We start from the raw sequence: 72,089 nt of genomic DNA, 5'->3' as shown, positions 1-72,089 counted from the left end.
ATACTTGAATGAAGAACTTGAAATAACTTTTAGTAGAAAGTCTTTCCTCCTGCACTTGAGTAGAACAGAAGTGAGCAGCTGTCTTTTTTTGCCAGAACAGCAACCCACATAAACTTGACTTGGAAAACGCAGTGGCTATTTGGTCATATGTCTTCACAAAGAGTTCTCTGAGCACTAGGGGTTTAACCCCTCCAGGTTTTAGTTCTTGGTGTTGCATGAGAGAAGTCATTTTCTCCTGCAGACAGCAGCAATCCCCAGGTGAAACATTTTTTAATTGGCAAGTATAGAAGAAAAGGGGATTTGGAAATAGAGGGATTGCCCTCTGGTAACAACAACTTTTGAACAAAGATTCTAATAATGTTTCTCAACAGTAGAAATATGGGTATGGTATCCAAATCATTTTTCCATCAGGGCCCCAGACATTGATGGCCCACACTTGACTCCGGCTTCCGGCTAGGTTAATCATTACTCTGTCAATGAAAATAGACCTTTCCAAACTCCAGTTCCCCTTGACAGATTGAAACTCCTCCCAGAGTGGAGGTTTAGATCTGTTGCAGAAGGGCTTGGGAATATGCATAAAGTCCCATACTGCTACATCACACCACAAATCCCTCTTGGACTCTATTTCTTCCAAGCCACTTTCCGTTGCATGATGTGCTGGAGGCAAGAGAATCTTGGTAACTTCTGCCTGTCACCTTTTCCAGGTGGTGCATATGGGGTTATGACCTTTTCTATAAGGATGCTGTACACCATATTCTCAGCTCGAACCTGAGTGTAACTTTTAGGAGGAAACAGATCAGGCCTCCTGTTTGCACAGGCCTCCCAAAATCCAAGGTTCCTTGCACATTGGACAAGAATAAATAGCATCTTCCTTTTTCCTCATCAAATAAGTCAGAACACTGGGAGCCCTTCTCCTCTGCAGTCTCATGGAACCTCAACTGGTTCCCAATCTCCTATCCCTTCTTCCAGGGATCCATAATGGTAATGAAACCTGGGTGACCATGAATCAATAGCTCCTGGCACCTCCTCTCCTGAACAGCCTGAGGATGCTAACCTCTGCACTCTGTAGGCTGTTGTGACTTGGGTCTCCACTTGTGAGTGACTAATGCCAACTGCTGTTGATGCAACTTGTTGCTGTTCAGTCTTAACTGGGTGTGTGTCTCGCACAGAGACAATGCTAGCCTCCCTGGTCTGGCAGATAGTAGTGTGGGTATGTACTACTGGTCCTGACTCCAGTGGCATCCATCTTACATCACTGTCTCCCCTGGGAGCTGAGCGGGCAGCTGCAGAAAGCGGTGCTTCTGTGCTGAACCTTGTTTCCCAATTCACTAGTATTAATTTAGGCTGACTTTCACTATTCACTCAATCCAGCAACATCTTTGCAATGACCACACTGGCCCCATGCATGCAGCTTCACTGTCACACATTGGCATCTGCTACATACCAGTCCCAGGCTGTCTCTGTCTTCTCCGCTGCACAAGGCCAGACTCCCATGGCAGATCAAATGCACAGTCAGTCAGCCATGCTGGAAGTTCACCACCTCTTATGGCAACTCCAGCAAACACAATCCTGTCTCCTCTCAGAGAAGCCTAACTGGTGCTCTCACTCTTGTGCCACACATTAGCTTCTCTGCTGCCGCCACTTGAAAATGCTTCTGCCCTAGCAGTGTCTATTACTGCAAAGCAGACATTCTCAATCATGACACAGCCACTTTCCAGCACACCAGTTGACTCCCTGCAACCTGACATCCCAATTGCCGCTCTGCAATGCATACAGCACTCACAACAACACTGAAAGTCTCTTCTATTTCCCATAGCAACCATTGCGAGAGGTCCCGGGTTCAAATTCCGGATGAACCCCCACATTTAGCGCTACCCCTGGAGGAGCTGCTGTCAGGGCTCTGGGGTGTGACCAGAGGTATGTGACTGACGCAGGGAAACGCAGGCTTAAGATAAGTTATAAACAATATCATTTATTAAAGACTAACAATACAAACATAAACGCAGTGCAATACTAAAACATAACACAGTGCAAACGAACCAAACCAAACCACCCACAGATAACAGTACATATAATGCAAGCGCCGTCAGGCAGGCCGGGTCAATAACAATCGGGCAGGTAGGTACAGGAGGAGCAGGCAGAGAGTAGTCAGGTCATGAGCCGGGTACAGCAACTAACTGGCAGGTAGGTACAGGGGGTCAGGCAGAGAATGGTCGGGGTCACAAGCCAGGGATCAAACAGGAGAAGTCAGCAGAGGTCCTGATCAGGCAGGGTCAGCAATGAATCAGACAGAGACAGGGACAGGGACAGGAACAGGAACAGGAACAGGAATGAAGGAACAAGATACAGGGCCGAGGAAAAACACACACCAAGGCAGAGACTGCAGGTCTGGCCATCCCTTAAATACACCTGCATGATCAACTTCAGGTGTTTGGCTGGCTGCAGGGTTGAGTCTCTGATTGCCGGGAGCACCCGCTGGCCAGCCCTGGTACTGCAGCCCACAAGGCAGGTGGGTCCCACCGTTACTGGCAAGTCCATTCCTGACAGTACCCCCCCTCAAGGAGCGGCTTCAGGACGCTCCAAACAGTCCTAGCTGGGCAAAATGTTCCACCGCCCGGGTCTGGTAACTGGCGGGATATCAAAGACTGGCACATCGGGCAGGACTCCGGGCAGTGGCACACCGGGCAGGACTCCGGGCAGCGGCACACCGGTCAGGACTCCGGGCAGCGGCACACCGGGCAGAGGCACATCGAGCAGGACTCCGGGCAGCGGCACACCGGGCAGGACTCCGGGCAGCGGCACACCGGGCAGAACTCCGGGCACCGGCACACCGGGCAGAGGCACACCGAGCTGGACTCCGGGCAGAGGCACACCGGGCTGGACTCCGGGCAGCGGCACACAGGGCAGGACTCCGGGCAGAGGCACACCGGGCAGGACTCCGGGCAGAGGCACACCGGGCAGGACTCCGGGCAGTGGCACACCGGGCTGGACTCCGGGCAGCGGCACACCGGGCTGGATTCCGGGCAGAGGCACACCGGGCAGGACTCCGGGCAGCGGCACACCGGGCTGGACTCCGGGCAGCGGCATACAGGGCTGGACTCCGGGCAGCGGCACACCGGGCTGGACTCCGGGCAGAGGCACACCGGGCTGGACTCCGGGCAGAGGCACACCGGGCAGGACTCCGGGCAGAAGCACACCGGGCTGGACTCCGGGCAGCGGCACACCGGGCTGGACTCCGGGCAGCGGCACACCGGGCTGGACTCCGGGCAGAGGCACACCGGGCTGGACTCCGGGCAGAGGCACACCGGGCAGGACTCCGGGCAGCGGCACACCGGGCAGGACTCCGGGAAGCGGCACACCGGGCTGGACTCCGGGCAGCGGCACACTGGGCTGGACTCCGGGCAGAGGCACACTGGGCTGGACTCCGGGCAGCGTCACACCGGGCTGGACTCCGGGCAGCGGCACACCGGGCTGGACTCCGGGCAGAGGCACACCGGGCTGGACTCCGGGCAGAGGCACACCGGGCAGGACTCCGGGCAGCGGCACACCGGGCAGGACTCCGGGAAGCGGCACACCGGGCTGGACTCCGGGCAGCGGCACACTGGGCTGGACTCCGGGCAGCGGCACACCGGGCTGGACTCCGGGCAGAGGCACACCGGGCTGGACTCCGGGCAGAGGCACACCGGGCAGAACTCCGGGCAGCGGCACACCGGGCTGGACTCCGGGAAGCGGCACACCGGGCTGGACTCCGGGCAGCGGCACACTGGGCTGGACTCCGGGCAGAGGCACACTGGGCTGGACTCCGGGCAGAGGCACACCGGGCTGGACTCCGGGCAGAGGCACAACGGGCTGGACTCCGGGCAGAGGCACACCGGGCTGGACTCCGGGCAGAGGCACACCGGGCTGGACTCCGGGCAGAGGCACATCGGGCTGGACTCCGGGCAGCGGCACATCGGGCAGGATTTCGGGCAGCGGCACATCTGGCAGGATTCCGGGCAGCGGCACATCGGGCAGGACTCCGGATCACCAGGCGGAGCAGCAGGCACCGAGCCACCAGGCGGAGCAGCAGGCACCGGGCCCCCAGGAGGGGCGACAGGCATTGGGCCCCCAGGCGGGGCGACAGGCATCGGGCCCCCAGGCAGGGTGACAGGCATCAGGCCCCCAGGAGGGGTGACGGGCGCCGGGCCCCCAGGCGGAGAGGCGGGCGCCGGGCCCCCAGGCGGGGCGACAGGCATCGGGCCCTCAGGCGGGGCGGCGGGCCCCCAGGCGGGGCGACAGGCATCGGGCCCCCAGGCAGGGTGACAGGCATCGGGCCCCCAGGCGGGGCGACAGGCATCGGGCCCCCAGGCGGGGAGACGGGTGCCGGGCCCCCAGGAGGGGCGGCAGACACCGGGCCCCCAGGCGGAGCGGCGGGCACCGGGTCATCAGGCATGACAACGGGCATCGGGTCACCAGGCATCGGGTCACCAGGCATCAGGTCATTTGGCTCGCCAGTGGGCACCGCGTCATCTGGCAAGGCAGTGGGCACCGAGTCACCAGGCACGACAGTGGGCTCCGAGTCAACTGGCATGACCGCGGGCACTGGGTCAGACATTGGATCGTCTGGCTGGACAGCGGGCATCGGGTCACCAGGCATCAGGTCATTTGGATCGACAGCGGGCACCACGTCAATTGGCACGACAGCGGGCACCGGGTCATCAGGTACCGGATCGTCTGGCTCGACAGCACGCACCGGGTCATCTGGCGCTGGATCGTCTGGCTTGACAGCGGGCATCGGGTCACCAGGCATGACCGCGGGCACTGGGTCATCAGGCATTGGATCATCTGGCTCGACAGCGGGCATCGGGTCACCAGGCATGACAGCGGGCACTGGGTCATCAGGCATTGGATTGTCTGGCTCGACAGCGGGCATCGGGTCACCAGGTATGACAGTGGGCTCCGAGTCACCAGGCATGACCGCGGGCACTGGGTCAGACATTGGATCGTCTGGCTCGACAGCGGGCATCGGGTCACCAGGCATCAGGTCATTTGGCTCGACAGCGGGCACCGCGTCATCTGGCAAGGCAGTGGGCACCGAGTCACCAGGCACAACAGTGGACTCTGAGTCAATTGGCACGACAGCGGGCACCGGGTCATCTGGCTCTGGATCGTCTGGCTCGACAGCGGGCATCGGGTCCCCAGGCATGACAACAGGCACTGGGTCATCAGGTACCGGATCGTCTGGATCGACAGCGGGCACCGGGTCATCTGGCGCTGGATCGTCTGGCTCGACAGCGGGCATCGGGTCACCAGGCATGACAGCGGGCACTGGGTCATCAGGCATTGGATCGTCTGGCTCGACAGCGGGCATCGAGTCACCAGGTATGACCGCGGGCACTGGGTCATCAGGCATTGGATCGTCTGGCACGACAGTGGGCATCGGGTCAACAGGCATGACAGTGGGCACCAGGTCATCAGGTACCGGATCGTCTGGCTCGACAGCGGGCACTGGGTCATCAGGCGTGATAGGATCATCAGGCTGGATCAGTTCATCAGGCTGGGTACAGACATCAGGCTGGGTACAGACATCAGGCTGGGTACAGACATCAGGCTGAAGTGCGGGTGCCGAGGCACCAGGCTGAACCACGGAAGGCAGGTTCTCTGGTTTGGATACTGGCAGGATGGTACTGGTTGGAAAGAATTTCCGCTTTTTTCTGGTTTTAACTACTGGGGCACTGCAAGTAAACGCAGGTCTGCAAATGAATGGAGCAGCTGAGGACAGAGAAGAGCTGGAAGATGGAACAGAGGAGGGAGCAGTTGCTACAGAGGACTTCTTTACCGGGTTAAAAAAAGGATAGGTGCAGCGAGTGGGAGCAGAGGACTGGTATGTGATAGTTAGAGTATACTGGGCCGTCACTGGGGGTGCTGTCGGGGATGCAGGAAGAGTGCCTTGAGCGGAGGAATGATGTTGTAAGCTGACTGAGGCTGGGTGCAATAAGTCTGACCATGTCTGCAGTATGGGTTGAACAAAGCTCAGCTTACACAAAGCCTGTCTGGTCAATGACTGCACTTATACAATCTCTTAGTATCTGTGGTGAACATGCAGAATAACGCTCCAGAAAGTAATCCACATCATCCTCTAATAACCATACCAGGGACTCTACCTGGTCGGCACTAAATGGCGGCAAAAATTCATCCCTGCATTCGGGGGTACCAGATGAAACCAACTCAGCACAAACCTGAATCAATGGCTGCACCTCAGAGAATTCTGTGCCCTGATCTACTAGGCAATGAGCGATCCGTATACATTCTAGTAGTTGATCCCGGGGATACTCCTTCAGAGTCTGATAAGCATACTCTCTGTCATCAAACACTAGCAGAGATAAATACACAACCTCATCAAGATCCATCCTTCCCAGCAACAAGCCAAGATGGCTTCCCTGAGCAGCCACTTCTGGTCAGGATTGGCCTTGGTGTAATGTCAGGGCTCCGGGGTGTGACCAGAGGTATGTGACTGACGCAGGGAAACGCAGGCTTCAGATAAGTTATAAACAATATAATTTATTAAAGACTAACAATACAAACATAAACGCAGTGCAATACTAAAACATAACACAGTGCAAATGAACCAAACCAAACCACCCACAGATAACAGTACATATAATGCAAGCGCCGTCAGGCAGGCCGGGTCAATAACAATCGGGCAGGTAGGTACAGGAGGAGCAGGCAGAGAGTAGTCAGGTCACGAGCCGGGTACAGCAACTAACGGGCAGGTAGGTACAGGGGGTCAGGCAGAGAATGGTCGGGGTCACAAGCCAGGGATCAAACAGGAGAAGTCAGCAGAGGTCCGGATCAGGCAGGGTCAGCAACGAATCAGACAGAGACAGGGACAGGAACAGGAATAGGAATGCAGGAACAAGATACAGGGCCCAGGAAAAACACACACCAAGGCAGAGACTGCAGGTCTGGCCATCCCTTAAATACACCTGCATGATCAACTTCAGGTGTTTGGCTGGCTGCAGGGTTGAGTCTCTGATTGCCGGGAGCACCCGCTGGCCAGCCCTGGTACTGCAGCCCACAAGGCAGGTGGGTCCCACCATTACTGGCAAGTCCATTCCTGACAGCTGCTTGTGTTTTTGCGCAGGTCTCCCCTTGCTTTGCCCCGCAGCCAGGCACAAAGTATTTTCCATCCTCCAGGTACACACACACATTTTCTCATTGTCTTCAATGACAAGCCTAGGGGATGTTGTTTTTGAAGTTGTATTGAAGAACTGGAGATAGGGATTGAGAATTCAATAGGATACTCCAAAATTAGAACTATTCACAAATGAGGACATCTAGCTGATTTCTTAATTGAGCATTCTTGAAGTCCTGGCTGAAAGCAGATAGCAGACTTCTCTTTAGATTGAAGTAGTCTAGGAGTGAGCAAAATTCATGCAGTAGCAACAGTTGGACAAGCTCTTCAGAACACCAGCCAGTGTTCCCTTTTCTCAAACCCACACTGACTATCAAGCACCAGAGGGGTAGCAAATCACACTGAGTCCCCAAGATCTCTCAGTGTCTGTACTCACAAGTCCAAGAACAGAATTGCATCCTCCTTCCAATCTTCCAAGCAACTCTCTCCAGTGATGCAAGACAGATCTTTGGCAGACTGCTACCCTCATTCTGCTTACTGTAGAACCAGGGTCACTATTTCTTATTTCAGGTCCTCAGGTCACCCACCTGAGGCCTCATGGCAACAAGTGCCAGGCAAGGCAAGCCTACCTTCAGCCTGGCATGGTGCAATCCACTCCAGGGAAAGACGTTGAACCCATGTGTTCACAGAACATAAATACCACACCCAGGATGAAATGGAGCCACCCTCCCTTACAATTGGCCAGGGCTGTATTCCTGTTCATGCTGTTCATTTGATTAGCCTCTACCTATGTTTTGTAAAGCTCTCATAGCTTCCTGAAGGTAGGTGGAGCTCAAGACAAATTTAAACAGCATCAGAGCTTCATGAGCAGACCTGACTAATCAATTTCAGCACTCAGTTAAGCAGAATACCAAACCAAATTTACCTAACAGCCTCTCTTTTAGGCAGAGAAACACAGTTATACTTATCCTATATATACAAATCCTAGCATCCTAGCAGGGGGGCAGTCCCCCTGTCAGAACACAAGAGCTCAGCAGGGAGATCATTGCACTATCATCAGATGTGTTAGTACAATGATCTGTAAGCTTTTTTTCATTCAGCCCGCTAGGTTGAGCGAAAAAAAAATTGTGTGTACTAGGCTCAGGGATTCCACTAAGCAAACTAGGCGGCTGCTTACGGCACACTGCCACCTAGGGGTGCCTTGGCGCAGTATAGGCCAGCACTCTCCCTGTGTAGGATGCCGCCACATCATGAATGATTCTTCAGCTGAGAGGAGGGGCGACAGAGGGGAGGAGGAAAGGACAGAGGAAGATGCCAGGTGTCTGGGGCCAGTGTAGCAGCTGAGCTGCCACTTCTTCCAGTGTTCCTCTCAGACTCAGTTCCTTACTGCAAACCGACTGCAGGCTGCTGATCACTGTGGAGTTCCATCTCTTCTCTTCCCATTCATCTGTGGGGGTGGAGCTGTGTCTGCAGAGGAAGGTAATGTCTGACTCTGCTGTCTCATGTCTGTATGAGTGTGAACCGTCAGTGTTGGTGGTGATGTGTTGTGTCTGATCTGTCACTGTGTGGGATCGCTTAGTTCAGCTGCCTGCTGTCACAGCATTTTATCTCCCTCCATTGCTTTGGGAATTCCTGCCTGGGATCTGTCAGAGTGTGGATCCATCATCCTTCACTCACTGCAACTGTCACCCTGCCACTTCCAGCCACAGATACAGTCCATCCGAGACTAATTTTGTTCTTAATATTGGCGATGGTGGCATTTTATGGCACTTATTTTTTCAAATTAAAAGAAATCTAGCAGATTCATGTTTTGTTAATTTAGTATTTTCTACTGTTTTAATTTTTGTTTTGTTTTTTTTGGGGGGGGGGTGCAAGTGTAGCTGGTCTTGCCTAGGGCGCAAAATAATCTAGTAGCAGCCTTGACCAGGCTTAAAGTGATTCTAAAGGCTTTTTTCTTTAATAACAAACATGTCTATACTTACCTACTGTGTGCAGTGGTTTTGCACAGAGCAACCAGGATCCTCCTCTTCTTGGGTCCCCCGCTGGTGCTCCTGGCCCCTCCTTCCTGTCGGGTGCCCCCACAGCAAGCAGCTCACTATGGGGGCACCCATTGCTCCGTATATCCATTCACACATGAAGCCACAATGTGACCCCGCCCCCTCAATCCTCATTGGCTCACTGGTTGTGATTGACAGCAGTCGGAGCCAATGGCTCCCACATCTGTCTCAGCCAATGAGGAGAGGGAGTCCCAGGATAGCCGAGACTCCAGTGCACATCGCTGGATTGAGAGGGAGCTTAGGTGAGTATTGGGGGGGGGGGGATGCTGCACAGAGAAGATTTTTACTTTTATGCATAGAATGCATGAAGGTAAAAAACCTTCAGCTTTTAGAACCACTTTAAGGATACAAAACCCCTTGCACAGGGTTAATCGATGGTAAAGCCTACCGTATACTGACAGCCTCGGTTTCTTGACCTGCAAATGGCTCCTCCTAAAATCACAGTTTTTAAAAATCTACATACAGTTCATAAAAACTGATATGAAAAAGCCTAGGAAATAACAAGCATCTTGTGATTTAGTGCGGCCTAAGTGTCCGGTGATTATCTGTTCCTGTCCTAATTAATCACCGCTAGCTCTGCAGTGGGCACTTGAAGAAAACCCACACTGACACACGAGTTCAGTTTGTGAATACTTCTAATTTATTGGAATGAAAAAGTGAGTTTATATATGCAAGATGGTGCAAAAATCACGTGAGAGCAGAATTAGCATTATATTAGTCTTTGATTGGTCATTTTACACGAAAACAATCTTCTTTCAGAATATGGGTGTGATCTTCTTCTAAGTCTTATCTTGGAAAGAAATATTTTCTTTGTTCTCAAGTTCACTCGATGGGAGGGGTTGCTGAGCAGACATTTTTGAGCAAGGAGAACTACAAAAAGCAGCAAACAACAGATATACACACAGCACATATACAGTGGGGCAAAAAAGTATTTAGTCAGCCACCAATTGTGCAAGTTCTCCCACTTAAAAAGATGAGAGAGGCCTGTAATTGGCATCATAGGTAGACCTCAACTATGAGAGACAAAATGAGAAAACAAATCCGGACAATCACATTGGCTGATTTGGAAAGAATTTATTTGCAAATTATTTTGGAAAATAAGTATCTGGTCAATATAAAAAGTTCATGTCAATACTTTGTTATATATCCTTTGTTGGCAATGACAGAGGTCAAACATTTCCTGTAAGTCTTCACAAGGTTGGCACACACTGTTGCTGGTATGTTGGACCATTCCTCCATGAAGATCTCCTCTAGAGCAGTGATGTTTTAGGGCTGTCACTGGGCAACACGGACTTTCAACTCCCTCCAAAGGTTTTCTATGGGGTTGAGATCTGGATACTGGCTAGGCCACTCCAGGACCTTGAAATGCTTCTTACGAAGCCACTCCTTCGTTGCCCGGGTGGTATGTTTGGGATCATTGTCATATTGGATGACCCAGCCACATTTCATCTGCAATGCCCTTGCTGATGGAAGGAGGTTTGCACTCAAAATCTCACGATACATGGCCCCATTCAATCTGTCCTGTACATGGATCAGTCGTCCTGGTCCCTTTGCGGAGAAACAGCCCAAAAGCATGATGTTGCCACCCCCATGCTTCACAGTAGGTATGGTGTTCTTTGCATGCAACTCAGCATTCTCTCTCCTCCAAACAAGACGAGTTGTTTTTCTACCAAACAGTTCTATTTTGGTTTCATCTGACCATATGACATTCTCCCAATCCTCTTCTGGATCATCCAAATGCTCTCTAGCAAACTTCAGACGGGCCCGGACATGTACTGGCTTAAGCAGGGGGACACGTCTGGCACTGCAGGATCTGAGTCCCTGGCGGCGTAGTGTGTTATTGATGGTAGCCTTTGTTACGTTGGTCCCAGCTCTCTGCAGGTCATTCACTAGGTCCCCCCGTGTGGTCCTGGGATTTTTGCTCACCGTTCTTGTGATCATTTTGACCCCACGGGGTGAGATCTTGCTTGGAGCCCCAGATCGAGGGAGATTATCAGTGGGCTGGTATGTCTTCCATTTTCTAATTATTGCTCCCACAGTTGATTTGTTCACACCAAGCTGCTTGCCTATTGCAGATTCAGTCTTCCCAGCCTGGTGCAGGTCTACAATTTTGTTTCTGGTGTCCTTCGACAGCTCTTTGGTCTTCACCATAGTGGAGTTTGGAGTGTGACTGTTTGAGGTTGTGGACAGGTGTCTTTTATACTGATAACAAGTTCAAACAGGTGCCATTGATACAGGTAATGAGTGCAGGACAGAGGAACCTCTTAAAGAAGAAGGTACAGGTCTGTGAGAGCCAGAAATCTTGCTTGTTTGTAGGTGACCAAATACTTATTTTCCACCATAATTTGCAAATAAATTCTTTTCAAATCAGCCAATGTGATTGTCTGGATTTGTTTTCTCATTTTGTCTCTCATAGTTGTGGTCTACCTATGATGCCAATTACAGGCCTCTCTCATCTTTGTAAGTGGGAGAACTTTCACAATTGGTGGCTGACTAAATACTTTTTTGCCCCATTGTGTATATATATATATATATATATATATATATATATATATATATTCATACAAAACATTTAGAAATATAAAAAGTATAAAAGTAGATATGTATAGAAAAATGTATATATTCAACAGGAAACCAAAAAGGGATTTTATCATATCCATCACAGTTCCCCCTTAAAATGACTATTTTACTCTGTCCCTATAAAACATAGCTCATCTGTTCTTATGTACCTTGGAAGTCTTTTATGCTGTACGTTAGACAGGTGATGACTATTTCATCACCCCCCTTGCCACAGACTTTGTACATAAGGAATTCAGATGCTATCCCTACAAAATTGTGAGATTACTATTGTCGGGGAGGGACTGTAATGGGGTATAAGGTTTTTCTTCATCTATCATGTGGAGATCTTCTTGCTCCTAGTTCAGGAAGGTAGGTGTACTGTTGTCTACAGCTTTGTGCATCAATTTCTTCACACATGGTATAACACAGCATACAACCAGGGCCAGGAGAATCAGAATTATTAGTACAGTTATCCCTATTTGGGCAAGTATCTTTTGCCACACACTCATCCAACCAAAATATTGATCCCACGGGTCTGTGATCCCTGAATTCTTCTTCAACTCAACTGACAGGTCTTCTAATTTCTTTATAGCCAGAGTAACCTTACCATTTGGGCCAGTATTGTCAGGAATATATGTACAACATGTTCCAGTTCCTTCTATCATTTTACAGACACCTCCTTTCTCCGCTAAAATCATGTCCAGAGCCATCCTATTCTGCAATGTCATGTAGGATGTAGGGGCTAACTGGTCAATGATTCCTTGGAGGGCATCCCTGGTGTAATTCACAAACCTCTGTTGGTTGTAGTATATGTAATTTATCCAATCTACATTTTTATTAACAGTTATCATGGGAATCATGGATTCGAAACTTGCTTTTACTTGGTCTCTGGCTTTAAATTCATTAGGCACCCCCCTTGGGACCCCAATGGCATCTATATACACATGAGGGTCAAAACTACCAGAAGGGGCTTTTCGCTTCCTCCTACGGTCAGGTATTGGGTCATGGGTATTTTCTACTAGGATGTGGAGAGGCATAATGGCCTTTGCAAGAGCACACTCACCAGTCCAAGTCCCTTCCAATCTGGTTCTAATATTTTGGTCCCCACAGATCCAGTATATGTCACCGAGAGACTGGGTTTGATTCTGCACCTTAACCCCCGGAATGCTGCTGTAGGTGGAACAATAACCTTCTGTAAAATTACCCAGGAATCTCCCTTTGCCTTTGTAATTAGAATAACAGGTGTAATTCCCGGGTATAGATAGTAATACCCTCTCCAGGCTTTGAGCTTTTAGTAATCATCAAATATTCCTTCTTCCATTTCTCACATGTGGAGTGGTTGGTGGATGTGTTGGTGAACAGGCTGAGGAAACATTCCTCATTATCCCGTGGGATTGGGAGAGGGACCGTACCTAAATGTGGCCTAGCACTACCACAGACATAACAATTACTTTTGTTATGTTGGCTGGCACTGGACCTCATCCACTCAAGCCACAGGTTGGTATCAGAAAACACAGTTTCTGCGGCCATAGTGTCCTCAAAGGTGGGGTTTGCTATTGCCACCATGTCACCTATGGTACGAATGGAGGGTCTGAGGGGATTGACCACTGGTTCGGATGAGCGATACATGTCTTTTAATTGAAGCCTTTTTAGAGAACCAGTTCCAGAAAAGCTGGTCCTGCCTAACTAATAAATACCTGCATTACCAGGGCTGGGATTCTCTATATTTATAGTAAGCCTTTCCCCCTTTTTATTACACCCCGACCTCAAAAACATTATACTGTCAATGAGGGACTTCCTCTTTCCATCCTTCTTGTTTAGAGCACTCTGTGGTCTGTATCCCCAGTCTGTTCCTGTATTCCATCCTACCGATCCCCAATAGTCATAATTCTGTCCCCAATAATCATCCGTGACACATATGTATATCTTGTCACCACCTATGTCACATACCTGCTGTGACTAGTTAGGATCTGAGTGGCCTCGGCACCAAATGGGAACTACGAACTACACTACAAAAATCAAAGGTGAAGGTGGCTACATGAGTGTTGGATGAGTCGTACCAAAATATGGTGGTGTCACCTGTTGAGCCTCTATCAGACTCATTAGAAAAAGGATATACAGCATAGTTGTCATGGTGTAGATGACGTCTTTTCCTCAGGGGTTGGGACTTTCTTGCAGTGGGAGGCGTGTATCCAGGTGTTCTTCCCCACCACCTTGACAGAAGTGGCTGTGGTCAGCAGAACTTGGAATGGACCATCATATCTTGGCTCAAGAGAATGTTTCCTCACAAATTTCTTTACTAATACCCAATCTCCGGGTAGTAGGTTGTGAGTTCCTGTACCTGACTCAGGATCTGGAATGGAAGAAAACACTTGGGCATGGATACGGGTTAATTCACGTGATAATGCAGTCACATAATCAGTTAACACATCAGATTGTAATTGCAACTGTTGTGGAAAATAACAACCAAGTCTGGGGGCTGAGCCAAACAAAATCTCATAAGGGGATAGGGAGTATTATCCCCTTGGTGTGTATCTGACACTGAATAGGGCAATAGGCAGACTGTCTGGCCAGCTCATGCCAGTCTCTTCTGCCATTTTTAGCATTCTGGCTTTCAGAGTGCCATTCATTCTTTCTACTTTTCCACTACTTTGGGGGTGATAGGGGGTATGGAACGCCAGAGTGACTCCTAATGATGCCCATATTTCTTTGGTTACTGAAGCTGTGAAGGCGGGGCCCTGGTCACTTTCTATCACCTCTGGAAGCCCATATCTGCTTACAACCTTACTGAGGACTTTCTTCGCAGTTGTTTTAGCAGTCATGTTAGTTACAGCAAAGGCCTCTGGCCAACTGGAAAACATGTCGACCACCACTAGGGCGTACTCGAACCGCCCACTCTGACATCTGGATATGGTCAATTTGTATCCTTTGAAAGGGGTACAGGGGTTTGGCCAAGTGTTTCTGTGATGTCTTTCCTGTGCGTCCCAGATTGCATTTTGCACAGATGACATATGTTCTGCAAAAATTGTTCGTCAATGTGGTGATCCCAGGCGTTATATAGTACTTGTTGATGAGAGAGTTCATAAGGCTCTTTGACTGATGGGCTGCTCCGTGTGCCCACTGGACTACAGCTGGAAACATATTCCTGAATAAAAAAAGCCTCTTATGCACTCAAACAGACCGTCTTTGAGAACAGCTCCTTTCCGTCTCCAGCTTTCTTTTTCTTCTGAACTTGCTGCTTCTTGGAGTTCCTTGAGGTAGCTTCTATCCACAGGTAAGGTCTGTAAGGTGAATATTGGTTCCCTCTCTCCGGTCACCTCTCCTTCCATTTCTGGTGGTCCCATGGCCGCTCGTTTTGCCGCCAAATCTGCCAAATTATTACCTTTGGCTTCTGGGGAGTTTAATTTCCCATGAGCTTTTACCTTCAGAATAGCCACTTGAGTGGGTAGGAGGAGTGCTTCCATCAATCTTCCAATGGCTGCTCCATGTCCTATGGACGTACCTGCCGCAGTCATAAATCCTCTTGCCTTCCATATGGGTCCAATGTCATGGGCCACCCCAATGGCGTATCTGGAGTCTGTGTAGATATTAGCTCTTTTTCCTTCCGCAATCTGGCATGCTGTTGTGAGTGCTTGAAGTTCTGCTCTTTGTGCAGGTATTAACAGCGATAGGGCTCTTGCCTGTAGGACTGTGTCTGCAGTGGTGACCGCAAATCCTGTATGATATTTGCCTTCATCATCTGCATATCTGGAACCATCAACAAAGAGGGTGAAGTCTGGGTCCTGCAGAAGTGTTTCACTCACTGTGGGGAGGTGGAAAGTTTCCATTTTCATCACTTCAAGACAGTTATGAGACTCAGTGGCTCCATTATCCTCTCCATTTTCTTCATTACCTTCATTACCCCCCTCAGCAATTGGGAGGAGAGTGGCTGGGTTCAGGGTTTGGCAACGTAGGAAAGTGATGTTATCAGAAAGTTGGAGGGAACACTGTAGTCTGAGATGCCTCACTGTGGACAAATGTTTAGGTTGGACTTGGTTTAGAATGGCAGCAATATCATACGGCGCCATGAGGACAAGTTCATGTCCCAGAATGATATCAAAGGTCTTATCCAGCAGAGCTTGAGCAGTAAAAACTGCACGCAGACACGAGGGTGCTCCTCTAGCCACCGGGTCCAAGCGGCATGAGTAGTAGCCTACAGGTCGTAGGCAGTTGCCATGGGACTGGGCCAATACTCCCGTGGCATGACCTTGGCGTTCAGACACGAACAGTTTGAAAGGTTTCTCGTAGTCTGGTAGGCCTAGGGCTGGGGCTGAAGAAAGTAAGCGTTTTAGAGCCAAGAAGTTGGAGGCGGCCTCTTCGGACAGATGGAAGGGCTCAGACTTGAGAGCGTCGTAGAGTGGTTGCATAAACCAAGAAGCATCAGGAATCCATGACCTGCAGTAGGAAATGAGGCCAAGAAAGGCATGGAGTGGCTTCTGGCCCAGAGGCAGTGGCAGGTTCTGGATGGCCTTAACTCTCTCTTCCAAAAGATGCCTTGTTCCATGTGAGAGGCAGTGGCTCAAGAACACAACTGTCGTAGAGCACCATTGCAACTTCGGTTTGGAGGCCTAACAGCCTTGGTGTGCCAAGTAACATAGTAAGCTCTCCGAGGCTTCTTCAGCAGTGGGCAGGTCATCAGCACAGAGAAGAAGATCATCCACATATTGGAGAATGACCACTGCCAGATGTTCCTTTTGCCACGTGTCCAATATGGTGGTCATGGCTTTGGCGAACTGGCTCGGAGAATTTTGCGCCCCTTGTGGCATAACTGCCCAGGTGTATTGCTGCCCCTCATGAATGAAAGCGAAGAGGTATCTGCAGGAAGGATGCAAGGGAACGCTGAAGAATGCATTTGCCAGGTCCACCACGGTGAAGTACTTTGCTGTTGGAGGTACCCCTGTAAGTAGAGTGTGGGGATTTGGGACGATAGGTGTCTCCAAGACGGTGGCTTCATTCACTGCTCGAAGGTCCTGTACCATCCTGTACTTCTCTGGTTGCCCTTTGGGTGTCTTCTTTTTCACCAGGAACAAAGGTGTGTTGCATGGAGAGGTACAAGATATGAGTGCACCATTTGCCACAAGGGACTTGACCTGCTTTGAAATGGCCTCAGATTATGCTGGTTTCAGTGGGTACTGTGGTTTCCTGGGTAGGGGAGCTCCAGGCTTCAGTTCCACCATAACTGGGGGTACCTTTAAATGTCCAATATCTTTAGATCCTGTGGACCACAGACAACTTGGAATTATGCTCAACACATCCGCTGGGATGGTGGTGGTAGGGGTCTCTTGCAGTGCCATCAGAAGGGGAATGGAGCACAGTGCAGACATGTCCTCTTCTTCTAGTGGTGATGAGATGACCACCTTGCCATCAGGAGTGAATGTGATAGAGGCCTGGAGCCTAGATAGCACATCAGCTCCCAGGAGATTCAGGGGACACATCGACGACACGACAAATCGGGCAAGCAAGTCTGGGAATGGACCGACCTGTAAAGGTCGGGTAAGAGGATTAGACCGTGGGGTTCCATCTACCCCCACACAGGATATGTCTATGTCAGAAAGATATGAGTGCTCTGACAGGTCTTCTGATCTGATCACACTCCTGGCTGCACCTGTGTCAATTAAAAATGTTGTTGGGTGCCCTTCAATAGGTAAGGTCGCTTTTGCTAGTGGGCCCCCTGAATCCGCTGAAGACACTGCCAAGATAGGGGATGACACAGGCTTGCCCACTTCATAGCACAGAAGATCCAGGTGATCCGCGCTGGGCCCAGGGGCTTGATGCTGTCAGGAATGGATTCAGCACTGGTGGTGGGACTCTCCTGCCGTGTGGGCTGCAGTACCAGAGCTGACCAGCGGGTGCTCTCAGCACTGGTGGTGGGACTCTCCTGCCGTGTGGGCTGCAGTACCAGAGCTGACCAGCGGGTGCTCTCAGCACTGGTGGTGGGACTCTCCTGCCGTGTGGGCTGCAGTACCAGAGCTGACCAGCGGGTGCTCTTAGCAGCCAGAAGCTCACAATCAGCCAAACCTGGGGCTGATTACAGAAAGGTGTATATAAGGCATGACCAGGCCTGTGCTCTGGGCCTTGGTGTATGTTTCCCCATGAGCCCCTGTATCCTGTTCCTAGTTCCTGTGAGAAGATACCTTGTTGCCGACCCTGCCTGATCCTGATTCCTGTTGACCGTCTCCTGTTCTGACTACTGGCTCATCCCTGACCATCCTTCTGCCTGATCCTCTGTACTGCGCTGTCCGTGAGTTACTGAACCCGGCTTGTGACCTTGACCATTCTCTGCCTGCTCCTTTGATACCTTGCTGCCCGCACGTTGCTGACTTGGCCCGTCTGACCACGCTCACTACTCTGCCATCCATCCATCCTGCACGGATCCAGCCGTACCTGCACATACCTCTGGCGGATCCCTCTATCACTAGCAGGTGTACTCAGGGGCCGCGACCTGGTTCCTGTCTGCTCCAAGTCCATCCCCACCATCAGGGGCCCTGGTGAATAGCAGACTGGGACTTAGACTCCGCGCCCTGGGGAATCCTGCCCTGAGGACCGCTAGAGGTACCACCAGGCAGTCGTTACAGAACCCTACGGCCGGCCTGACCATTCCACCTCTCCAGCCCTGACTACGCCTGTGTTCCTGCACCTCCTAAGATTAGTGGAAGGTTAGTTTGCTCACTGTGCGTTTATATATATATCGGGGTGGCTAATAATAACCTGTATTATACTATACCTGAAACCTGCGTTTCCCTTTGTCAGTCCACACCTTTCTGGTCATTCCGTGATTCCTGACAGATGCTGCTGTTGTGGCTGTTGCTGGCTGTGTATGTCTTGGTTCCACTGTGGCCGTCGACGTCTGGGAGGGGCTCTGCAGTTCCTCTTGTAGTGCCCGGGGCGGCCACAATTGAAGCAAATGGGCTTATTTTCTTCTGTGGCCTAAAAGGGGCATCTGGAGAAGCGTATGCGGATAGCGTAGGAAGTTCCGGACCTGCGGCCTCCTCATCCAAAGAAGATATATCTGGCCAGGTTGACTCTGAATGCAAAATGTTTGTACCTTTTGGTCTATTGGGGACAAAATTGTCTCTCGAAGGGGCCAGTGGTCATGTCAGGTTCGACTGGCATGGTGGGGACACGCGGCACATCCGGCGGTATGTAGAATGTACCATCGGCTTGTAAGACCGGACACACTGGGTAGGCCTTCCGGGTGTCTGATTTGGTGTGCCAAAATGGCCACCTCCAGGAAGTGTACTGGGCTGGGCAGGAAGTAACAATACAGGTGCAGCCCAGTGTCTGCAGACCAAATGCCATGATAGGGCGGTGGGTGGTCCTTTGCAATATTAACATATTGGTGGTATACATAAACAACTAATCGGCCGCGCACCAATCGAGAGTCCAGGATCCAGCTCACCTCATACTCCTCATGACCGTCAACCCGGATGGGACGGGGCCGAGAGGTAGTGAAGCGATTGCAGATCAGAGGTTTCAACAGTGATACATGAAAGATATTGGAGATCCGCATCCCAGGCGGAAGGGCAAGGGCATAGGCCACCGGATTCACCTTGCGGAGAATGCGAAAAGTAACGACAAAACGGGGAGCTAGTTTGGGTGTGGGCACCCGAAGATTGAGGTTACGAGTAGACAACCACACCCGATCGCCGACCTGATATGAAGGAGCGGGCAACCGTCTGCGATCAGCCTGGAACTTCTGACGCTGAGCTGAGTCCCTCAAGGCCCTCTGGATCTGCCCCCATGAAGAACGCAGGGCAGCAAGATGGTTCTCCACAGCCGGAATGTCCTATGGTGAGAACCTCTCAGGTAATACCGCGGGTTGGTACCCATAGTTGGCCATGAAGGGAGACATCCCGGAGGAGGAGTTGACCGCCGAGTTCCTGGTAAACTCTGCCCAAGGCAGGAGATTGGCCCAATCGTCCTGATGGTCTGAGATAACACCGAAGGAATTGTTCTAAGGCCTGATTGGAACGCTCCGCAGCCCCATTGGACTGCAGGTGGTAGGCTGAAGAAAAGGAGAGACTAATACCCAACTGGGAGCAGAAGGCGCGCCAGAATCTGGACAAGAACTGACTCCCGCGGTCTGAGACAATCACCATGCAGGCAAAAAATCTCCCTAGAAAAGACTGTGGCCAGTTCCTGCGCTGTTGGTAATTTCCTGAGTGGAATACAATGGCACATTTTGGAAAAACGATCGACAACCATGAGAATGTCCGTATGACCCCAAGACACAGGGAGGTCTACAATAAAGTCCATGCCCAGGTGTGACCAAGGACGCTCCCCATTGGGAATGGGTTGCAGAAGACCCATTGGAAGATGCCGTGGAGATTTATTCTGGGCACAGATCGAACATGCCTCTACATAAAAGGCGATGTCGGCACGGAGAGTTGGCCACCAGAACAACCGAGAGACGACCCAAGACAACTAGTTCCTCCCCGGATGCCTGGCAGTTTTGGAGTTATGGTAGGTACACAGCAGATGGGTGCGCAACCCCTCGGGTACAAAACATCTACCCTCCGGTCTCTCGGGAGGAGCGTCAGTTTGAGCCGCCAAAATCTGCTCCCCAAGGGGAGAAGTCAGACTGGTGCGAATGGCAGCCAGGATCTGATCCGGAAGTATGACCGAGGTTGGCTCAGAGTCCTCCCTGGACAACTCAGAGTATTGCCACGATAATGCATCAGCCCTGACATTCTTGGAACCAGGCAAATAGGAGACCACATAGTTGAACCGCGACAAGAACAAGGCCCATCTGGCCTGACAGGGTGTCAATTTTTTGGCCTCCGAAAGATAAGTCAGGTTATGATCGGTAAGAATGAGGACCGGAACCGCGGAGCCCTCGAGCAGGTGCCTCCATTCCTTGAGAGCCAGAATGATTGCCAACAACTCCCTATCTCCAATCTGGTAGTTGCACTCTGCAGAGGAAAGCTTTCTGGAGTAGAACCCACAGGGAAGTAGGGGTCCATCGGGCGACCGACGTTGAGACAGGAGAGCGCCTACTCCCATCTCGGATGCATCAACCTCAAGGACGAAGGGCAATCCAGGATTGGGATGAGACAGTATCAGAGCCGAAGCGAAGGCAGATTTCAGAGCCTCGAAAGCTACGATGGCCTCGGATGGCCACACGTGAGGATTACTGCCCTTCTTGGTTAGGTGTGAAAGAGGCTTTGCCAGCGTGGAGAAGTTCCTGATGAACTTCCGATAGTAGTTGGCGAAACCCAAAAAGCGCTGAATGGGCCGAAGACCATTGGGACGAGGCCACTGCAGTACCGCCGCAACCTTCTGCGGGTCCATGGAGAATCCCTCCGCAGAAATGATGTAGCCCAAAAAGGCAACTTGGGATCGATGAAATTCGCACTTCTCAAGTTTACAAAAAAGTTCGTTCTCACGTAATCGTTGCAGCACCTGCTTGACATCCTGGATATGGGACTCCATGGAGGCAGAGTAAACCAGGATGTCATCCAAGTAAACTACCACGCACTGCTGCAACAAGTCACGAAGGACATCATTTATGAATTCCTGAAAAACTGCGGGCGCGTTACACAACCCGAAGGGCATCACCAGGTATTCCTAGTGACCGGTTCTGGTGTTAAACGAGGTCTTCCACTCATCCCCCTGTTTTATCCGTACGAGGTTGTACGCCGCCCTAAGGTCAAGTTTGGTAAAGACTGTTGCCCCCTTAAGGCGGTCGAACAACTCAGTAATCAAGGGAATCGGGTAGGCATTCTTAGTGGTGATTCGATTGAGACCCCTAATCGATGCAAGGCCTCAATTCACCACCCTTCTTCTTTACAAAGAAAAAGCCCGCTCCTGCTGGGGAAGTAGACTTACAAATGTGCCCCCGGGAAAGCGCATCCGCAACGTACTCCTCCATGGCCTTATTCTCCGCAACCGAGAGAGGATACACCCTGCCACGCGGAGGAGTGGCACCGGGTTGTAAGGATATGGCGCAGTCGTAAGGACGATGAGCAGGTAAGGCACCAGCGCGTACCTTATCAAACACGTCCTGGTACTCCCCATAATCGGTGGGCAACGCAGAGTCCGAGGAGGCACACAACACCTTAACCGGGCCACGGATGCACCCGGCCCCACACTGTGGAGACCACGAGAGAATCTCGGCCGTTCACCAATTAAAGGTTGGATTGTGCGTCTGGAGCCAGGGATACCCCAAAACCACTGAATAGTGCGGAGAAGAAATCACCTGGAAACAGGCCAACTCCCTGTGAACAGCCCCAATAGCTACTTCAACTGGCATGGTCTCGTGGGTAACCTGCGGTGGTTGCAGGGGCCGGCAATCTATCGCCTCGAGAACCAATGGGGTAACTCGAGCCTGCAGGGGAATGGAGTGCTGGGCAGCAAACGAGCTGTCCATAAACAACCCGCCGGCCCCAGAATCTACCAACGCCTGGGCCGTCACTGAGCCCTCCGCCCAAGAGAGGACAACGGTGATCAGTGGTTTATCTCTGCGGAACGCCGGGGACGAGGAGACTCCACCCAAGATCTATCCCGGACAGGATCTCAGGTGCGAGCGTTTCCCGGATGGACCGGACAGGACAGGACTGCCGAAAGTGCCCACCAAGGCCACAGTACAGGCAGCGACCCTCCCGACGCCGAGCGGCCCGCTCTCCCTCGGAAAGGCGAGCAAACCCCAGCTGCATGGGCTCACCACCAGACAATCTATCCCCAGGAGGCGTGGGAGGAGAGGAGGAACGGGTGGGACAGAAAACACAGGTGCCAGTCGATTGGAAGGCCTCCGCAGGCGTTCCTTGAGTGAAAGCCTCTCCCTGAGCCTGGTATCAATCAGGATCAGGAAGGAAATTAGTGCTTCCAGCTCCACAGGCAAATCCTTGGCTGCAATCTTGTCCTTCAATGCATCAGAAAGACCCTGAGAAAACGCAGCCACCAGAGCCTCATTGTTCCAACCCACCTCTGCCGCCAGGGTACGAAACTCTATGGCGTACTCGGCAACGGTCCGTGAACCCTGATGCATAGACATGAGCAGCTTGGCAGCCGGTACGTCGAATACCCTACGGAAGGCATCGACAAAACTGGAAAACTTGTGAATCACCAGGTCATTCCTCTCCCAAGGCCTTGTCTGAGAGTAGCAATATTAGAAAACCCACCTTTGACCTCTCAGTCGGAACAGCGTGGGGTATTAATTCGAAATAAATCCCCACCTGGTTGAGGAACCCACGACACTAACTCGGCTCACCCCCAAAGTGCTGTGGAAGAGGGGCTGAACCAGTCATACCTCTGGGCGCCGCGGGTGCCACAGCAGCCGCGGCGGTAGGCGCAACAAGCGGAACAGCAGCGGGAGCGACCACCGGAGTGACAACCGGCCTAATAGCACCAGGAGTAAGGTGCGCGGTGCGTGCAAGCAGAGTTTGCAACGCCTGAGCGAACTGATCCAACAGGAGATCCTGTTGATCCAGTCTGGCGACCAACATTGGAAGCGAAGGTGTACCTGCACCGTCAGGATTCATGGCACTTGTGTAATGTCAGGGCAGGGCTGTGGAACGGACAGGTAGGCCTAGTGGCAGGGTAACGCACTGGCTGACGACAACCACCACCAACAGACCGAAGTCCATCAGGGCGCGGAGTCTAAGTCCCAGGCTGCCCAGGTCGCGGCCCCCGAGACACCCTGGCTGCAGTAATGGCCGCCGCCAATGGCATGTAGCTGGTAAGAATGACAATAGCGTAGTCAGGCAGGCCGGGTCGACAACAACGGGACAAAACGGTACAGAACAGTAGACAGAGAATCACAGGTCACGGGCCGGGTTCAGCAACGGAAGGTTAGATCGAAGGAAAACACAGAGAATGGTCTTAGTCACAAGCCAAGTCAGATACCAGAAGAGTCACGGGAGTATACACAGAGCTGTAGCAAGACCAAGACACAAGACACAAGTGCAAAGAGCATGTGCGGATCACAGGCTTATATGTACTCAGCCACACCCCTCTGGGGGATGGACCTCAGAGACCTGAAGGCATAAAAGATTCCCACCATGCTCAGCAGAAATCCAAGATGGATGCCAGCACATGGAGTAACATAACCTCTGGGAAAAGGTAGGACCTTGACAGTATGTAACCGTTTAACCACGTAATTAACTGATCTCAATGTCTATAACTCTTGGTCTGCTTAGACCAGCAATGGGCAAACTACGGCCCGCGGGCCGTATACGGCCCGGCGGACCTTTTAATCCGGCCCGCGGAGCGTGATACTGTCAGGATGGCTGTCAGGATGTGTGTAGGCGGGGCAGCGTGACGAACGTGAGGGGAGCTAGGCTCCTCTCACAGTCTGCCCTGAAGATCGGTGTAGCATAAAAATCTGTCTCCTATGAGGATCTGTCCCCCTCGACGTATCTGCGCATGTGATCGCCGATCGGCTGCTAATGCCTGAAACTGGCACATGCGCAGATACATCGAGGGGGACAGATCCTCACAGGAGACAGATTTTCATGCTACACCGGAACGGCGCGGGAACACGGCGAGAGGAACGCGCGGAGCAAAGGTAAGTGAATTGACACAGGGGGGACTTGGGGACTTAATATGGGGAATGAATTACTATATGGGGGATGAACTACTATAGGGGGGATGAATTACTATAGGGGGGATGAATTACTATAGGGGGGATGAATTACTATATGGGGGATGAATTACTATGGGGGATGAATTACTATATGGGGGATGAATTACTATGGGGGATTAATTACTATATGGGGGATTAATTACTATATGGGGGATGACTTACTATGGGGGATGAATTACTATATGGGGGATGAATTACTATGGGGGATGAATTACTATATGGGGGATGAATTACTATGGGGGATGAATTACACTATGGGGGATGAATTACACTATGGGGGATGAATTACTATAGGGGGGATGAATTACTATGGGGGATGAATTACTATGGGGGATGAATTACTATGGGGGATGAATTACTATGGGGGATGAATTACTATATGGGGGATGAATTACTATGGGGGATGAATTACTATGGGGGATGAATTACTATATGGGGGATTAATTACTATGCTTACTATGGGGGAATATTACTATACTTACTATGGATGACACATACACATCATTCATCTACTCTTGGTCCGGCCCCCGGGTCCAATATATGAACCCATTGCGGCCCTCAAGTCAAAAAGTTTGCCCACCCCTGGCTTAGACTGTAGTCCTGTAAGCTGAAATATCTTAATGCCGAGTCAGGCCTGCCATTTGTCACACATTGGTGGCAACGGCTGGGATCTGGCAAGGCTGTTCTCACAGCATGTATCATTTTTTGTTTGTACTCATAAAAACAGAACTAATTTATGCGGTCTTTTTTATATGACACTTCTTCACCTCTTTTTTTAAAAAGGACATGTAACAAATTGAGCCTGCGTTCCCACTGTAATATGGTAACAGAGATTTCATTCTCCACTGTCAGGATTAGGATTACCTGTTGATAGAGAGTAAAAGTCAATCTTCTGAGGCTGTCAGAGAACGCTTTTATTTTTGGACATAAATAAGGAATTCGGCAACAACGTTAAAGTTGTTTAGGATAATTAATTAATACATCTTTTTTCCAGGACAAACAAGGCTTTACTTTTCAATATTTTATTGCAAAAATATTTGATTTTATCATTTATTACGCAGAACGGGATTCAGTTAGGCTTTGTGCACACTGGCTTAAAAAGCTCTTCTTTCACTAGAGTTTTGTGTTTTGCCTGTAGAAGCAGCTCAGTGTTATCCTATGTGTCCATGCATATTAGGACTTTTAGAAGCATAGTTTAAGCTCAGTGTTTAGAGGCAAAAAAAAAATGGAGTATGCTGCCACCTACAAGTGGATTTAGATAAAGGCAAATTAGAAAAGCAGTTGGGAAACCAGGTATGACCCCTTCAACAATTAACATGCTTCAGTTTTTGCTGGTGTCTTAGGAGTCTGGAGATATTTTCTCTGTTGAGAAAAATGTACCCCCTTTTTGACTTGTCATTTCATTTTCTATATTATATTGTTATCAAAATGTTTTTTTCTGTAATCAAGATATCATGTACATTCTACTGAGCTGGGCTTTTTATGCAACTGTTTGAATTATCCAACTCTTGGCCATGCTTTGGAGAAAATACCAAGTCAGCTGCATCCAGGCTTGGATGTCCCTAACTGCAAGAAATTGCCTTGTGTATGACTACATGTGAACAGCTGCTGTCAGCCTGTCATTAGTTTATATGGGCTGAGCGACTGCTGCAATTTGCATGCCCCAATCATTCCAGCTGCAAAAATCCACTGATTCTTCCCACTAGAATTTGGTGGCTGCATCTAATTGGTGGTGTGAGTGAGGCCTAATATTGCAGCCAGTCTCAGTGTCATAAGATCAGTGCAGCTAGAAACACTGTTCCTGATTGTCACCACACAAACCCAATGCAATCAGCAACAGTTTTCCTTACCACCACCTCACCAGTCCCAGTGTTACCAGAGCAGTGTATGCCAGCTACTGAGTTTCTTATAACCACCACATCAGTTGCAGTGTCACCACACCAATGTATGCCAGCAACGGTATTCCTGATCACTCCCTTACAGGTCCCAGTGTCACTAGAAACAAGTGCGGGTGTATTTGCACTTCCAGTTAAGATAATATAATTTCCGATTTTAATCCTCTGTCATTTCAAGTCCTTCAATACCTACTGAGCAGACCCAGAGTACTGGCAGTCTACTGAAGAAGAGAGTTTGACTCTCAAAACGTGTAAGCCTTTGGATGCTAAGAGGGCTTCCCACACGACTGGCAGAGTACCATGGACATGAAGACAGTCTCATCTGCATCCTTTTATAAGCCTGTTTGTCATGCATTTGTGAGTAGAATACCTTTTTTATATTTCTAAATAACTTGCTATTTTGGTAATGTACAAGGTCGATGTGCCCTCCTTTTGTTGTTGTTTCTAGAGCTTATGAGGACATCCACGATCCTGTGACTGCAGAAATACCTTTGGCGCCATACCTACTAGCCAGGCAAAAAAAGGCCGAAAAAAATGTCATACAGTTTGTCCTAAGCACCACACCTAAGCGCACACAGGAGAATATTTCTAGTAAATCCCCAGTGTCACTAGACCAATGTAAGCCAACAACAGTGTTCCTGATCACCTCTTCACCAATCCCAGTATTACCAGACCAGTGTATGCCAGCTCCTGAGTTTCTTTTCACCACCACACCAGTCCCAGTTTCATCAGACCAGCGTAGGCTAGCAACAGTGTTACTAATTGCTGCCACTTTAGCCTCCAGTGTTGCCAGACCAGTGTAAGCCAGCAACAGTTCTCCTGATCACCACCACACCAATCCCAGTGTCACTAGACCATTGTATGCCAGTAACAGTGCTCCTGCTTGCCACTACAGAATTCCTAGTGTTGCAAGACCAATGTAAGCGAGAAATAGCGTTCCTGATTGCTGCCACACCAGTCTGAGTATTGCCAGACCAATGTAAGCCATCAACAGTGTTCCTGATTACTGTTACAACAGAGACTACATCACCAGAGCCAACTCAGCCATCAACAGTGTCCCTGATTGCCACCACATCAGTACAGTGTCACCATAGCCAATGCAGTCAGGAACAGTGTTCCTAATCACCCCCAAACCAATGCAGTATTGTCTCTGCTTGCCACCACTACGTACGCTGGCTTGTTTTTGTTCTTTAGACTTCTGTATTTCCTGGCCAGTGAACATAACATTCCTGGGGGCAGCCACGTACCAGTAGAGTAGGCTTACTTGGCTTATAGGAATGGGTGCTTTAGGTGATACTACACTAAGCTATATTCCCTGACTATTTTATACTTGTTATAAATCCTCCTGCGCTTATATGGACCCCAGCCCCCTACCTTTCAGCTGCTTATACTCAGACTGATACCAAAACAGTGCACAAATAAATATGTAGGCCCTTAGGGGTCGCTGAAAGGAGGTGAGGAGGCACTGCAGCTGGAGTGGAAGAGTATGTTTACACGAGTGGCACTAATGACACACTACATGTGTATATAAGCATCACCTGAATTATATTGCTTTATATTCTTCATTATTTGAACATTGGACTATTGATTAGTATAAATTGAAGTGGCACGATCACATGTTATATGCTTTTGAAGTGGCACTATCACAGGATTTATGTTTAGTAGTAAAATATGAAATAGCACTATCACGATATATGTTTTATAAATATTGTTTATGAAGTAAGTGGCACGTGTGTAGGGCACTAAGAGGATTAGGGCACTGTGAGGTCTATCACAGGGTCTATATATTTTATTTTCACTATCCACATAAGGATTGATTTACATATGTTTTTATGATTTAGTTTACTAGCGCTACACTAGTTTAATATTTATATTCCCTGACTACTCATACAGAAGCTACCATTACTGTACACTGGTTTTAAAATTCTAAGTATGCCCATGCTGTGTGTGAAAAATATCTTATTAAATTGACAACTTTATGTGGAAAAGTTAATTTTGCCATGGCTCTTCAAAAATGACCCAGGCTGTTTATTCTCCAAAATGTGGAAATTTTGTGGGTGTTTCTACTATCCTGGTACTCCAGGGCCTCCAAAAATGCAATAGGTAGTCAGGAAACTACATGAATAATGTATGCTTTAATGTTCTCCTTGGATTTTGGGCCTTTATAGATGAATAAGCTGTGAAAAAAGTCTAACACATATGAGAACGACACACTTGGAAGGCTAACTGCAAGCTGTCCTGACCCTGGCCTGTTTATTGACCACATTTCTGCCCGTTGTCTAGACCAATCCTTTGTCTGTTTGCTGACTATGTCTCTGCCTGCTACCTGAACTGACCCATCTGCACCTCCCACTGACCATGTTCCGGCAAGACACCAATCCCAGCCATCCCTTGTAGACAACTACACTCTTTGAACTCTTGCTCTTCTTTTCTTCAAACTCCTTTACTTCTTGGCCAGTGAATGTGCTCCTGTATTTCCTGGAGGCAGACACATACCAGTAAGCTAGACTTGCTTGGTTTGTAGGATCGGGTACAGCTACAAGCGATGCTACGCTAAGCTATATTAGCTAACCACTCATACAGAAACAACCATTACAATATAATGTTTTTTATTTTTGTCATACACAAGACACAATGTCCAGTGCATAATCAGCCAAACATTTAAAAAGACTCATAAATGTGGTATGCCCATTATCAATAATTAAATATTTGATGAGAATAAAGGAGTTGATACACATAATTAAAAAAAAAAACAAGATTACAAAGTTAAAATCACAAATTTGCAACAAATTCAGACACAATGGTATCCTCTACTAGTATGCAGCTTTCTGACCATAACAACGGTATTGATAATTATATAATAATATATAACAGTGAGTTGATTTGGTTCGTAAATCACTTACAGTTTACCAAAGTGTACTAACAGCATGGGAGGGAGACATATAGGTCAGCTGTGTATCCCAGTTGTGGATCCGAGGGCACACCTACAAAGGAGCAGGCCAGGGGAATGTGAGCAACACCAAAGGGTTGTAAAGATACCTAAGTCTATAAAATCATCAAATATCTGTATAATGGACACTTACTTCCAACAGTATACAATCATCAGAGTATATGGAATAAAGTGGAGATGTTCTATAACTTAATGGCTGAACATATCCTAAGCTGCAGAGGGACGAGAACCATTCATAGATATTGTATCTGTTTACCATATCGCAAAGGTGACAAGGGATTAAAAGCTTAATAAATCACTCGCCATATATCTATATCTTGTGACCCCAGTCTTTAACTTTGTATTATAGGCACTCTTCAGCTCCCAACTACAGATTCAATATTAGGTAACATAGGAAAGATATTTATACAGTATCCAACCATTTAGATTAGATTTTAGATTTGTTATTACGGAGTTCTCTTTATAATGCAGCTAGAAAAATTAATCAAGAATATAATCAGATGGACCACTGTTATTACTAAGATTCCCAACAAGACTTCTCTTGCAAATCTATGGCCAGCCACTTACCCCTATGTTGTCATTAACCACTTCCCAGCCGCCCTATAGCAGAAATACTGCTACAGCGTGGCATGGGTGTGCAAAATCCCGTATACATACGCGATGTTGCATTTCCGGGAAGGGGCCACGCGCGAGCGCCCTATCCACGCCACTGTTTGCATCACAGTACAGTCATCCACAGCAGTGTGATTACAGTGAAGCACACACATCCTGCCCCCTAGTAAAACACTCCCTGAACACAGTTAATTCTTTGATCGCCCCTCATGTTAACCCCTTCCTGCCCAGTGCCATTAATACAGTGTCAGTGCTTTTTTTAGCACTGATCACTGTACTGGTGTCACTGGGAAATTCAGTGACACCAATCCAGTTTCCCCCAGTGTCAGAATGTCCACAGTCCCGATATAGGTCGCTGATCACCACCATTACTAGTAAAAATAAAAAAAATCCTAGTATATATACTGCCATTTGTAAACACTATAACTTACATATTGGGATTTTTTTTAGCAAAGACATGTAGCAGAATAAATTTGGGCCTAAATTTATGCCGAAATTAGATTTTTCACATTTTTTTACTAGACATGTTTAATAGCAAAAAGTCATATTGTTTTTTTCTCAAAATTGTCAGTCTTTTTTTTTTAATAGTGCAAAAAATAAAAAACGCACAGGCGATCAAATACCACCAAAAGAAAGTTCTATGTGTGGGGAGAAAAGGGACATAAATTTCATTTGGGTGCAGCGTTTCATGACCGCACAATTGTCAGTTAAAGTAACACAGCGCCGTAACACAAAAAATGGCCCGGTCAGGAAGGGGAGGTAAATCCTCAGGAGGGCAAGTGGTTAAGGAAGGTCAATCTCCCTTAGACCGCTACCTCTTGCTGTGTGTCCACCCTACATCTTCCCCCACCAGCCTCCTGGGCATAAATGTGCCCCACCCAGAAACGCACGCCAGCAAGTGACGTCATCCGGCCCGGCCACAACTGCTGCATGTGCGCTGCCCTCAGCTCACACATGCTTAGTCCCACCTTCCAACGAGTGGGGCAGAACACAGCACCAGGAATGCTGACGTACACCCGTGGCAAAGAGGCTAGCAACCCCGGGCTGCTGCTGCCCTCTGGGGACAGCCTCCCCATACCATTTATTTACCTCCCAGCAACGTACAATAACCGCAGCATGGACATAAAAAGGGGAAAGTGGCCTTAGTGGCAGCACATCCAACCTACATGACCAACCAGTTAACCCTTCTCTCCTCCAGCTGTGCACAAAATTGATAGAAAAAATATCGGTATATCCGTTAACATAATAATAAAGATAAAAATACACCCATGCGAATACTAAAATAGTACTATTGTATACTATGGAATATAGTAGTGCAATTATTCGAACATTTGGAACTTTTTGGCACTTCTTACATTTCTGAGAGAGGCAATTCAAAGAGGTGAGGTTATTCACAAAACTTTTTATAATAAAGTAGTTCATTAAGTCCTGGAAGTTTGGTCACATTTATTCTCTTTCTATCCATAATGTTTCTTTCTGTAAGATTTTTTTTATCCCGGCTTCCTCCTCTGGGGTTCTTAGGAATAACTTCTAACAGTAGGATATGTTCAGCCCTCAAGTTATAGAATGTCTCCACTTTATTCCATATACTCTGATGATTGTATACTGTTGGAAGTAAGTGTCCATTATACAGATTTTTGATGGTTTTATAGATGTAGGTTTTTTTACAACCCTTTGGTGTTGCTCACATTCCCCTGGCCTGTTCCCTTGTAGGTGTGCACCCGCATCCACAACTGGGATACACAGCTGACCTATATGTCTCCCTCCCATGCTGTTAGTACACTTTGGCAAACTAAGTGATTTATAAGCCAAATCGACTCACTGTTATATTTATGTTTGACTATATAATATATGCTTAAATAGTTTTTTTTGGATTTTTAGATATGTTATTGAGCTCCTGAAGAAGCATTAATATGCAAAACATGTCAATCTCAAGCTAGATTGAATAGGCTGCAGCTTTTCGAGACCATTTGATATTGTACATTATGATTATTTAATTAACAATACAGTTGTTATGGTCAGAAAGCTGCATATTAGTAGAGGATACCATTGTGTCTGAATTTGTTGCACATTTGTGATCTTAACTGTGTGTAATCTTGTTTTTTATGTGTATCAATTAAAAGTATAAGCAAAAAATTAAAGGAACACTTTGAAAACACATCAGATCTCAATAGAGAAAAATATCATGATGTATATTTATACTGATATAGACTGAGTAATGTGTTAGGAATGTAAGGATGTCCCATTGTTTGATGGAAATTAAAATGATCAACCTACAGAGGACTGAATTCAAAGACACCCTGAAAATCAAAGTGAAAAAATGATGCAGCAGGCTAGTACATTTTGCTGAAATTTTATTTCAGTAACTCAAAATGGTACTCAGTAGATTATATGACCCCCAATTGCTTGTATGCATGCTTGACAACATCGGGGCATGCTCCTAATGAGACGACAGATGGTGTCCTGGGTTATTTCCTCCCAGATCTGGACCAGGGCATCACTGAGCTCCTGGACAGTCTGAGGTTTAACCTGGCGGCATTAGATGGACTGAAACATGATATCCCAGAGGTGTTCTATTGGATTTAGGTCAGGTGAGCGTGAGGGCCTTTCAATGGTATCAATTCCTTCATCCTCCAGGAACTGCCTGCATACTCTTGCCACACAAAGCCAGATTGTTGTGCACCAGAAGGAACTCAAGATCCACTGCACCAGCATAGGGTCTGACAATGGGTCCAAGGATTTCATCGTGATACCTAATGGCAGCCAGAGTGCCATTGTCTAGCTTGTAGAGGTCTGTGTGTCCCTCAGTGGATATTCCTCCCCAGACCATCACTGACCCACCACAAAAACAGTCATGATGTTACAGGCAGCATAACATTCTCCACGGCTTCTCCAAACCCTTTCACGTCTGTCACTTGTGCTCAGGGTGAACCTGCTCTCATCCGTGAAAAGCATAGGGCTCCATTGGCGGACCTGCCAATATTGGTGTTCAATGGCAAATGCCATTTGAGCTCTATGGTGCCTGGCAGTGAGCATACGGCCCACTAGAGGACATCGAGCCCTCCGGCCACCCTCATGAAGTCTATTTCTGATTGTCTGGTCAGAGACACACCAATGGCCTGCTGGAGGTATTTTTGTAGGACTCTGGCAGTGCTCATCCTGTTTCTCCTTGCACAAAGTAGCAGATACCTGTTCTGTTGATGGGATGCCTGTCACCTGTCTCCTGGAATCTCCCCCATGCTCTTGAGACACAGCAAACCTTCTGGCAATGGCACTCCTGGAGGAGTAGCCTGTGCAGCCTCTGTAGGGTCCAGGTATCGCCTCATGCTACCAGTAGTGACACTGACCCTAGCCAAATGCAAAACTAGTGAAAAACAGTCAGAAAAGATGAGTAGGGAAAAAAATGTCAGTGGTGTCCACCTGCAAAACTATTCCTGGTTTGGGGGTCATCTCATTGCTGCCCATCTAGTGCATCTGTTGTTCATTTCATTAACACCAAAGCAGCTGAAACTGATTAACAACCCCCTCTTCTACTTAACTGACCAGATCAATATCCCAGGAGTTTAATTGACTTGATGCTATACTCTGATTAAAATGTTTTCCTTTAGTTTTTTTTGAGACGTGTTTTTTATGAATTTTTGTCTGATTGATGCCTAGAAAGTCCGTACTCTCTTTTTCTCATCAAATATTTCAATTACATTGGATGAGGCATCGCCTAATTTTAACAGATGTCCACAACACCACCCTGTGGAAACAGCTAGCAATTACTGTTCATAATCAAGAATGTGTTTTGGTGTGTAATTCTAAGCAATTGCATTTCCCGGTGATCAGCGTCTCATTGGACACTGCTGATCATCGGGTAATAGGCCGCTGTGATTGGCCTTTTACCACATCACGAGATCAGCTGTGTCCGTAGGACATAGCGTTCATGGAGATCACCCGGGGGCGCGCCCCGAGTGCGTTCTGGGAGGACGTCATATGACGCCCTCCCGGAACTGGCCGGCCGCAGTGTAGCCGTCATTCGGCTATCTGCGGTTGGCAAGAAGTTAATTGACAACTTTGTGTAAAAAAAAAAAATGTTATTTTCATTCAACATTTTGCAAAAACTTATGGCTAAAATATTCAAAAGACTCACCATAACCCTAGAAGATTCCTTCAGGGAATTTGTTTTCAAACATACTGTCATTTTGTGGGAGTTTCTACTGTCCTGGTGCTCCCAGGGCCTCCAAAAATGTGATAGGTAGTCAGGAAATTAGATATCTAATTTATGCTCCTGGAACTCCTGACGGTGCTACTTGGATTTTGAACCCCTCTATGTGACTAAGCTGTCAAAAAGTCTCACACATGTGGTATCCCCATACTTGAGAGGAGTAGCAGAATGTGTTTTGAGGTGTAATTCTAAATATGCTTATGCTGTGTGTTAAAAATATCTTATAAATTGACAGCTTTGTATTCAAAATACATTTCAATTTTTTTCTGCAAATTCCAAAAAATTGTGTCAAAAAATTAAATTTTCAAAAGACTCACTATGCTTTTAAGGAACATACCTTTGGGTATATGCATTTCAAAATGTTGTCATTTTGTGGGTGTTTCAAGAAATATGGAAGTCAGGAAATTAGAAGCCTAATTTATGCTCCTTCTATGCATCAAGTCACACATATAGTATGGTATCCCTATACTCGGGAGGAGTAGCAGAATGTGTTTTGATGTGTATTTGTAAGTATGCATATGCTGTATGTGAGAAGTAATTTGTAAAAAACAAGCAACTTTGTGAAAAAAACACATTTATTTGATCCATTTTTCATAAAATTGCAACACAAATTACAAAATAAATACCTTGGACTGTCTACTTTCCAAAAAAGGGTCATTTTGGGGGTATTTCTCCTGTCCTAGTAATTTAGGGCCTCAAGAAATGAGGACGGCAGTCAGAACATCAGGATTGATCTATTTTCAAATATATATATACCATAGTATGTACACTCTATAATGTTCACACAGACTAAGTAATATACATGCTAAGGGGGTACATGTTAGGGTGGTACATGTTGGGTTTCCACCAATAAAGTGGGGTTTGGTAATTAAGTGGAACTTCGGCATATCTGAACATCTCTTCTCTCCCTTCACAGGTAAACTTTGCATCTATGTTACTCCTGCTTTGCATCCACCTTAAACTGAATACAGACTGACTGCTCTCACTGTCTTCATGGTAAACTTTGCATCTGTTACTGCTGCTTCACATTCATTGGTAGCCCAGTTCATAATATTATGATGTTTATTTTGTTTATAAGTGTCTTACCTAAATTATGGACTGCCCTCTTGGTCCACATGCAGTTTGATTGTGGTGTAAAAATATGTACACAGCTAACTCTGCTAGCTGTGTACATATTATTAACTCCTGATTGATTAACTGATTAAATTTCATCCACACCCACCGCAGTATAAAGCTAAACTACCTTTATGGGGGACACATGCTAGGGGGACACATGTTGGGGTCCTTCCAAATAAGTGGGGTTTGTTAATTAGGTGGCAGGTCGGCTCTTGCACTTCAGTGACTGAACAAAGAGAAAATCTACAGCAAGCTACTTTGCAAAACATTAGACTGCAGGTGGCCTTGTTTCCCCATTCAGCTCTCCTTCCTCTCTGTAACATGCGCCATCTTCCTCTCTTTTCACAGTTGTGTCCTCTCTCCTTAAACTCTGTTTCCTTCACCCCTCTTTTCCACCCCACAATCTGTATATATTACCCTCACTTCTGTCCTCCCCTTATCACTGCAATCATCATCTCCTCTCAACTCTAATCCACATGCTAATAAAACCCTCAGGATGCTGAGGCATGTCCCCTCATATACAGTGCTCAGCATAAATGAGTACAACCCAACAGATTTGTCAGAAAACCTTTACAACATTTTCTATGGGACACTATAATGCAAAATACTCCAAGAAATGTGGGCCATTGATTGCAAACAAGATTTGTTAATTTGCACACACAGAAAAGTATTTTTCCTAACAAATTAATTCAAGACCATGTTGCAAAAATGAATACACCTCAATGAAAGTCTTAGGAGCAAAGCTAAATTTTAGACAACAAAATTCTAATTAACATAAACTCAACTATAGGTGATTCTAATTATTCATTGAACAGGTGTCCAGCAGACAGCTGATTATAAAAGAGCGTTATTTAACAAAGAAACTCACTTCCCATTTCATGTTGTCAGAAATGGCCCCACATGGAAGAGAAATGTCACAAGGCCTGAGAAAGAAAATAATTTTTTTACACAAGAAAGGTGAAGGCTACAAGATCAGCAAAGCTTTACTTATCAGTCAGAATACTGTAGCAAAAGTGATACAGAAATTTAACAAAAATGGAACTGTAACCATCTCACAGAGACGTCCACGCTATCCATGGAGATTAACACCTTGACAGGAGCAAGATGGGTTGAAGAAAATCACCATGCAAGTTCACTGCAGATACAGTGGGGCAAAAAAGTATTTAGTCAGCCACCAATTGTGCAAGTTCTCCCACTTAAAAAGATGAGAGAGGCCTGTAATTGGCATCATAGGTAGACATCAACTATGAGAGACAAAATGAGAAAAAAATCATGAGTGCACCCAATGCACCCATCACTCTGTGCCCGCTGGCAACAGACTCAATCCACACAATTTAATTTCCATTCCAAAACACATTCTGCTACTCCTCCCGAGTATAGGGATACCATACTATAAGTGTGACTTGATGCATAGAAGGAGCATAAATTAGGCTTCCCAAAACCTGCCTTACCTTTATCTGTGCTCTGTGGAATGCCCTCCCTGTCTGCAACAAACTCACCTCTGTTCATGATCTTTCTCACTAATTCCTTTTAACGAATTGCTGTCAACCTGGCTTCATGAATCCAGCACTGCTTCTCCTGCTTCCCTCTCCCATGGTGGCCTTCTCTGATCTCTCTCTCCCAGACCCAGTGGACTCATGGGAGGTGGATCTCTTACCTATAAATGTTAATATTCCATTATATTTTGATACTGTATGTCGGTCATATCCCCCTTATCTCTTCTTCTCAAGAGAGAATAAATTCATTTCTTCTAATCTTTCCTCAGAGCTCCTCCATGCTCCTTTTTAGTTTGGTTACCCTTCTCTGCACTTTTTCCAGTTCTCCTATATACTTTTTGTAAACCGGTGCCCAAAACTAAACAGCATATTGAACTGTACAGGGGCAAAATTGTATCTCTCTTTCTGGAATCTATACCTGTCTTAATAAAAGCATTAGAAACTACAAATTTGCATTTCATTTCATTATTAAAGTGGTATTAAACCAGAAATGTCATATATTTCATCTCACCAATCATTAGATGTGGTGGCTGCATTAATTTTCCATTTTTAGGCATTTCTCTCCTGTTTTCACCTGGTGATCTGGCCAGTAGTACGTAATGGAACCGGACCCCGACTGCGCTAGGGTATTTCCGTTAGACTCTCGCTTCCCTGTCCGAACACCATCCACGGACCCCACTACTGACCATACAGGAAATAGACAGCACCAGACTCTCTTAAGACAGGAAGTCAACTGCTTTATTTTAACACAAACACAAGATATATACACAGGGCGGGGAAATACAACCAAGAACAGGAAACACATCAGCAAGCTGTCCCCTCAGGGGGAAGGGCTGCCAGAAACACCCCCCACCAAACCAAGACACACAATAGAACAAAGGGATGCAGCACATGGCAGTGAACAATGAACAACCTCCACACCAATACACAAACATTACATCCCATAATAGTTTTCTAGAACAATGGGATGCAGCCGCATGGCAGAGAACAATGAACAATCCCCACACCAATATTAAAACATTTCACCCTGTACCCCTAACAGGCACAGGGTACCTTAGACATATGAGGAACAGGAGGAGCTGAGACAGGGGTCCCCCCACCCACAAAAGTCACTCCCGTCACATAGTATATCCCCTGTATTGCCGTGCCCTCACTTTGGATGAAGGAGCACTTTTGGACAGCAGCATTGTCAGTCTAGGGGAATGGGAGTGTCAGATGTACTAGAAGATTTAAATACATTAACTAATTGAAGCCAAGCTCCAGCTAACACTTTATAAGCAGTTACAGCAAACAGTTGTTTCCTTTTTGCATTTAGTACTCCCATAGGAGCTGCTGGAAATCCGATAGTCCCAAGGCCAGCCACATGAACACAGTCACTCTTTTCCTCAATAACCATCCTAGGGGTGTTGTTTTTGTAGTTTTTTTTATTTTTTGAGGACTTGGATAGGGATGAGGCAATTGAGTGGGATACTTCAAAAACAGAAACTATGTACAAATTGAGGATAGTGAACTCCTTTCTGTAAGGCTGAAGCAGAAGTCCTTCCACATACCAAACTGTGGACTTGGCTTGTAGTAGAACATTAAAAGCACACAGGTTTCTTTCTTTTGAGCAAACAAGAGCATAGTCCCTCCACAGAGAATTAGGCAGACCAGGCTCTTCAGGATATCAGCTGATGTCCCTTTTAACACACAGCTGATTCTCTAGCAGGGGCGAACTGACCATTTGAGCACTCGGGCACTGTCTGAGGGCCCGGGGTAAGTAGGGGGCCCCATAAAATGCCCCTGGTACTTTTTATAGGATTTTTTGGGTGTGCTTTGAGTGTGGGCAAGGACACAGGGGCCCCATGATCCCCTATTGCCCAGGGGCCCCATAAGTTGTCAGTCCGCCCCTACTCTCTAGCACATGAGTGGTGGGGTGGCAACAGCCCAAAAAAGTTATCCAAGATCTCTCAGCAGTCTGTACACAAAATGTCCAGGGACAGTTGGTTGACTCCTTCCAACTTCCAAGCGACATTTTTCTTTCAGTGATACCAGACTAGATCTTCAGCAGACAGCCTGTCAGTCAGCCCTCAGCATCAAGGGCCTCAGGTTGCCCACCTGAGGCCATTTGAACAGCCGGCACATGGCGTGACAGCCCAGAGGAGCAAACAGACCCCCCAGGCTGTGTTCCTCTCCTGTTGGAAAGGTAGGAGCTCAGTGTGCTCAGAATATATATTCAGTTACCCAGCATACCATCAAGGCCCAGCTCCCTGGGATTGACCAGGGCTGTATAAATATTCATACTGCCATCTGCATACCCACACCTATAATCCAGAAGGTTCTACTGTTTTCTGGAAAGCAGAAGGAGATACCAGACTGACAGCAGCTGAGAACACTGAACAGACCTCACTAATCAATGCAGCCACACTGATTATGGCAAGGCAAGTTAAATTTTCCTGAATAAAATACACACAGCTCCACGGAAGACCGTGAGCCAGCACTTAATCTAACTAATCCTAGCACCTATCTAGGAGGATGCCACATGTATCAAAAGTTTTACATAAATAAATAAAAGCTGATCAATGTAAGCACCCCTGCAAGTGTTAAATTATTTTGATAATATCTGTAACTGACACTGAAAAACAACAGACTTATTGGCTGGACCACCAGATGAAAATCTAGGAAAGAAAGCCTAAAAAAAAGCCTACCTTGAGAGCCTGGGTGGGAACTGAGAAGAGAATCATGCTGGCTCCAAGTTTGGGCATCCTGGCGGTGGTCCTGGTGGCGGTCAGTGTTGGTGGAGTCCGGACCTGTGCCCTTGGGAGATGTGACGGGTTGGCGAGGCTCGGCGATCCCCCGGGAGCACGAGGCAGCAGCATCGGAGGAGAGAGGGGATGGTGAGAGCATCCCTGTGACAACCTAGGTGACGGATGGCGGTATTTTTGAAAGTGATAAGCTACTCCAATAAAGTCCAGGAAAGTGGTGTGGCTTTATGGCTGAAGAAGAGGTAGAATATTAAAGGTGATTAATAGAGATGAGCGAATCGAAGTAGGCGAAGTGGAATTCAAGTCGAATATTGGAAAATTTTCCGAATCCGAAAAATAGCCTACTTCGGGCGCGCGAATCGAAATTTTTCCTAAAATGGCGGCGGACATGTGCGGCGACGGAGCGGGGATGTCTGGGAAGGCGCGCAGACAAGGCGCGCTGACCCATAATGCATTCCTTAATGACATGTGATCGCATTAGCCAATCAGCAGCCAGGCAGCCAGCACTGTGTAATGGTCCAGCTATAAATAGCGGCCATTTTAGAATTCTTCATTTGCCTCCAGTCATTCAAGAGAGGCAGACCGCTCTGTGTTAGGGACAGAGTTAGGGCCACAGAAACGTTACTTGGGGACAGAGAAACGTTACTTAGGGACAGAGAAGCATTACTCAGGGACACAGAATTGTTAATGAGGGCCACAGAATCGTTACTTAGGACCAAAGAAACGCTAGTTAGGGCCACAGAATTGTTACTCAGGGACAGACAGAATTGTTACTGAGTGCCAGAGAATTGTTACTTAGGGCCACAGAAACGTTAGTTAGGGCCACAGAATTGTTACTCAGGGACAGACACAGAATTGTTACTGAGGGCCACAGAACTGTTACTTAGGGCCACAGAAACGTTATTAGGGCCACAGAATTGTTACTCAGGGACAGACAGAATTGTTACTGAGTGCCAGAGAATTGTTACTAAGGGCCACAGAAACGTTAGTTAGGGCCACAGAATTGTTACTCAGGGACAGACACAGAATTGTTACTGAGGGCCACAGAACTGTTACTGAGGGCCACAGAAACGTTAGTTAGGGCCACAGAATTGTTACTCAGGGACAGACACAGAATTGTTACTGAGGGCCACAGAACTGTTACTTAGGGCCACAGAAACGTTAGTTAGGGCCACAGAATTGTTACTCAGGGACAGACACAGAATTGTTACTGAGGGCCACAGAATTGTTACTTAAGGCCACAGAATTGTTACTCAGGGACAGACAGAATTGTTACTGAGTGCCAGAGAATTGTTACTTAGGTCCACAGAAACGTTACTCAGGGACACAGAATTGTTACTGAGGGCCACAGAACTGTTACTTAGGGCCACAGAAACGTTAGTTAGGGCCACAGAATTGTTACTCAGGGACAGACACAGAATTGTTACTGAGGGCCACAGAATTGTTACTGAGGGCCACAGAACCGTTACTTAGGGCCACAGAATTGTTACTCAGGGACAGACACAGAATTGTTACTCAGGGACACAGAATTGTTACTGAGGGCCACAGAACCGTTACTTAGGGCCACAGAAACGTTACTCAGGGACACAGAATTGTTACTGAGGGCCACATAACCGTTACTTAGGGCCACATAATTGTTACTCAGGGACAGACACAGAATTGTTACTGAGGGACACAGAATTGTTACTGAGGGCCACAACCGTTACTTAGGGCCACAGAATTGTTACTCAGGGACACAGAATTGTTACTGAGGGCCACAGAACCGTTACTTAGGGCCACAGAATTGTTACTCAGGGACACAGAATTGTTACTGAGGGCCACAGAACCGTTACTTAGGGCCACAGAATTGTTACTCAGGGACAGACACAGAATTGTTACTGAGGGACACAGAATTGTTACTGAGGGACACAGAAACGTTAATCAGGGACACAGAATTGTTACTGAGGGCCACAGAACCGTTACTTAGGGCCACATAAAAGTTAATCAGGGACACAGAATTGTTACTGAGGGCCACAGAACCGTTACTTAGGGCCACAGAATTGTTACTCAGGGACAGACACAGAATTGTTACTGAGGGACACAGAATTGTTACTGAGGGCCACAGAACCGTTACTTAGGGCCACAGAAACGTTAATCAGGGACACAGAATTGTTACTGAGGGCCACAGAACCGTTACTTAGGGCCACATAAACGTTAATCAGGGACACAGAATTGTTACTGAGGGCCACAGAACCGTTACTTAGGGCCACAGAATTGTTACTCACGAACAGACACAGAATTGTTTCTTGAGGGACACAGAATTGTTACTGAGGGCCACAGAACCGTTACTTAGGGCCACAGAAACGTTAATCAGGGACACAGAATTGTTACTGAGGGCCACAGAACCGTTACTTAGGGCCACGTAAACGTTAATCAGGGACAGACACAGAATTGTTACTGAGGGACACAGAATTGTTACTGAGGGACACAGAATTGTTACTGAGGGCCACAGAACCGTTACTTAGGGCCACAGAATTGTTACTTAGGGACACAGAATTGTTACTGAGGGCCACAGAACCGTTACTTAGGGCCACAGAATTGTTACTTAGGGACACAGAATTGTTACTGAGGGCCACAGAACCGTTACTTAGGGCCACAGATTTGTTACTTAGAGGACACAGAATTGTTACTGAGGGCCACAGAACTGTTACTTAGGGCCACAGAATTGTTACTCGGACAGACACAGAATTGTTACTCAGGGATACAGAATTGTTACTGAGGGCCACAGAACCGTTACTTAGGGCCACAGAATTGTTACTCAGGGACACAGAATTGTTACTGAGGGCCACAGAACTGTTACTTAGGGCCACAGAATTGTTACTGAGGGACACAGAATTGTTACTGAGGGCCACAGAACTGTTACTTAGGGCCACAGAAAGGTTACTCAGGGACACAGAATTGTTACTGAGGGCCACAGAACTGTTACTTAGGGCCACAGAATTGTTACTCGGACAGACACAGAATTGTTACTCAGGGACACAGAATTGTTACTGAGGGCCACAGAACCGTTACTTAGGGCCACATAAACGTTAATCAGGGCCACAGAATTGTTACTGAGGGCCACAGAACCGTTACTTAGGGCCACGTAAATGTTAATCAGGGACAGACACAGAATTGTTACTGAGGGACACAGAATTGTTACTGAGGGCCACAGAACCGTTACTTAGGGCCACAGAATTGTTACTTAGGGACACAGAATTGTTACTGAGGTCCACAGAACCGTTACTTAGGGCCACAGAATTGTTACTTAGGGACACAGAATTGTTACTGAGGGCCACAGAACCGTTACTTAGGGCCACAGATTTGTTACTTAGGGACACAGAATTGTTACTGAGGGCCACAGAACTGTTACTTAGGGCCACAGAATTGTTACTCGGACAGACACAGAATTGTTACTCAGGGATACAGAATTGTTACTGAGGGCCACAGAACCGTTACTTAGGGCCACAGAATTGTTACTCAGGGACACAGAATTGTTACTGAGGGCCACAGAACTGTTACTTAGGGCCACAGAATTGTTACTCAGGGACACAGAATTGTTACTGAGGGCCACAGAACTGTTACTTAGGGCCACAGAAAGGTTACTGAGGGACACAGAATTGTTACTGAGGGCCACAGAACTGTTACTTAGGGCCACAGAATTGTTACTCGGACAGACACAGAATTGTTACTCAGGGACACAGAATTGTTACTGAGGGCCACAGAACCGTTAGTTAGGGCCACATAAACGTTAATCAGGGACACAGAATTGTTACTGAGGGCCACAGAACCGTTACTTAGGGCCACATAATTTTTACTCAGGGACAGACACAGAATTGTTACTGAGGGACACAGAATTGTTACTGAGGGCCACAGAACCGTTACTTAGGGCCACAGAATTGTTACTCAGGGACAGACACAGAATTGTTACTCAGGGACACAGAATTGTTACTCAGGGACACAGAATCGTTGAATTAAAGAGTATGTCAGACAACATGCAGAGGAGTGGCAGAGGAGGCAATGTTTTAGGAGCGAGCAGACGTGGCAGCAGAGGAAGGGGTCGAGGCAGCACTATTCGCAGCCAGAGGCCAGTGCTCCCGGTGTCATCCAGCGGTCGTGTCTCCACCGACAACCCTGCCGTCGTCGATTGGTTGGCTCGGTCGTCTTCCTCTTCCCAGGTCACCTCTGACACCTACAGCCAATGGTCGGTGGGTACGTCAGACACAACCGTTAGTTGGCATGGCCCGGGACCAAGCCCACTGAAATCACGTGTCCTCTACCTGCCCCTGTCCTTTGGTGTTCCCTCACCAAGCGAAGTATCGCATGCTGTGGGCTCAGCCCCACTGTACAGTGAGGAAGAGCTAACAGAGGGCGGTCAGGAACGGGGGGAGACATCCGCCTTTTCAGCAGCCAGGCGAAGAAGTAGTGGCGAGGAGAGTGGCTCGGTAGCCGGTCTAGAGACAGGTCTGTCTCCTGACCCAGATGCAGCCGAGGGGGCTAGTAGTGAGGCGGAGACCCTACTTGATGATGAGGAGGTTGATCGCACTTGGCAGCCTCGTCGTCATCAGGCAATTTCTTCCGCATCATCAGGAGAAGAGGGTGGCAGCTTGGCAGCGAGCAAAACAGTCGGTGGGTTGCCCAGGAGACAGCAGCAGGGTCACAGCAGTGTCAGTGGAGCCAAACGGCCACGGAGTAGAGCACCAGCTCCACTGCAGCCTACCACCACGGCCAGTAGTGGTGCCGGTGTGCACGGAGGAAGCAGCAGTCAGCCAGTGAGGAGTATCGGGGGCAAAGTTTCCTACTCGGCGGTGTGGCAATTTTTTGTCAAGCCGCCCGAGGAAGTAAACGTAGCCGTATGTCGACTATGTGGCCAGAAAGTCAAGCGTGGCCAGGGGGCCCATGTTGGGACTACAGCGTTGCGGCAGCATATGCAGCGTCGCCATTTGGTGGCCTGGGAAAACCGTGATAAAGATACGGCGGTTCTGCCCGCCCCAGCCCCCGCTCCATCACCCGCTCCGTTACTTGCTCCGTCACCTGACGTCAATCGCCCTCCATCAGCCAGTCAAGGCTCCAACACCTCTGCTGAGGGGAGTTGTCGCTCGTTGGCATCTTCCGCTCGTTCAGATGCTCCTTCTCCTGCTACTCCTCTTCACGGATTCCGTCAGCAGTCTTTCTTGGAATCCGTTTCCAAGAGACAACAGTTTGCGAGCACGCACCCGACGGTGCAAAAGCTGAACGTCCTCCTGTCCAAGTTGCTGGTGCTGCAGTCCCTCCCTTTCCAAGTGGTGGACTCAGCACCTTTCCGAGAAATGATGGCTTGTGCCGCGCCGCGGTGGAGAGTGCCAAGCCGTCATTTCTTCGCCAAAAAGGCAGTGCCAGCTCTGCATTCACATGTAGAAGAGATGGTGGGCCAGTCTTTGAGCATGTCGGTCTCTGCCAAAGTGCACGGCAGCGCCGACGTGTGGAGCTGTAACTACGGTCAGGGACAGTACATGTCATTTACGGCCCACTGGGTGAACGTGGTGCCGTCACAGCCGCACCAGCAACTTGGACAGGTCACGCCGCTTTTGCCTCCACGTTTGCACGTCCTTGGTCCGGCAAAGATGTCCGCCTCTACCACCTCTTCTTCCGCCGTGTCCTCAGCCGCCACCCCCGTGCCAAGTCCCATTACCCGACCGGCATATCACATGTGCAGGGCGCAACGGTGTCACGCTGTGCTGCACCTGGTATGCCTTGGCGAACGTAGTCACACAGGGGAGGAACTTCTCAGTGTAATGAACAGAGAAATTGACAGATGGCTGTCTCCGCGCAAACTGAAACTCGGAACCATGTTGACCGACAACGGAAAGAACATGTTGTCTGCTCTGCGTCAAGGAAGGTTGTGCCATGCGCCATGCATGGCTCACGTGTTCAATCTGGTTGTCAAGCGGTTCCTAAAATCCACCATCCCACTGCAAGACATCCTTAAAATGTCACGTAAACTTTGCATGCATTTCAGCCATTCCTACACCGCAAAGCACACCCTCCTTGAGCTGCAGCGGCAGAACGGAATTGCACAGCATCGCCTGATCTGCGACGTTGCAACAAGGTGGAATTCAACCCTACACATGTTAGACCGCCTTTACGAACAGCGAAAGGCCATCACCGATTTCCTGATGTTACAAGCGGATAAAGGAATTCCCCTGTGTAACTTTGATGTCAGCCATTGGCAGCTCATGCGTGACACCTGCCGCTTGCTCAGGCCCTTTGAGGAGGCCACGCTATTCGTGAGTCGGCAGGACTATGGGATGAACGACGTCATTCCTCTGTTGCACGTCCTGGAACAAATGCTGTTAACAATGGCTGGTCAGGGTGCGGTAGACGTGGCGCACAGATCTCAACGCCACATGACCCCTGTGGGGGCAGGACAGGAAGAAGAGGAGGAGGTAGAGGAGGACATTTGTGCTCAGGAATTATTGAGTGAAATGGGTGGTTTTTCCACTCAGCGGACAGGAGTGGAGGAGCAGGAGCATCTGGTAGAGGAGGAGGAGGAGGAGACAGAGGACCCAGACGCACCGTGGCAGTATGCTGTGGAGATGGAGGCAGGGAGTCCCTCGCATTCCTTGGCACAAATGGCCCATAGCATGCTCGGTTGCTTGCGTAGCGACAGCCGAATAATAACCATCAGACAGAGGGATGACTTTTGGCTGTCCACCTTGTTGGACCCTCGCTACCATTCAAAAATGGTGGCCTTTTTCACACCTGCTGAGAGGGAGGCCAAAATAACGTACTATAAAAACCACCTATGTAGTCATTTGGTCTCTGCCTTTGTGCGCCAACGTCCATCCTCAGACACTGTGGGCCCTGTGCGCTCGCGTTCCGCTGCCATGGCAGCAGGGGAGGGGTGGGGTGGTAGGAGCAGTGGCAGCTCCACCAGCAGCGGCTGCCTCAGTCTGCAGTCGATGATGAGTAGCTTTCTTCACCAGCGCAGTGAGGAAACTACTAACCAGCCGCAGCAGCAGCAGCATCAGGTGGACCTGGAGCAGGACCTCAAACAACAGGCTTGGGCCTACTTGGACAGCACCCTGCCAACCGAGGTAGACAATCCCCTTGACTACTGGGCAACGAAACTTGACCTTGGCCCCAACTAGCTGAATTTGCCCTTGAAAGGCTGTCATGCCCGGCCAGTAGCGTGGCATCGGAGCGCGTGTTTAGTGCGGCAGGAGGTATTGTAACTCCGCGGAGGACACGACTGTCCACCCAAAGTGTGGAGAGACTCACGTTTGTGAAAATGAATCAGGCGTGGATTAGTCTGGATTTCAAACCACCAGTTCCTGACACAACTGACTAAATCCGCCATGAATCATGCCTCAAACATGTGCCACTTTCAGGTCTCCTCACACACTGCTGGTGTGTTCCATTTTTTGTCATAGGGTGCTGGCAGATTACGGGCCTCCCATAGCTGCTGCCAGGCCCCTAATCTGCCATGGGCCCCTATATACCGCCTCCTCATGCTGCTGCCAAGTCCAGAGTCTGTCATGGGTCCCTGTACGGCCTCCCATTGCTGCTGTCTCCATCGCCACACTCTGCCATGTGCCACTTTCAGGTCTCCTCACACACTGCTGGTGTGTTGAATTTTTTGACATAGGGTGCTGGCAGATTACGGGCCTCCCATAGCTGCTGCCAGGCCCCTAATCTGCCATGGGCCCCTATATACCGCCTCCTCATGCTGCTGCCAAGTCCAGAGTCTCTCATGGGTCCCTGTACGGCCTCCCATTGCTGCTGTCTCCATCGCCACACTCTGCCATGTGCCACTTTCAGGTCTCCTCACACACTGCTGGTGTGTTGAATTTTTTGACATAGGGTGCTGGCAGATTACGGGCCTCCTATAGCTGCTGCCAGGCCCCTAATCTGCCATAGGCCCCTATATACCGCCTCCTCATGCTGCTGCCAGGTCCAGAGTCTCTCATGGGTCCCTGTACGGCCTCCCATTGCTGCTGTCTCCATCGCCACACTCTGCCATGTGCCACTTTCAGGTCTCCTCACACACTGCTGGTGTGTTGAATTTTTTGACATAGGGTGCTGGCAGATTACGGGCCTCCCATAGCTGCTGCCAGGCCCCTAATCTGCCATAGGCCCCTATATACCGCCTCCTCATGCTGCTGCCAGGTCCAGAGTCTCTCATGGGTCCCTGTACGGCCTCCCATTGCTGCTGTCTCCATCGCCACACTCTGCCATGGCCAATTTCAGGTCTCCTCACACACTGCTGGTGTGTTGAATTTTTTGACATAGGGTGCTGGCAGATTACGGGCCTCCTATAGCTTCTGCCAGGCCCCTAATCTGCCATAGGCCCCTATATACCGCCTCCTCATGCTGCTGCCAGGTCCAGAGTCTCTCATGGGTTCCTGTACGGCCTCCCATTGCTGCTGTCTCCATCGCCACACTCTGCCATGTGCCACTTTCAGGTCTCCTCACACACTGCTGGTGTGTTGAATTTTTTGACATAGGGTGCTGGCAGATTACGGGCCTCCCATAGCTGCTGCCAGGCCCCTAATCTGCCATGGGCCCCTATATACCGCCTCCTCATGCTGCTGCCAAGTCCAGAGTCTGTCATGGGTCCCTGTACGGCCTCCCATTGCTGCTGTCTCCATCACCACACTCTGCCATGTGCCACTTTCAGGTCTCCTCACACTGCTGGTGTGTTGAATTTTTTGACATAGGGTGCTGGCAGATTACGGGCCTCCTATAGCTGCTGCCAGGCCCCTAATCTGCCATAGGCCCCTATATACCGCCTCCTCATGCTGCTGCCAGGTCCAGAGTCTCTCATGGGTCCCTGTACGGCCTCCCATTGCTGCTGTCTCCATCGCCACACTCTGCCATGTGCCAGTTTCAGGTCTCCTCACACACTGCTGGTGTGTTGAATTTTTTGACATAGGGTGCTGGCAGATTACGGGCCTCCCATAGCTGCTGCCAGGCCCCTAATCTGCCATGGGCCCCTATATACCGCCTCCTCATGCTGCTGCCAAGTCCAGAGTCTGTCATGGGTCCCTGTACGGCCTCCCATTGCTGCTGTCTCCATCGCCACACTCTGCCATGTGCCACTTTCAGGTCTCCTCACACTGCTGGTGTGTTGAATTTTTTGACATAGGGTGCTGGCAGATTACGGGCCTCCTATAGCTGCTGCCAGGCCCCTAATCTGCCATAGGCCCCTATATACCGCCTCCTCATGCTGCTGCCAGGTCCAGAGTCTCTCATGGGTCCCTGTACGGCCTCCCATTGCTGCTGTCTCCATCGCCACACTCTGCCATGTGCCACTTTCAGGTCTCCTCACACACTGCTGGTGTGTTGAATTTTTTGACATAGGGTGCTGGCAGATTACGGGCCTCCTTTAGCTGCTGCCAGGCCCCTAATCTGCCATAGGCCCCTATATACCGCCTCCTCATGCTGCTGCCAAGTCCAGAGTCTCTCATGGGTCCCTGTACGGCCTCCCATTGCTGCTGTCTCCATCGCCACACTCTGCCATGTGCCACTTTCAGGTCTCCTCACACACTGCTGGTGTGTTGAATTTTTTGACATAGGGTGCTGGCAGATTACGGGCCTCCCATAGCTGCTGCCAGGCCCCTAATCTGCCATGGGCCCCTATATACCGCCTCCTCATGCTGCTGCCAAGTCCAGAGTCTGTCATGGGTCCCTGTACGGCCTCCCATTGCTGCTTTCTCCATCGCCACACTCTGCCATGTGCCACTTTCAGGTCTCCTCACACTGCTGGTGTGTTGAATTTTTTGACATAGGGTGCTGGCAGATTACGGGCCTCCTATAGCTGCTGCCAGGCCCCTAATCTGCCATAGGCCCCTATATACCGCCTTCTCATGCTGCTGCCAGGTCCAGAGTCTCTCATGGGTCCCTGTACGGCCTCCCATTGCTGCTGTCTCCATCGCCACACTCTGCCATGTGCCACTTTCAGGTCTCCTCACACACTGCTGGTGTGTTGAATTTTTTGACATAGGGTGCTGGCAGATTACGGGCCTCCCATAGCTGCTGCCAGGCCCCTAATCTGCCATAGCCCTATGGCAGATTAGGGGCCTGGCAGATTACGGGCCTCCTATAGCTGCTGCCAGGCCCCTAATCTGCCATAGGCCCCTATATACCGCCTCCTCATGCTGCTGCCAGGTCCAGAGTCTCTCATGGGTCCCTGTACGGCCTCCCATTGCTGCTGTCTCCATCGCCACACTCTGCCATGTGCCACTTTCAGGTCTCCTCACACACTGCTGGTGTGTTGAATTTTTTGACATAGGGTGCTGGCAGATTACGGGCCTCCCATAGCTGCTGCCAGGCCCCTAATCTGCCATGGGCCCCTATATACCGCCTCCTCATGCTGCTGCCAAGTCCAGAGTCTGTCATGGGTCCCTGTACGGCCTCCCATTGCTGCTGTCTCCATCGCCACACTCTGCCATGTGCCACTTTCAGGTCTCCTCACACACTGCTGGTGTGTTGAATTTTTTGACATAGGGTGCTGGCAGATTACGGGCCTCCTATAGCTGCTGCCAGGCCCCTAATCTGCCATAGGCCCCTATATACCGCCTCCTCATGCTGCTGCCAGGTCCAGAGTCTCTCATGGGTCCCTGTACGGCCTCCCATTGCTGCTGTCTCCATCGCCACACTCTGCCATGTGCCACTTTCAGGTCTCCTCACACACTGGTGGTGTGTTGAATTTTTTGACATAGGGTGCTGGCAGATTACGGGCCTCCTATAGCTGCTGCCAGGCCCCTAATCTGCCATGGGCCCCTATATACCGCCTCCTCATGCTGCTGCCAAGTCCAGAGTCTGTCATGGGTCCCTGTACGGCCTCCCATTGCTGCTGTCTCCATCGCCACACTCTGCCATGTGCCACTTTCAGGTCTCCTCACACTGCTGGTGTGTTGAATTTTTTGACATAGGGTGCTGGCAGATTACGGGCCTCCTATAGCTGCTGCCAGGCCCCTAATCTGCCATAGGCCCCTATATACCGCCTCCTCATGCTGCTGCCAGGTCCAGAGTCTCTCATGGGTCCCTGTACGGCCTCCCATTGCTGCTGTCTCCATCGCCACACTCTGCCATGTGCCACTTTCAGGTCTCCTCACACACTGCTGGTGTGTTGAATTTTTTGACATAGGGTGCTGGCAGATTACGGGCCTCCTATAGCTGCTGCCAGGCCCCTAATCTGCCATAGGCCCCTATATACCGCCTCCTCATGCTGCTGCCAGGTCCAGAGTCTCTCATGGGTCCCTGTACGGCCTCCCATTGCTGCTGTCTCCATCGCCACACTCTGCCATGTGCCACTTTCAGGTCTCCTCACACTGCTGGTGTGTTGAATTTTTTGACATAGGGTGCTGGCAGATTACGGGCCTCCTATAGCTGCTGCCAGGCCCCTAATCTGCCATGGGCCCCTATATACCGCCTCCTCATGCTGCTGCCAGGTCCAGAGTCTCTCATGGGTCCCTGTACGGCCTCCCATTGCTGCTGTCTCCATCGCCACACTCTTCCATGTGCCACTGTCAGGTCTCCTCACACTGCTGGTGTGTTGAATTTTTTGACATAGGGTGCTGGCAGATTACGGGCCTCCCATAGCTGCTGCCAGGCCCCTAATCTGCCATGGGCCCCTATACCGACTCCTCATGCTGTGACGTTGCAACAAGGTGGAATTCAACCCTACATATGTTAGACCGCCTTTACGAACAGTAAAAGGCCATCACAGATTTCCTGATGTTAAAAGCGGATAAAGGTACTCCCTGTGTAACTTAGATGTCAGCCATTGGCAGCTCATGCGTGACACCTGCGCTTGCTCAGGCCCTTTGAGGAGGCCACGCTATTCGTGAGTCGGCAGGACTATGGGATGAACGACGTCATTCCTCTGTTGCACGTCCTGGAACAAATGCTGTTAACAATGGCTGGTCAGGGTGCGGTAGACGTGGCGCACAGATCTCAATGCCACATGACCCCTGTGGGGGCAGGACAGGAAGAAGAGGAGGAGGTAGAGGAGGACATTGGTGCTCAGGAATTATTGAGTGAAATGGGTGGTTTTTCCACTCAGCGGACAGGAGTGGAGGAGCAGGAGCATCTGGTAGAGGAGGAGGAAGAGGAGACAGAGGACCCAGACGCACCGTGGCAGTATGCTGTGGAGATGGAGGCAGGGAGTCCCTCGCATTCCTTGGCACAAATGGCCCATAGCATGCTCGCTTGCTTGCGTAGCGACAGCCGAATAATAACCATCAGACAGAGGGATGACTTTTGGCTGTCCACCTTGTTGGACCCTCGCTACCGTTCAAAAATGGTGGCCTTTTTCACACCTGCTGAGAGGGAGGCCAAAATAACGTACTATAAAAACCACCTATGTAGTCAGCTGGTCTCTGCCTGTCTGCGCCAATGTCCATCCTCAGACACTGTGGGCCCTGTGCGCTCGCGTTCCGCTGCCATGGCAGCAGGGGAGGGGTGGGGTGGTAGGAGCAGTGGCAGCTCCACCAGCAGCGGCTGCCTCAGTCTGCAGTCGATGATGAGTAGCTTTCTTCACCAGCGCAGTGAGGAAACTACTAACCAGCCGCAGCAGCAGCAGCATCAGGTGGACCTGGAGCAGGACCTCAAACAACAGGCTTAGGCCTACTTGGACAGCACCCTGCCAACCGAGGTAGACAATCCCCTTGACTACTGGGCAACGAAACTTGACCTTTGGCCCCAACTAGCTGAATTTGCCCTTGAAAGGCTGTCATGCCCGGCCAGTAGCGTGGCATCGGAGCGCGTGTTTAGTGCGGCAGGAGGTATTGCAACTCCGCAGAGGACACGACTGTCCACCCAAAGTGTGGAGAGACTCACGTTTGTGAAAATGAATCAGGCGTGGATTAGTCTGGATTTCAAACCACCAGTTCCTGACACAACTGACTAAATCCGCCATGAATCATGCCCCAAACATGTGCCACTTTCAGGTCTCCTCACACTGCTGGTGTGTTCCATTTTTTGTCATAGGGTGCTGGCAGATTACGGGCCTCCCATAGCTGCTGCCAGGCCCCTAATCTGCCATGGGCCCCTATACCGCCTCCTCATGCTGCTGCCAAGTCCAGAGTCTCTCATGGGTCCCTGTACGGCCTCCCATTGCTGCTGTCTCCATCGCCACACTCTGCCATGTGCCACTTTCAGGTCTCCTCACACACTGCTGGTGTGTTCCATTTTTTGTCATAGGGTGCTGGCAGATTACGGGCCTCCCATAGCTGCTGCCAGGCCCCTAATCTGCCATGGGCCCCTATACCGCCTCCTCATGCTGCTGCCAGGTCCAGAGTCTCTCATGGGTCCCTGTACGGCCTCCCATTGCTGCTGTCTCCATCGCCACACTCTGCCATGTGCCACTTTCAGGTCTCCTCACACTGCTGGTGTGTTCCATTTTTTGTCATAGGGTGCTGGCAGATTACGGGCCTCCCATAGCTGCTGCCAGGCCCCTAATCTGCCATGGGCCCCTATACCGCCTCCTCATGCTGCTGCCAGGTCCAGAGTCTCTCATGGGTCCCTGTACGGCCTCCCATTGCTGCTGTCTCCATCGCCACACTCTGCCATGTGCCACTTTCAGGTCTCCTCACACTGCTGGTGTGTTCCATTTTTTGTCATAGGGTGCTGGCAGATTACGGGCCTCCCATAGCTGCTGCCAGGCCCCTAATATGCCATGGGCCCCCGTACCGACTCCTCATGCTGCTGCCAGGCCCGTAATCTGTCATGGGCCCCTGTTGTCGCTTGTTGGCATATTCCGCTCGTTCAGATGCTCCTTCTCCTGCTACTCCTCTTCACGGATTCCGTCAGCAGTCTTTCTTGGAATCCGTTTCCAAGAGACAACAGTTTGCGAGCACGCACCCGACGGTGCAGAAGCTGAACGTCCTCCTGTCCAAGTTGCTGCTGCCAGGCTCGTAATCTGTCATGCGCCCCTGTACCGCCTCCTCATGCTGCTGCCAGGTCCAGAGTGTGTCATGGGCCCCCGTACCGACTCCTCATGCTGCTGCCAGGCCCGTAATCTGTCATGGGCCCCTGTACCGCCTCCCCATGCTGCTGCCAGGTCCAGAGTGTGTCATGGGTCCCTGTACGGCCTCCCATTGCTGCTGCCAGGCCCGTAATCTGCCATGGGCCCCCGTACCGACTCCTCATGCTGCTGCCAGGCCCGTAATCTGTCATGGGCCCCTGTACCGCCTCCTCATGCTGCTGCCAGGTCCAGAGTGTGTCATGGGTCCCTGTACGGCCTCCCATTGCTGCTGTTTCCATCGCCACACTCTGCCATGTGCCACTTTCAGGTCTCCTCACACTGCTGGTGGTTTCCATTTTTGTCATAGGGTGCTGTATGGCCTCCCATTGCTGCTGCCTCCACCGCCACACTGTGGCTCCACACTCTGGTTTTGGCCCCGTGACTGCCCAAATGAGTGAAGTGTGCGGTGATTCTAAGATCGACGGCACTCATCTGCATGTCATACTGACTGACAGTATTATTTCTCTTCCCCAGCAGACTCCAAGGGCATTTAAATTAAAGGTACAGTGTTCTGCACTAATATTAAGTCTCTCTGAAGCCTAGAAACACCCTTTTTTAAGTTAAATTCACAGCGAATATATTCGACTCGAATCGAAATTTTTCCACGAATTCGCCGAATCAGTCGAATCGAATTTTTGAATACTTCGCTCATCCCTAGTGATTAACTCTGGACTTGGATAGCAGCCTTGGGAAACCCTGAGATACCCTAGATGTCTATATAAAGACTCCTCAATAACTCATCTAATCTCATCGGGAGTCGGGCTCAGCGGCAACGGCTGGGACTGAGTGCACCCTGGGACGGGAGATCCAGATCTGCCGTCACGAAAGGTAGGGGTGAGTTGCCGTGAGCAACAGCGGGACTTTTTTTTTTATTGTGATACAACTGATTTTATAGCTGCAGTCTAATCGCACTCCTGAGTACTAGGGGGATGGAGGACTGTATTCATGGGGGTTCTCAGTGGTCCCCAAGTGGTGGTGGAATTGGTTAGATCACTCCTGCTCCCAAAGTAACAAATAGGAGAGATTAAAGTCAGCAAAGGAAAAAGTCTTTCCTGGGGACAGATAACACAGCAGTCGTGCATTAATAGTAAACTTAGTATAGTGGTAAAGGAGTAAACCCCCCCCCCCCCCCAAGCAAGTGCGAATACTAGTACAATAAGGAGATACCTACCGCTGCAGGAGAAAAGTCAGGATAAATTAACCCCTGATAAACAACAGGAGAGAACTACAAAAGGTATGGGAGATCACTCAAGGATGTCACTGGGGGGGCGTGTCCAAGATGGTTGACCGGCTGCATAGAAGAGAGCTCTGCCACCTCGGAGCTTTAATCCGCCTTCATCCTGGGGATAGCAGGCTCCTACCACCACCGGAGACCCGTGTGGACCTGCCCTGCTGCATAGAGAGGGGAATCGGATCAGTCAAACCCCCCCCTGGAGTGATGGAGGTTTGCAGCCTACTGGGGTCTACGCGGCCTGCCGTGGCCTCCACACAGATCGGATCCAGCCTAAGTCCCATCCCAGGTGCTGCTGCTCTGCTGTCTCGAAGCCTGGAGTGGTGAGCTGCTGTCAGGGGGAGCGTGGTGCCATCCACTGGACCCTAAATCCTGGGACTTGCGACCTGCTGGGGCCTACACTCTGGGAAGCATGTGCACCCATCCCCGGGGTGGTGCGGCTCGGTCTTGTCCGGATGCCTGGGAAGAGGTGGCTGCTGACTGGGGGGAACATCTGAGTAGTCTGTGGAGCCCCCCCTGAGGATCTGCAGGGCCCTGGCATTCCTGGGCCCAGCCTGGCTCCTGTTTCAAGCTTGGGTCCCTGCGGGGGTCCACACCTGTGTGGTACAGGTCTCCAACTTGAGTGAGGGGCTTCAAAACTGGATTATGGTTCCTATCTCCTCTCCCCCTCAAATTTGTAGTGTCCTGAAGTGCCATGGATAGAGTGCTTGTCTCCTGCATGAGTTCAGCTTCGTTTATACTTATTCAGTCATATGGGAGGACTGCAGGGGCCCATTACCCGCATCCTGAGCCACCATGGCTGCATCCCCCTCCCAGGAACCCAACCCACTTACTGCACCCGCGGACTTTAATTCTCTCATGATAGCGATTACCAATTGTCAGACGGTGCTCACCACGAAAATAGAACACCTGCAGACTGATGAAGGATTGATCTGGAAAGATCTTGACACGTTGACAGCTGTTGAGCAACGCGTTGGGCCGAATGACAGCTGTTGAGCAACGCGTCAGCAATATGGAAGACACCGTCCACGACCATTCGGCAGAGATAGATGCACTGCGGGTTAAGGTCAAATTTCTTGAAACCAGAGCAGAGGATGTGGAGAATTGTAGTAGGCATAACAACCTCCATGTGGTGGGTCTCTCTGAGGGGACAGAAGGTGACGATCCTCTGCGGTTTACCGAGAATCTCCTTCATTCCTTGCTACCTCTTTCTCCTGTTATGTTTTTGGGGAGTTTTTAGTCCTTTTCCTTTGTTGCAAGGTACATTTGATCTCTTTTGTGGTTCAGTCTGTGCATGGTATCAAGCTTATATACTGATTCTTCTGCTGCATAGCTTACAGTTCTATGTTTTCTTCCCGGGATTCAGCCTGAGTGGTGTCAACTATGTTCTCAAATACCTATTTTATGGCATCTCCTGATTTGAAATGTATCTCCTGGAATGTGCAGGGCCTCAATCCTCCCTTAAAACGTTCCTTGGGCTTCTAATTTCTCAAATCCTATAATCCACATATTTGCATTTTGCAAGAAACCCACTTAACGGACCCGCTGATTGTGTTGTTGGGTGTCCTGGACTTCGTGGAGGCGTGTAAGCATACTAAATTGTTTGTCTTCTATTCTCTCTAATATGCTAGAAGAGAAATTTTGTTGAAATGGAAACAGACGATCTCGGGTTGCACTTCCTCTGTATAATCTTACTTATATGAGCCGTAACAGTCCAGCTAAATTTGATAGAATATGGACTGGGTGGGTGGAGGCACAGGGCCTTACGGTATATTAATCGGTGAATTTACTTTGCGGGTATGTTAAGTTTGCACTGTCTCCCTAATGTTTTGTAATCTGCCTTCTCCCCTCACCTGTCTTTCCCCCTCCCACTTTTCCTCTCCCCCTCCCCCTTTTCCTCTCCCCCCCTTATCCCTCCTAACGGAAATGTTTGCAAAATTGGACATGTTTAGGAGAAATTAAATGGTGACAATACGTAACAATCTGGGTTGAATACTGTCACGAGTGGAAGAGGTAGAGGGGAAAATGGAGACACAGGAACTTTGGATCATGCAAAGAGAACAGAGAAAGCTTGCATACAAATTAGAAGATCAAGAGAATAGAGAAAGAAGAAATAATTTAAGGATTTGCAGTTTGCCAGAAGAGTCCCTTGGGCAAGAACTGGGAGATAAAATAGTACATAGGATAAGGAGACCGCAAGGAGTGCCAACAGACTTACCCAGAGATGTGAACTGGACAGGTTCCATCAGTATGAGGACAGAGAAAAAATATGGAAAATGTTCAGAGAGATCCCTGGTATAAAATATGGAGAGATAAAGTTGCAAATATTTGCTGACATTGCATCTGAGACACTAGCTAGGAGAAGATACCTGAAACCGCTGTTGGAGCAGATGAGGGAAAATAAAATTCAATATAACTGGGGTTTCCCGGCCTGCCTGATTGGGTGGAAAGACGGGAAATCGTCAAGATTGAGATTCCCAGAAGAATGGAGTGGCTTTTGTAGAAAATTAAATTTACAGGAAATGGGGTGGTAAGGGCTGGGAAAAGATGTTAAATAAAAGTAAACTGGTGTGGGGTGAGGGAGGTGAGGGGGGTTTTTTTTTCCACACCCTCCTCCCCCAGCTCTCTTTCCCCACACTCAGGTTGCAAGTCTTATACGTATATGGAAAAGTCAGGAGGATTAGATGGGCAGTAGGAATCAGGCAGATGAAGAGAAGGTGAGGGCGGGTCGTCTGGAGGCTGAATGGGCTGCCAAGCTCTAAATATCCTATGTTGCGAGAGGGGGAGCGGAGTGGGCGTGCATGTTTAGAGCCGTTCCCCAATATAGGAATCGGCAGTAGGAAGGTCCCACAACAGATTCAAGGGCAAAACGTAGCCCCAAGGGTTCAGTGGAGGGGGGAGGGGTTGGGAAGGGAGGGATGGTGGGGATAGGAAGAAGAAAGGAAAATATGATAGGTTTGGAAGTAGGGAGAGAAAGGAGAAAGTCCATATCTTAAACTGTCTATATCTGTCCTCCCGTGATGAGAATGTTAGTAGGATAACGGGATAATATTTGAAATGAGTGTGATAAAGTTTATGACTTATAACGTGAAAGGGTTAAATTCTCCAACAAAAAGACACAAGATACTGAGATACTTATTTTCCAAAAACTTGTGGCAACAAACGAGATCTGCAAAATACTCACCATGCTTCTTATCAAATTCTTTGGAGTGTCTACTTTCCAAAAAGAGGTAATTTTGGGGGGGTTGGTGCTATCCTTGCATTTCAGGGCCTCCAAAACTGTGATAGGTAGTCATTAAGTGTAATGAGGAAATAAAGCCCTTTAACCGCCTCCTGCCCACCATATAGTAAAATGACGGACACAAGGCGGTTCTCTCGTTCTGGGAAGATGTCATATGATGTCCTCTCATTCTAACCGTGCATGTGTGCCTCCGGGAGCGCGCAGTGCGGCGATCAGCGGTGCGCTGTGTCCCTCGAACACAGTGGATCACCGATCAACGGAAAGAGCCTAAGATGTCGGATCAGTCATGTGATCAGCTGTGTCCAATCACAGCTGATCACATGTAAACAGGGAAATGCCGGTTATTGGCATTTCTCTCCTCATGAGCTGTCACACTGACAGCTCGAGAGGAGAGCCGGTAATAAGCATCCCTTAGAGGGGACATGATGATCAGTGTGCCTTGATGATCTGTGTAGTCCCAGCAGTGCCACCTGTCAGTGTCCATCAGTGCCAGCTGTCAGTGCTCATCCATGCCACCTGTCAGTGCCCATCAGTGCCACATCAATGCCACATTTCAGTGCCTACCAGTGCACATCAATGCCACATATCAGTGCCCATCTGAGCGGCCTTTCAGTGTCACCCGTCAGTGCCACCTATCAATGCCAGTCAGTGCCACCTATCAGTGCTGCCAATCAGTGCCACCTATCAGTGCCAGTCAGTGCCGCCTATCAGTGCCGCCTATCAGTGTGCATCAGTGCCGTCTATCAGTGCCCGTCAGTGCTGCCCATAAGTGCCAGTCAGTGCCACCTATCAGTGCCGCCTATCAGTGCCACCTATCAGTGCCATATATGAGTGCTGCCTTTCAGTGCCCTTCAGTGATGCCTGTCAATGCCCATCAGTGCCACCTACCAGTGCCTCCTTATCAGTGCCCATTAGTGCCACCTATCAGTGTCCATCAGTGCAGCCTATCAGTGCCCATCAGTGCAGGCTCATTAGCGCACATCAGTGAAGGAGAAAAATCACTTATTTACAAAATTTAAAAAAAAAAAACGTTTTTTTTTCAAAATTTTTAGTGGTTTTTGGTTTGTTTACGAAAGAATAAAAAACCCAGAGGTGATTAAATACCACCAAAATAAAGCTCTGTCACAAAAAAATTATATAAAAATTTTATATGGGTACAGTGTTGCATGACCACACAATTGTCATTCAAAGTGCAACAGAGCTGAAAGCTGGAAATTGGCCTGGGCAGGAAGGGGGTATAAGTGCCCTGTAGGCTATTGGTTAAATGCCTGCTTATTGGATTTTGGGGTCCTGTACATGGCTAGACTGCCAAAACATCTCTCACATGTGGTACCCCCATACTCGGGAGAAGTAGCAGAATGTATTTGGGGGAGTAATTCCACATATACCCATGGCATGTGTGAGCAATAAATCATTTAAATGACAATTTTGTGTAAAAAAAAAAAATAATTTTTTTGTCATTTTCCAAAAACTTGTGGTAAAAAAATAAATTATTCTATTGACTCAACATGCCTCTCAACAAATAGTTTGGGGTGTCTACTTTCCAAAAAGGGGTCATTTTAGGGGGTGGGGGCATTTTATGCCCTGCATTAGAAGTTTATGCCACACATCACTCACTCTGCTAACCTCCTGAAAAAAGTATTTTTTGCTAGGAAATTAATTTAAACCCCCAAACAGTATATTTTTTTTAAAGCGAACACCCTAGTGAATAAAATGGTGGGTGCATAAATTTTTTATGTCACATAGTACTCGCACAGCGATTTTTCAAACGCAATTTAAAAAAAAACTTTTTTTTACTTTTAATGCACAAATACACAATATATTGGCCAATTATTTAGTAAAGTATAAAATATGATGATATGCTGAGTAAATAGATACCAAACATAACATGCTTTAAAACTGCGCATGCCCCGTGCAATGGCGACAAACTGCATATGTTTTTAATATCCATAGGTAATGTTTTAAAAGCCTTTACAAGCTACCATTTTAGATTTACAGATGAGGTCTAGTGTTAGAATTACTGCCCTTGATCTGACGTTCACGGCAATACCTCACATGCATGGTGCAACCGCTGTTTACATACCGGAACAGGGTCAACGATTGTGCACACAGGTGTGGACGCGCCGGGGGGGGGGGGGGCGATGGTGCTTTTTTATTATTATGTAAGGTTTTTTGATTTTTCAAATAATTTTTACACTGTCCATTTCATTTTTTTTGTATCACTCTTAATGCTATTGTACTTCAATGGGCATTGTCATATATTCTTTTTTGAGAAATCTGGGGTCTATCAGACTCTAGATATCTCCTCTGCCCTTACATTATCTAATCAAACCAAGATTGGTGTGATCAGATGCTTTCACAATTTACAAATGGCGCTGTTTATATCCTGAGAAACTGAACTGATTAAATGCTCATAGCTTATGATTTCTTAGACTATAGAGATGATTGGCACCACTCTGGTCTCCAATCAGCTCTATGGTCAGCTGGCAGAAACACCGGCTGCATTCTCAGGTTCCCGCGATGGCACGGGACTGCCCAAGAAAGCTGTGGAAGGCAGCAGGGGATGGGGGGGTCATCATCTCCCTCTGCCTGTAAAAGCAATCCTGCAGCTAATTAGCCACTAGGATTGCTTTTACATGAAAGCCGATTGCCAGCTGAAAAAACAATACCATGGTGATGCCTGCAGCTGTAGGCATCAATCTGGTATAACCATTCAAAGTCCAGTGATGTACCAGTACGTCACTGGTCCTTGTTGGGTATATATGCTATGTTCTTTTTTTTTTTTTTGTATGCAGCCTATCTTGCCACTATTCCCCATGTAGTCTGGGTATCTGGGGGGCTCTACGTGACTATCTGTTCCCTTGTAAATCTGAAACTTATAAGTATAGCCTGTTGCCCTCTCACAGCTCTTATACATCTTGGCCCCATATCTGGCACGCTTGCTGGGGAGAAATTGTTTCAATGCAAGGCGACCAGAAAAGTTAATGAGGGACTCATCAATGCAGATTTTTTGCTGGGGAGTATAGACATCTGCAAATTTTTGGTTAAGGTGATTTACGAGGGGCTGAATTCTGTGGAGCCGGTCAAATTCAGGGTCACCCTGAGGACGACAGAGTGTATTGTCGTTGAAATGCATAAAACACATTATACCCTCATATCTATGCCTGGCCATGGCAGCAGAGAACACGGGCATATGATGAATTGGGTCTGTGGACCAATACAACCGCAATTCATTTTTTTAGTAATGCCCATGTTGAGGGTAAAGCCCAAAAAATTTAAATTCGCAAACCGTAATGGGTTTCCATGCGAATGGTCTGGCAAGGTTTGAACTTGGGTTGGTGGCGATAAATTGTTGTGCATATAAATTGCTTTGATCCACAATCAATGCATACAGATATTCCATGAAAAACAGCTCCAAAAAAATCAAGGGGAGGAGTTAAATTTGCTGTTTCCACCTGAATTCCGGGTTGGGCAGTAAATGGGGGAAGTACGGGTGTTGCAGAATTTGTGGGCTGCCATAGCAATGCAGGTTTATTCTGTATGAGCGTCTTCCTGGCAATCAAGGGGTTAAATGTGATTGCTGGTGTACTGATGGGCAATCTGACACTATCTGGGACGGGTGTGAAAACCAGGGGAGTGCAAATCATGTATATATATGTGAATTTGCGCCCCCCGTGCTGCCCTGTAGCAGTATTTCTCTTATAGAGTGGTCAGGAAGTGGTTACAGACATGGTTTGTGTTGCGGCGTGAAAACCACAGGAGCACAAATCACGTATATATATATGTGGTTTGATGTATATGTGATTTTGCGCACCCATGCTGCCCTGTAGCAGTATTTCTGCTATAGGGCGGTCAGGAAGTTGTTACAGAAGTGGTTTGTGTCATGGCGCTGCATTATTTTAACTGATAATTGTGCGGTCATGCAACATTGCATTAAAATTAAATTTACATCCTTTTTTTACCCACAAATTGAGCTTTCTTTTGGTGGTATTTGATCACCTGTGCGTTTTTTATTTTTTGCACTATGAAAAAAAAGGACAATTTTGAGAAAAAAAAACTATATTTTGGATTTTTTGCTATAAAACATGTCCAGTAAAAAAACTTAGTTATAAATTTAGGCCAAAATGTATTCCACGACATGTCTTTGCTAAAAAAAATCCCAATACATGTAAATTCATTAGTTTACGTGAAAGTTATAGCTTTTACAAATAGTGGTATATATACTGGAATTTTTTTTATACTAATAATGGTGGTGATCAGCGACTTATGGCGAGACTGCGGGACTGCGGCGGACATTCTGACACTGGGGGGGAATTGACTTGGGATCACTGACATCCCCAGTGACATCAATACAGTGATCAGTGCAAAGAAAAACCACTGACACTGTACTAATGGCACAGGGGAGGAAGGGGTTAACATTAGAAGGCCACCAAAGGGTTAACTGTGTGAGGGGAGTGTTTAATTCTCCCACCTGCCTCGATCCTAGTTTTATTATGTGGTGTATTCTCATGTTATTGACCAAGCCAGAATATGACTGAGCTAGATGTATTTTATACAACAAAAGCAGCCAAGAACTTTTACACCACATAATAAATATATATATATATATATATATATATATATATATATATATTACACACAATATACTACATATTTAAACAGGGTCTCAAAAGATGTTAGGTAGTCAGGAAACTGTCTATCGCATTTTGAGAGACCCTACAATCTGGTTAAAGTTAAAAAAAAATAAAAAGTAAAAGTAAAAAAAAAAAATTAGAACATTTTAAAAAACAAAAATAGTTGTAGTTTTTTTGTTGTTGTCGAGTTACTGTTCTACTGTTTTACTGTTAACCATTGCTGTTTTATTTGCAGGAGATTTTTAATTTGCAGTTAAAAAAGAGCATATATGCCCAAGCATGGGGGCCTGTGGTGGCCACTGGGTGGATGTCCCCTATGCATTGGCATGAATATTTTATAATATTTGTTGCCACATATTTCAATAAAAAGTTGTTTTATTGAGTTACTGTTTTATTGTTAACCATTGCTGTTTTCTATGCAGGAATGCCATTCAGCTGCAGGACCGACCTGTTTATTCTGACAGCAACAGGGTCTTGCACTCAGAATAAGTGTGTGTAGTGCTGTTGGATGAGATTTTTCATCCACAGTTAAAAAAAAGAGCATATATGCCCAAGCATGGGGGCCTGGGGTGGCCAGTGGGTGGATGGCCCCTATGCTTCAGTATATATTTAAAAGAAAAATTTGGCAGAAATTTCTTCATCCACATTGACCAATGTGAATAGAGGAATCTGTTCAGCCCATGAACAACAAAAAGAGGACATTTCATGTTTCCCCACCATTAGAAGTAGGTGGATTCAGGGCGGTATATTCTAGTGGTGGGCATACCAAATACTTTTTCTGTCAGAGATTTCTTCTCTTTTTTTCATTCAGGCCACAGGCTACATACAAAAAAGAGAACAAAGCATATATACCCAACAAGGACCAGCGACATACTGGTACATCACTGGACATTGAGTGGTTATATCAGGATTATGCCTGCAGCTCCTGGTCTCGGCGACTGGCTTTCATGTAAAAGCAATCCTAGTGGCTAATTAGCTGCAAGATTGCTTTTACAAGCAGTTGGAGAAGATGCTCATCTGATCCGCTGCCTTCCACGGCCTTCTCGGGCAGTCCCGTGCCATTGGGGGAACCTGAAAATGCAGCCGGTGTTTCTGCCAGCTGACCATAGAGCTGATTGGTGACTGGAATGGCGCCAATCATCTCTATAATCTAAGAAATCAGAAGCTATGAGAATTTCATCACATCAGTTTTGCAGGATGTAAACAGCATTATTTGTAAATTTGGGAAGCATCTGATCACACCGATCTTGGTGATATTAGATGATGTAAGGGAAGAGGAGATATCTAAAGTCTGATAGACTCCAGATTTCTCAAAAAAGAATACCTGTCAATTCCCATTGCAGTCACAGGGGATATTTAAATTCCATATGATAGCAATGAAAGTGATTAAAAAGAAAATAGGGGGCGCATGTGCGTCCGGCTCCGGGACGGACGTGATGTGACAGGAGCCCCGTCCACCCGCTAGCTATCGGACCGGCTCACCCCGACCCCAATGCAAACTAACCGAACAGACTGTCTTATAAGGGTGACAGCACCCTCCAAGTAAAATGCCACACCGCAGAAAAGCCCCAGGACAGCAAGGGAAGCTTACCAACTTCTTCCCTGTCACAGCATCCAGCCAAGATGACGCCGACAGCTCCTTAAACGGCCAGAGTCCTTATGAGGGGAACCACAAAGCCCAGCATCTGGATCCCAGGCTCAGGAATCCTCTCTACCCAGGAGACCCGGGTGAGTCCTCTCCCCCCTTATCACCCACCACCAGCAGCCCAGCCAAATCCAGGCCCAGACTAGACACGGACCCCTTATCTGACACTCAGCCTCTCCTCACACAGATGTTACCTCACTCCGCTATGCCATCTTTGATACATTCCTTCCCTGCTGCTGACCAACCTATCACCGAAACAAGCATAAAAATATGCTTTTATCTCTACTTTAAAGAATACATACTGATATGACAGCATCAATATCTCAAATCTCAAATGTGTTGCAGTAGCAAGACCACCGACTGCACCACATTAAAAGTAAAATGGGAGAAATGGTTACAGCGCACAATGACCTGATTGACACACACACGGACCATGATGCTGATATTGAAAAAATAAATCTTAAATTAGTGGATTTAGAAGACTGATCCAGACGCAATAATATTAAATTCAGAGGTATACCTGAGAATGTTACCAACGACGCATTGCTCCCCTATATTCACCAATATATGAAACACCTCATTCCGTCACTCTCAGACATAGAGCTAGCCATTGATCGAGCACACAGGATACCCAAACCATCGTTCCTCCCAGCTTCAATCCCCAGAGATGTTTTAGCACGCATCCACTTTTACCACATAAAGGAAAAATTTATGTCAGCAGCTAGAAACCCACCACCACTCCCGCCATCACACGCAAATGTCTAATTATTTGCTGATTTGTCCAATGCTACACTACTCAACCGCAAAAAGCTAATTACCATCACCAAAGCACTGCGGAACCACGGAATAGGCTACCAATGGGGCTTCCCCACAAAAATCACTGTTAATTACCACGGTACAATCTACACCATCAAAACCCTAGAAGCAGGCATCGACCTCCTAAAGACCTGGAACATAATACCTGTAGAACCTCACCAATCCACCTCAGCCAATACACAGCAAATGGATGCTGAATGGTCCTAACTTACAACACCCTCAATCCTCCTGCATCATATTGCCTTGGGCATTATATCTACATTACTACATGCTAGCAAACGGCCCGTTACCGAATATTTCTACGTTACAAGATACTTTTTGGTATGATCTCATTCACGATCAATACCTGTTCATACCCCCCTGTTATGAAGTAGCAAGTTCCGCTACTCATATTACTTGCATTTTTAGCAAGTTTTTTTTTACCCTTTCTTACCTTCAACCTTTCCTGCACCACCAGTCGATTGACCAACTCCTCCGCTCAAATGAAGCTCTCACTACAACAAGGAAAACTTCTCCTATCTCATCGACCGAACCAAAACCACACTACCCCATAAATGGAAAGACATCATCCAGGACCTCGACCTATCAACCTTCTTCAACTATTAAAGAAACAACGCTCCTACTCAGTTAACCCAGCTAATAACCTTTAAAATGATTAATATATCCTCGCTTAATGTGCGTGGCCTCAACTCCCCCTTCAAAAGATCACTGCTCCAAAAAGAAACCCGCTCACTTCATGCTGATGTACTCTTCCTACAGGAAACCCACTTCGCATTAACTAAAACCCCCAAGTTTCAACTTCACCGATACCCCCACGTATACCTAGCAACAAGCCCCAAGAAGAAAAATGGAGTCATCACAGCCATAAAAGACTCTATTCACCACCACGTCTCAGAAACAGCAGACCCTCTAGGGCACTACCATATTTTGATCTGCAAAATCAACAATATTCCCTACACTCTGGTGAACGTCTACGGTCCCAACAACAACCAGATGCAATTCTACAACAAACTTCACTCCACCATATCTTCTCAAAAACAAGGCAGACTTCAAAGTCATCGGCAACCCACTTCTGGACTCTTCCTCCAACAAAAGATTCCCCAAGCATAACTTCAACCGTTTCTTACACAAACATGATCTCTATGACATCTGGCAATGCCAACATAGCACAGAAAAAGACTATACTTACTACTCCCCATGCCACTTATCCTACTCCAGAATTTACTTCTTCGTCACAGACAAAGGGACTCTACAACATATAACGTCCACCTAAATTGGTACCATAACCTGGTCTGACCACGCTCCAATGTACATAACCTTGGACAACAATCAACATTCCTCAATCCCTCACATATGGAGATTGAACTCATCGATATTGAAGAACCCAGATGACAAAAAGCAATTGCTAGAAGCGCACAACATGTTTTTCTAATGTAATACCACACCTGATATCTCTATAACCACTTTGTGGCCTGCTTACAAAGCATACATGAGAGGTATCCTCATACAACTAAATTCACGTATCACCAAACAGAGAACCCAACAAATTGACCAACTCCTGACTTCCATAAAACTAAAAGAAGAAATGAACAAAAAAAATCAAAATCCCTCCATTTTTACATCCCTTACATCAGATAGAAACAAACTCCGAGCCCTCCTACTATATAAATATGACCTTAACCTACAAAAAACTAAAATACAGTTCTATTCCCTAGGTAATAAAGCAAACTCCTTTTTAACAAAATTAATCAAACAACGATGCCTAAAATCTAAAATCTCCTCAATTTAATACCCAACTACTCATACCTCTCTCACAAATCCGCAAGATATAGCTAATGCTTTTGCGGCCTACTATCAAAAATTATACAACCTCAAAACAGACCCAAACACAACCCAACCAACAACCACATCCATACAAAAATTCCTAAGCTCTACGAAATTACCCCAACTAACTCCAACACAACTCACATCTACGTATATCCAACCCAATATCTCCTATGGAGATAGAAAGAGTTGTCAAAACCATACCCCATAACAAATCACCAGGAAACGATGGTTTTACCAACGAATTTTACAAAATATTTGCCCCTGACCTTTCACCACACCTGTCCAAACTCTTCAACCATGCCGCCTCTACGGGGGAATTCCCCAAGGAAATGTTACAATCCATAATCACTACAATTCCTAAACCTGGTAAAGACCCCCAAATTGTCCAAAACCATAGACCCATTTCACTACTTAATACAGATATAAAAATCTATGCCAAAATAATAGCCCAAAGACTCCTAAACTATCTCCCTACTCTAATACACCCTGACCAAGTAGGGTTTATCCCTGGTCGCCAAGCCCCAGACGCAACTAGAAGACACATATCCCTTATCCATAACTTAGAAAACACCAAACAGCCCTCCTTATTACTACCCCTGGATGCAGAAAAAGCATTCGACCGCATACACTGGCTCTTCATGCATCTAACACTACAAAAATTCAGTATCACAGGCTGGATGCTATCAACAATTCTTTCCCTATACTCCAACCCATCAGCCAGAGTATTAGCAGACGGCACACTCTCAGACCCATTAAACATCTCAAACGGCACTAGACAAGGATGCCCCCTATCTCCTATAATATTTACTCTTCTCATTGAGCCCTTAGCCTCAATACGCATAAACGACTCCACATTTACAGGAATCTCACACATGAAATCAGAACATAAAATCAGCTAATACGCAGATCATATTATACTAATGATTACTAACCCACATAAATTGATACAGACAATCGGCTCACACCTTCAATATTATTCGGAAGTTTCCTATTATAAACTCAATGAAACCAAATCCTCTATCCTAAACCTCCATACACCTATCCAGACCTGAACAATACTAGCCAAACAACTCCCCTTTTCTTGGGAACAACACAACATTCCTTATCTATGGATCAAGCTCACTGCTACAAGAGATCAGTTATATTCCTCGAATCACAAACTCTTATTTGAAACCATACCACGAGAACTTACCAACCTCCGCACAGCAACACTATCTAAACTAGGATGAGTAGCAACTCTAAAAATGTACATACTACCCAAAATTCTATACATAATCCGCACACTCCCCATCCCCATTCCCAATACTTTCTTCTCTAAATTACAAGCAATCTTTTCCAAATTTCTCTGGAACTCTAAAAAACCCAGATGCACTACAAATCTCTTAATACGTCCAACATCCAGAGGGGAAGCAGGTCTCCCACACCTAAAATCATACTATAACGCCACTCTTCTTGACCAAACTTATTTTTGGTGGCATCCAACTGAAGAAAAATCTTGGTCCATCATGGAAACACTCCCACTTTCCCCACTAGTTCCACGTAACATACTTCTCTTACCATAAATGCCCCAAACTAATCTATTACTCAAACACCCATGTATTAAGGCTTCCCTTCAAGCCTGGTATGATCTCTATTCGTCTAATTCTGCAGATACCAAACAGATACCTACCCCACTCAATACATTATACTTCACTACACGCTCCTTAAACCTGCTACAGTGGGACAAGTGTGGGTTATCTAATATACAAGACCTCTACACAGATCATAAATTGGATTCTTTCCCGACTCTGCAAAAGAAATTCAACTTACCCACCACTGAATATTTCACCTACCTGAGAATAGCTCACTCCCTACAAACAGCAAATATCCCACTTCTTTCAAACATTCCTACCACCGCATACCATTTTTTCAACAAAACAAAATACCTGAGAAAAGGTATCTCAACTTTCTACACGCACACAATAAATACACAATTCACCCTACAAACTACATCTCTAATCAGTTGGGAGAAAATTCTCTCACAATCAATAACACCACATACATGGGAAAAAAACCTTTAAAATAACCTATAAAGCTTCTAAATGCAGTTCCCATTGGGAATCATACATGAAAATGTTATACCAATAGTACTTAACACCCGTAAAACTATCACTATACTACCCACAACTTTCCCACTCTTGCTGGAGACAATGCGGTGAAACAGGCTCTGCACTCCATATATTAAGGACGTGTAAACCACTCAGATCTTTCTGGAATAACATCTTCCATCTCCTTTCAACACTAACAGTAACCTCAGTAACCCCAAACCCTGCTTTAGCCCTCCTCCACATTGGAATTGACAGTTTCCTGAAAGACTCTCGAACCATCATTATCCACACATTAGCAGCAGCCAAGCTAAATATTACCAAATTGTGCAATACTTCTAAAATCCTCTCCCTCAACTCACTGATAACAGACCTCAACTTCCAATGTGACATGGAAAGAAAATCAGCCCTGAATAACTCATTTAAATTTCAATGGTCTCTTTGGCTAAAAAATCCAAATTGTTTTGTAAAACCCTGATAATCTAATTGTTAAATACCAAGACTCCTACCCCTAGACTGGTGCACTCCCCCCTTCCCCCCCACCATTTATCACATTCCTATATCTTACCCCCTCAATATAACCTACCCACCACATCACGGTTCAGACCGAACAAAAAAGACCTCTCATGTCTATGCGACATATATATATATTGCCCCCAGCCAACTGGTGGGGAGCTTATAACACTCTAATCTATACTGTTATATCTGTACGAACCATATTGAAATACATTGTTTTGACAAAATCTTTTCAATAAAAACTATTGAACATAAAAAAAAAATAATGGGAAAGTGCAAAAATAATTAAAAAAAAATCAAAATAACAAAAAAAAAAAAAAGCACCCTCGCCCCCCCCCCTCACTGCACAAGTACTATGTGACATAACAAATTGCAGCACCTACCATTTTTTCACTAGGGTGTCTGCTTTAAAAAAATATATAATGTTTGGGGGTTCAAAGAAATTTCCTGGCAAATAATACTGATTTTTTTCATGTGAACAAAAAGTGTCAGAAAAGGCTTGGTCTGCTGGTGGTTAGAAGAGTGAGTGATGTGTGGCATAAACTTCTAATGCTGGGTATAAAATGCCCCCCCCCCCAAATGGCCCCTTTTTGGAAAGTAGACACCCCAAACTAATTGCTGAGAGGCATGCTAAGTCAATAGAAGAAAAAGTCTCACACATGTATCCCCATACTTGGTAAAAATAGCAGAATGTATTTTGGGGTGTAATTCCACATGTGCCCATGGCATGTGTGATGAGCAATAAATCATTTAAGTGACAACTTTGTGTAAAAAAAAAAACAAAACAGTTTTTGTCATTTTCCAAAAACTTGTGGAAAAAAAACAATCTTCTATGGATTCAACATGCCTCTCAGCATATAGCTTAGGGGTCATTTGGGGTGTTTGTACTGTCCTGGTATTTTAGCACCTCAAGAAATATGACAGGCAGTCAGAAAGTAAAAGCTGTGTAAATTCCGGTATCTATACTATAGTTTGTAGATGCTATAACTTTCACACAAACCAATTAATATGTGGTTATTGGGATATAGCAAATACATTTTGGCCTAAATTTATAATGAAATTTTAGTTTTTTGAATTTTGTTTCAAAATTTTCAGTCTTTTTTTGTTTATAGCGCAAAAACAAAAAACCCAGAGGTGATCAAATACCACCAAAAGAAAGCTTTTTTTGTGTGGAAAAAAGGACATAAATTTCATTTATGTACAGTATTGCATGACTGCACAATTGTCAGTTAAACTAGTGCAGCATTGTATAGCAAAAAATGGCGTAAATTGCAGAATCTATACCATAGTTTGTAGACACTATACCTTTTACACAAATATCATTTCTACCCAAAACAGTGATTGATCAGGTTAGTGATGTCTGACTGCTATTATTTTGAACACAACTGTATAGCAGAATACAATTAATTAAATAAATAAATCTTGCGCGCTTTTATAGATCAACCACAAACTTACTCTTAGTAATAATGAAACATAACGTAAACAGTTAAGTAGCTGCTTTAGCACATAACCCTTATCCCATACAAGGCAAAATCAATATATACAGTGAACAGGCTGTAAATGGCAATGTATCCTCTGTTTATGGATCAGTGAGCACCACCACCGTAGTGACTGCTGGCTCCATACATGCGTCGTGATGTCATCCAAATCTCCTCTCCTTTTTTTCTTATTTATGAGGTGAAGTGTTGGTGAGAGTTGTATTCCGAACAAGGTGTGAACTACAGTTGAAATCCATCAAGTTGATCTTCAATGTCCATTGTGGGACCAAAAGTGCAGTTAGACCAAATATAGTACTATGTGAGCTCATACTGCTGGAGGTGAGCAGACATCTGGTGGTGGAATTTTGCACTTTTTGTTTGAAACACTTGGTGATTGCAGAAGGAAGAAAGCACCATAAAGAAGACATTTTTGGACTTTTTATTTCTAATATTTATTTAAATTTTCTTTTTATTAATTTTGGATTCAGGCTGTGTTTGGCTTGTAATGCTGCACTGGTTCACTGTATATATTGATGCAGCAGAGTACATTTTGGCCTAAATTTATGACTAACTTTGAGTTTACTATATATTTTTTATAGCCAAAAGTAAAAAAAATTGGCTTTTTTTTCAAAATTTTTTTATTTTGTTTATAACGCAAAAAATAAAAAGTGCACAGAAAGAAAGCTCTATTTGTGTGAAAAAAAAGTACATAAATTTAATTTGGGTACAGCATTGCATGGCTGCAGAATTACCAGTTGAAATAGTGCAGTGTGAAATTGCAAAAAGAGGCCTGGTCAGGATAAATCCTCTGGAGGGCAAGTGGTTAACTGAGGCAAGTGAGGCCTGCAGTTCTTTAAATGTTGTTCTGGGTTGTTTTATGACCTCCTGGATAAGTCATTGTTGTGCTCTTGGAACATATTTGGTAAGCCGGCCAGTCCTGGGAAGGTTCACAACTGTTCCAAGTTTTCTTCATTTGTGGATAATGACTCTCACTGTGGTTTGCTGGAGTCCCAAAACCTCAGAAATTGCTTTGTAATCCTTTCCAGACTGATACATGTCAATTACTGTGTTTCCCATCTGTTTTTGAATTTTTTTAGATCGTGGCATGATGTGTTGATTTTTTAAATCTTTTAGCGTGCTTCACTTTAGCAGACAGCTTCTATTTAAGTAATTTCTTGATTCAGCAGGTCTGGCAGTAATCAGGCCTGGGTGT

At 47.5% G+C, this 72,089-nt stretch overlaps 2 pseudogenes; both read right to left on the bottom strand.

Annotated features, from left to right (window-relative positions):
• Window positions 1–9,993: 9,993 nt before the first annotated feature.
• LOC149456904 (uncharacterized) lies at window positions 9,994–13,359 on the bottom strand (annotated as a pseudogene).
• A 2,978-nt stretch (window positions 13,360–16,337) lies between these two features.
• LOC149456903 (uncharacterized) lies at window positions 16,338–55,432 on the bottom strand (annotated as a pseudogene).
• Between the last annotated feature and the right edge of the window lie 16,657 nt (window positions 55,433–72,089).

This window comes from Staurois parvus, unplaced genomic scaffold, assembly GCF_062004578.1.
Source record: "Staurois parvus isolate SC_StPar_1 unplaced genomic scaffold, SC_StPar_1.0 ptg000343l, whole genome shotgun sequence".
NCBI lineage: Eukaryota > Metazoa > Chordata > Amphibia > Anura > Ranidae > Staurois > Staurois parvus.
This window is presented reverse-complemented; position numbering and strand designations above follow the sequence as displayed.